Source organism: Arvicanthis niloticus, chromosome 25 (genome assembly GCF_011762505.2).
Source record: "Arvicanthis niloticus isolate mArvNil1 chromosome 25, mArvNil1.pat.X, whole genome shotgun sequence".
Classification (NCBI taxonomy): Eukaryota; Metazoa; Chordata; class Mammalia; order Rodentia; family Muridae; genus Arvicanthis; species Arvicanthis niloticus.
The window spans coordinates 28,723,505-28,795,593 of NC_133433.1; the positions used below are offsets into that span (position 1 = coordinate 28,723,505).

General features: G+C 37.7%; 1 pseudogene; it reads left to right on the plus strand.

Annotated features, from left to right (window-relative positions):
* The first annotated feature begins 31,905 nt into the window (after nucleotides 1–31,905).
* On the plus strand, nucleotides 31,906–33,044 carry LOC143438351 (uncharacterized; annotated as a pseudogene).
* The last annotated feature ends 39,045 nt before the right edge of the window (nucleotides 33,045–72,089 follow it).

The window sequence follows — 72,089 nt, forward strand, 5'->3', positions numbered from 1 at the left end:
CTGCTCTAAAAGATAGGTGTATAGGCAAGGGTGTGCTCTTTGAGGGATGGAACATTTCTCAAAGAGAGCTTGCTGACACAACAAAGCAGTCTTAGCCACCAAGATGTCTAGCAGCCTGAAAAATGAGTGGTCGAGTTCTTAGATAAACTTGGTGGGTTTGGCCAGTTCATTGTGGCATCTATCTCAGGATAAATCTTGTATTTGAGAACCACTTGTTAGCTGTGGTAATTTGAGTCTATCAAGAACCATTACTGCCCCTTATTATTTGTGGGAATTCAAATCTGTCATTGAACAGTATTTTATTTTTTATCTCTATATATAACAGTAGCATTTCTTATCATAGATAACAATATATTGCACACATGGCAAAAGATTTGCTGTCACATATGGCAAACAATATTAGAATTTGAAAAACTTTAATGAGGTTCCATTTATCAATTCTTGTTAGAACCTGAGCCATTGGAGTTCTGTTTAGGAAATTTCACCCTGGGCTAATGAGTTTGAGGCTCTTTCCTACTTCTTCTATTAGAATCAGTGTATCTGATTTTACGTTGATGTCCTTGATCCACATGATAAATGGGACCTCATGAAACTGGAAAGCTTCTGTAAGGCAAAGTACATAACCAGTAGGTCAAATCAGTAACCTACAGATTGAAAAATGTCTTCACTAACTCCATATCCTATCTGAGGTCTAGTATTAAAAATATATAAAGAACTCAAGAAGCTAACCACCAAGCAATGAAATAACCCGATCCAAAATAGAGTACAGAACTAAACAGAGAATTCACAACAGAGAAATCTCAAATGGCTGAGAAGCATTTAAAGCAATGTCATCAGAGAAATACAAATTAAAAAGTCCCTGAGATTCCAACTTACACAAATCAGAATGGCTAGGATCAAAACCTCAGGTGACAGCACATGTTGGCAAAAATATAGAGAAAGAGGAACACTCCTACATTGCTGATTGGATTGCTAACTGGTAAAACCACTCTGGAAATCAATCTTGCAGTTTCTCAGTAAATTGGAAATAGATTTAGCTGAAGACTCAACTATACCACTCTTGGACTTATACCCAAATGATGCCTCACCATGCCACAGGGGCACATGTTCCACTATGTTTATAGCAGCCTTATTTGTGATAGCCAGAAGCTAGAAACAACCCAGATGTCCCACAACAGAAGAATGGATACACAAAATGTGTTATATTTACACAATGGATTACTATTCAGATATTATGAGCTTTTCAGGCAAACGGATGGAACTAGAAAATATCATCCTGAGTGATGTAACTCAGACCAAAAAGGATATTCATGATATGTACTAAATAATAAGTAGATATTAGCCAAAAAGGTACACAATTTCTGGAATGCAATCCACAGAACTCAAGAAGGTTAACAAACCAAAGGGCCCAAGTAAGGATGCCTCAATCCCACTTTTGAGGGAAAAGAAAACAATCACAGGGAGAGGAGTGGGAGGGACCTGGGTAGAAAAGGCGATAGAGGGAAAGAGGAGAAAATGATCAGGTATTGAGGAAAAACTGAAACCCTGAGGGCCAGCAGGAAAAAAAATGAAACAGGCAACCTCAGAAGGTAGGAAGTAGAGTAACCCTCTAGACAGTACCAGGAGACCTGGGAGGTGAGAGACTCTCAAGACTCAAAGGGAGGGACCTTAGATGAAATGCTTTACAGTGGGGAGAGGGAAGAGTGTAGTAAGGTGTAGAGTCCACCCCCAGTAGAAAGACAGGGCATCAACTAGAGGGATGGGGTTGACATCCCACAGTAAAAAACTCTGACCTAGAATTTTTCCTGTCCGAAAGAACTACAGGGACAAAAATGGAGAAGAACTTGAGGAAAAAGAGGTCCAGTGACAGTCCCAAATTGGAATCTAACTCAGGGGAAGGTCCCAAGGCCTGACACTAATGCTGATGCTATGGTGTGCTTACAAATAGGAGCCTATCATGACTACACAACAAGCAGCTGAAAGAGTCAGATGCAGATATATACACCCAACCAATGAATAGAAGTTGTTGACCCCTGTGAACATAGTGGAGCATGTGTCCTTAACATGTTGGAGCTTCTTCTGAGTATATGCCCAGGAGTGGTACAGCTAGATCTTCAGGTAGTAGTATGTCTAATTTTCTGAGGAACTGCCAGACTGATTTCACAGTTGTACCAGCTTGCAATCCCACCAGCAATGGAGGAGTGTTCCTCTTTCTTCACATCCTTGCCAGCATCTGTTATTACGTGAGCTTTTGATCTAAGCCATTCTGACTAGTGTGTGGTAGAATTTTGGGGTTGTTTTGATTTGTATTACCTTGATGATTAAGGATGTTAACATTTCTTTAGGTGCTTCTCAGCCATTTGAGATTTTTCAGTTGAGAATTCTATGTTTAGCTCTGTACCCCATTTTTAAATAGGGTTATTTGTTTCTCTGGAGTCGGACTTCTTGAGTTGTATATATTGGGTATTAGCCCTCTATCAGATGGAGGATTGGTAAAGATCTTTTCCCAATCTGTTGGTTGCCATTTTATTCTATTGAAAATGTTCTTTGCTTTACAGAAGCTTTGTAATTTTATGAGATCCCATTTGTCAATTCTTGATCTTAGACCATAAGTCATTGGTGTTCTGTTCAGAAATGTTTCCCCTGTGCCTAGGTATTCAAGGGTCTTCCCCACCTTCTTTTCTATTAGATTCAGTGTATCTGGTTTTATGTGGAGGTCCTTTATTCACTTGCACTTGAGCTTTGTACAAGGAGATAAGAATGGATCAATTTGCATTCTTCTACATATTGACTGCCTGTTAAACCAGCACCATTTGTTGAAAATGCTGTCTTTTTATCCACTGGAAGGTTTTAGCTCCTTTGTCAAAGATCTAGTAACCATACAGGTGTGGGTTCATTTCTGTATTTTCAATTCTATTCCATTTATCTACCTGCCTATCTCTGTAATAATACCAGGCAGTTTTTTTTTAAACCACTATTGCTCTATAGTACAGCTTGTGGTCAGGGATAGTGATTCCCCCAGAAGTTCTTTTATTGTTGAGAATAGTTTTCTCTATCCTGGGTTTTTGTTAATCCAAATGAATTCAAGATTGCTCTTTCAAACTCTATTAAGAATTGAGTTGGAAGATAGACAAACCCTTAGCCAGACTAACCAAAGGGCACAGAGACAGTACTGAAAATAATAAAACCAGAACTGAAAACAGAGACATAACAACAGAAACTGAGGAAATTAAAAAAATCATCAGATCCTACTATAAAGGCCTATACTCAACAAAATTGGAAAATCTGGATGAAATAGACAATTTTCTAGACAGATACCAAGTATCAAAATGAAAACAGGAGCAGATAAACAATCTAAATAGTCCTACAACTTCTAAAGAAATAGAAGCAGTCATTAAAAGTCTCCCCACCAAAAAAAGTCCGGGACTAGATGGTTTTAGTGCAGAATTCTATCAGACCTTCCAGGAAGACCTAATACCAATTCTCTTCAAACTATTCCACAGAATAGAAACAGAAGGAACAATACTTAATTTTTTCTATGAAGCTATGATTACGCTCATACCTAAACCTCACAGAGACCCAACAAAGAAAGAGAACTACAGGCCAATCTCTCTTATAAATATTGATGCAAAAATACTCAATAAAATTCTTGCAAACTGAATCCAAGAACACATCAAAGCAATCATCCATTATGATCAAGTAGGCTTTATCCCAGGAATGCAGGGATGATTCAATATTCGGAAATCCATCAATGTAATCCACTACATAAATAAACTCAAAAAAAAAAAAAACCACATGGTCATCTCACTAGATGCTGAGAAAGCATTTGACAAAATTCAACATCCCTTCAGGTTAAAAGTCTTGGAAAGATCAGGAATTCAAGGTCCATACCTAAACATAGTAAAAGCAATATACAGCAAGCCAGTAGCCAACATCAAACTAAATGGAGAGAAACTTGAAGCAATCCCACTAAGATCAGAGACTAGACAAGGCTGCCCACTCTCACCCTACCTATTCAATATAGTACTGGAAGTCCTAGCCAGAGCAATTAGACAACAAAAGGAAGTCAAAGGGCTACATATAGAAAAGGAAGAAGTCAAAATTTCACTATTTGCAGATGATATGATAGTATACTTAAGTGACCATAAAATTTCCACCAGAGAATTCCTAAACATAATAAACAACTTCAGCAAAGTGGCTGGATATAAAATCAACTCAAATAAATCAGTACCCTTCCTCTATTCAAAAGATAAACAAGCTGAGAAAGAAATTAGGTAAGTGACACCCTTCACAATAGTTATAAACAATATAAAATACCTTGGAGTGAATCTAACCAAGCAAGTAAAAGATCTGTATGACAAGAACTTCAAGTCTCTGAAGAAAGAAATAGAAGAAGATCTCAGAAGATGGAAAGATCTCCCATGCTCCTGGATTGGCAGGATAAATTTAGTAAAAATGGCCATCTTGCCAAAAGCAATCTATAGATTCAATGCAATCCCCATCAAAATTCCAGATCAATTCTTCATAGAGATAGAAAGAGCAATTTGCAAATTCATTTGGAATAACAAAAAACCTAGGATAGCTAGAACTATTCTCAACAATAAAAGCACTTCTAGGGGAATCACCGTCCCTGACCTCAAACTGTACTACAGGGCAATAGTACTAAAACTGCATGGTATTGGTACAGAGACAGGTAGGAAGATTAATGGAATAGAATTGAAGATCCAGAAATGAACCCACACACCTATAATCACTTGATCTTTGACAAAGGAGCTAAAACCATCCGCTGGAAAAAGGACAGCATTTTCAGCAAATGGTGCGGGTTCAACTGGAGGTCAACATGTAGAAGGATGCAAATCAATCCATTCTTATCTCCTTGTACAAAGCTCAAGTCCAAGTGGATAAAGGACCTTCAAATAAAACCAGATATACTGCAACTAATAGAAGAGAAGGTGGGGAAGACCCTTGGATACCTAGGCACAGGGGAAAAGTTCCTGAACAGAACACCAATGGCTTATGCTCTAAGATCAAGAATTGACAAATGGGACCTCATAAAATTGCAAAGGCAAAGGACATTGTCAATAAGACAAAACGGCAACCAACAGATTGGGAAAAGATCTTAACCAATCCTACATCTGATAAAGGGCTAATATCCAAGATATACAAAGAACTCAAGAAATTATACACCAGACAACCAAATAACCCTATTAAAAATGGTGTACAGAGCTAAACACATAATTCTCAAGTGAGGAAACTCGAATGGCTGAGAAGCACCTTAAGAAATGCTCAACATCCTTAGTCATCAGGGAAATGCAAATCAAAACAACACTGAGATACCACCTCACACCAGTCGAAATGGCTAAGATCAAAAACTCAGATGATAGTAGATGCTGGCAAGGATGTGGAAAAAGAGGAACACTCCTCCATTGTTGGTGGAGTTGCCAGCTGGTACATCCACTCTGGAAATCAGTCTGGTGGTTCCTCAGAAAACTGGACATAGCACTACCTGAGGATCCAGCTATACCACTCCTGGGCATATACCCAGAATATGCTCCAACATATAACAAGGACATATGCTCCACTATGTTCATAGCAGCCTTATTTATAATAGCCAGAAGCTGGAAAGAACCCATTTGTCCCTCAACAGAGGAATGAATAAAAAAAAATGTGGTACATTTACACAATGGAGTATTACTCAGCTATTAAAAATAATGAATTCGAGAAATTCTTAGGTAAATGGGTGGATCTAGAAATTATAATCCTGAATGAGTTAACCCAATCACAGAAGAACACACATGGTATTTACTCACTAATAAGTGCATGTTAGCTTAAAAACTTGAAATAGTGAAGACTCAACTCACAGACCACCTGAAGCTCACGAAGAAGAAAGACCAAGTGGGGATGCCTCAGTCCTACTTAGAAGGAGTAACAAAAATACTCAAGGAAGCAAATATGGAGACAAAACGTGGGACAGAAACTGAAGGAGGGGCCATCTGGAGACCATTCCACCTGGGTATCCATCCCATGTATAGTCACCTAAGCTAGACACTGATATGGATGGCTGGAAGTGCATTCTGACAAGAACCTAATATAGCTGTCTCCTTAGAGGTCTGTCAGAGACTGACACATTCAGAGGACAATGGTCACAGCTAACCACTGATCTGATCAAGGGTTTCCCAATGGAGAAGTCAGAGAATGACTGAAGGAGCAGAAAGGGTTTGTGACCCCATGAGGAGAGCAACAATACCAACCAACCAGACTTCACCAGGGTCTAAATTACCAGCCTGGGAGCACATAGGGAGGGACCCATGACTCAAGCTGTATATGTAGGGGAGGATGGCCTTGTTGGGCACAGGTGGGAGAGGAGATTCTTGGTCCTATGAAGGACAAACACCGTGGGGGGGGGAATGTGAGGGTGGGGAGGTGGAAGTGGGGGGGTAGGTGGGGGCATAGCCTCATAGAAGCATGAGGAGGGAGGATGGGATAGGAGGTTTCTGGGTGGTGGGGGGAAGTGGGGTAAGGGGATAAAATCTGAAATGTAAATATAATACCCAATTTAAATATTGAGTTAGAATTTTGTTTAGGATTGCATTGAATCTGTAGATTGCTTTTGGCCTGATGGCCATTTTTACTATATTAGTCCTGCCAATTCACAAGCATTGGAGATCTTTCAGTCTTCTGAAAACTTCTTCAATTTCTTTCTTCAGAGACTTGAAGTTCTTGTTCTATAGATGCATCTCAGCCATTCAAGATTCCTCAGTTGAGAATTCTTTGTTTAGCTCTTTACCCTATTTTTAAAAGGGTTATTTGTTTATCTGGAGTCTAAGTTCTTGTGTTCTTTGAATATATTGGATATTAGCCCTCTATCAGATGTAGGGTAGGTAAAAAAAATTTCCAACTTGTGGGTTGCCAGTTTGCCTTATTGACAGTGTCCTTTGTCTTAAAGAAGCTTTTGAATTTTATGAGGTCTCATTTGTCAATAGTATCTTCTACACTTGAGATTCTCTCTTCTATCTCTTGTATTTTGTTTGTGATGCTTGCACTCCTGATCTTTCTTTTTGTTTTGTTTTGTTTTGTTTTTTGTTTTTTTATTTTGGTGTTCTATCTCCTGGGTTGTCTCCTTTTGTGATTTTTTTTGTTCCTACTTCCATTTTTATTTCCTAGATGGTTTTGTTCAATCCCTTTGCCTGTTTGTTTGTGTTTTCCTGTATTTCTTAAAGGGATTTATGTGTTTCCTCTTTAAGGGCTTCTACCTATTTACCTGTGTTCTCCTGGATTTTTTAAGGGAGTTATTTATATCCTTTTAAAAGTGCTCTATCATCATCATGAGAGGTGATTTTAAATCAGAATCTTGCTTTTCCTGTGCATTGGGTTATCCAGGGCTTGCTGTGGTAGGAGAACTGGGTTCTGATGATGCCAAGTGGCATTGGTTTCTATTGCTTATGTACTTGTGCTTGCTTCTGACCATTTAATTATCTCTGTTGTTAGCTGATCTGGCTGTTTATGACTGTAGATTTTCCCTCCTATGACCCTGTGAGCCTATTATTTTAGGTGTGTTAGCACTCCTAGGAGACCAGCACTCTCTGTGATTTGGTATGGAGAGCTCTGGCTCAGGGTCAGCTGTGGGGAGCAGATGGAAACAGGAAGGGTCCAGTCCCAGGCTGCTCTGTGGTTCCTGTGTCCTTTGGGCTCTGGGAATATCCCACTTGGGCCAGGTATTAGAACAGTAGTGGTTGTCCACCTGTGATCTTAGGTGTGTCAGCATTCCTGTGAGACCAGCTCTCTCCAGGCCGATAAGTGAGAATTCTAACATCCAACCTTTTCAGAACTCATGTGATATGCATGGTAATACCTTACTAAATATCATTTTTCTCATACTGTTTTGAGCTTATAATCATAAAGTTACCCCATTTATTTTTTTATCTTTTATGGGCTTTTTTTAAGATTAAAAAATCTTTTGAGTTTTCAACCATCTCACAAATATCTATTTCATCATTTTGACTTTTTATCATAGACATAAGTTACTACTCTGTCCAATGGATGGTCTGTCTTGAGTGGAAGTGGTTCCCGCATTTTATTTACGTAGCTCACTCATGTTTAGAACTTCTTTTCTCAGGCTCCAGATTACTAGGTAATAAATTGTCTTTATGTTCTTTGAGGACCAATTTGAACTACTTGTTTACTCTCTAATGTGATTGCTCAAGATCTTATGGCTTTAAATTCTGTAGTCTCTGTACTTTTGCCTTTCAAAAACAGATGTCTACATTAATTCTCAAATGTTATAAACATAGGTTTGAAAGAAACAGTGTAGTATATCAATTTGCTTTACCTTTTTTCTGCAGGTAGTTGATTGTTTAGATTCTGGATGGATTTTTTTTTTTTTTCGTAGAGAGATACCCTTTCATTGCATGATACTTCTCCATCCAATGTATCCTTATATATCTCTTCTGAGTCTACCCAACCCTACCTCTTACTTCTCCCAACCACTTCACCGTCTCTGCATCTTATTCATCTTAGTTCTGCTAATGGAACAAAACACACAACCACATCTTCTGTTTCCATATGTCTATGTCTTGCCTTAATCACTTAGTCAACAAGAACATGCTGTCAGATATAATAATTTCTGATGCAAAATTGAACTCTTGTGCCATTTTTATATTCTGAGTACCTATGTACTATTTGTGAGAAACAAATCAGTTATTTGAAAATCACTGAGCAGTAATAATTCTCCAATTTATAGTATTCTTTAATTTTCCTCTTTAGAGAGGGTCTCATGTAGTTTATTCTGGACTGGAACCAGCAGTAACCCGTGTTGCCTATACATGTCTCCTCAATGCTGCTCTATAGGTGTGCACCACTATACCTGTTTTATATGGTGCTGATCCTGTCAAATTTAGGGCATGATGTAGCTACGTAAACATTCTATCAACTATCCTACATCTCGACCCCTAAATATTCTTAAATGACTGTGTGTTTATGACATAATGGTAGTTCAACAGAATAAATTTTCATGTGAAGCCCCCAGATCAGCAGTGTCAGCAACATTCTGGAAAGTTTTCAATGAGCAGATTTCATTGACTTGTACTCATACCCAGGTTTAAGAAATGAGAGCCTTGAAGAGTTCTGGCTTAGTCTTCACTGCATTATGATTTTGTGTGCCATAATGGAGGATCACAGCTCTGCACAAAAGGCACAATCCGTGTCTACTACTTGCTTTGGTGTAGATACCTAAAAATTTTGCATACCGATTAGCGGCACTCTTAAGTATTAAGTGAAAAAAAGCAATTATTTAGGAAAATAAGCCATAGCCACTCTTTCTGAAAATATGTATAAACTTATGCTTTCTTGCCTCACAGGTAATGTGATAATCAACATAGTCTTACAATTAATGAATAGTAAAAAGACATCTAAGATATCTGATGACAACTTCCTTGCTGTAATTATTCTGTAAATATAATAGCTGTAATGAGTAGGCACCAAAAAAAAAGGAAAGCTAAAAAGAGCACTGTGTTTTCTTAATCTTTCTTCCTGGCTTCCATTTACTTGGCTTGATTTTCTAGTTGGAAATGGTGAAATACTAAGAATATTCTGAAAGCCATGAACAATGTTTATTTGACCTCTATAAGTCACAGATAAATTCCACTGCTTGCGTGACTGTCTCGACTTCAGGCACAGGATTATCTTCCTCAGTTTTTAAACAAGCAAATCTCTGTGACCAGAGTCAAGAAATCAGCAACATTTCACTTAACTATGAAAGTTTTAACAAATTTGTAAAGTTTAATTGTTCATTTTATATACTAATATAATGCTGTAATTAAAATTTCAATAGACCTGCTACATCCTAGTAGCTGAAATCTGAATGTGTTCTTCTCATCCTGTATGGTATATAGATCTATCTTTTCTAAAGTACTAAATACCATCCTTAATAATTTTCTGTATGTAAAATTTCATCATAACTATACATCAATGGATAATACAGACTGTTACAACTCATGAGACAAGAATTTGAACCTAAAAGAAAACTCATAGACAAATATGAATTCATCTGAAAAATAATTGTTTGTATCAATGCTGCATTTCTGATAATTTTATTTTTAAATAATTGCTAGGTAAGTGTGACCATGGCTACACATTATACAGACAAGAAAGTCTAAAACCATGGCTTCAAATGAGCATAGTGGTAAGTGTAAAAGAAACCATGTGGTCACTATAAAAACCAAAGGGGAGGTAAGTCGAATGGACTTATTCCTAGTCCTGCATTTACTCCAGTCTGCGTTGATCCACAGTCAACGCTAAGGTACCAGCTTCAGAGTGTTTACTTAACCTAGTGGGATATAATTCAAAAGGCAGTTTCTAGTTGTTCTATCTGTGACAAATTAATTTTCTCTTAGAACAAAGTCCTCATTTAAAAAAAAAAGTTATTAAAATGCAGTTCCTTAACAGAAGGTTAGTCAACAGTAAGTATAGTGGTTATAACAGGATGACTTCTGGGTTCCTTTTGCTCCCATTTTAAGTTGAGCAACATACCCATGAATAGTGATCAATGTTCAAGAGGCATATGATTTGGAACATTCTTATTTTGTTTTTTATTTTCAAGCCTTGAAGCCTCCCTTGAAACTGGATCCCAATTTGGGCCTGTCACTGGACCTCCTTTTCCTCAGTCTTTTCTCCATTTTTGTTGCTGCAGTTCTTTCAGACAGAAACAATTATGGGTCAGAGATTTTGACTGAAGAATGGCAATTCTATCCCATAATTGATGTCTTGTCTTTCTGCTGAAGTTGACCTCTACAAGTTCCCTCTCTCCACTGAAGGGCATCTATGGTCTCTCCCTCTGAGTTTTGAGAGTCTCTCACCTCCCAGGTCTCTGGTACATTCTGGAGGGTCCCCCAACCTCTTAGCTCTTGAGGTTTCCTGTTTCCATTATATCTTCTGACCTTCAGGGTCCTTTTCCTCCACTCAATACCAGACAATGTTCCCCGTTTTCCCTCCCTGTCCACTTTCCCATCCAGGACCCTCCCTCCTGCCTTGTAGTTGCTTTCTTCTCCCTCCCAAGTGAGATTGGTTTCCTCACTTGGACATTTAAGCTTGTTGAACTTTTTGAGTTCTGTGGACTTAGGTATCTTGGGTCCACAGATATCTTGTATTCTGTACATTTTAGTATTCACTTATTAGTGAGAACATACCATGTGCAACCTTTTGGATCCTAGTAACCACCATCAGGATGATATTTTCTAGTTCCATCCATTTGCCTGCAAAGGTCAGGATATCCTCATTCTTAATAGCTGAGTAGTATTCCATTGTGTAAACGAACCACATTCTCTGTATTAACTCTTCTGTTGTGGGACATCTGGGTTGTTTCCAGCTTCTGGCTATCAGAAACAAAGCCTCTATAAACATCATAAAGCACATGCCCCTGTGGCATGGTGAGGCATCTTTTGGGCGTATGCCCAAGAGTAGTATAACTGGGTCTTCAGATAAATCTATTTTAAACTTTCTGAGAAATCTCCACATTGATTTCCAGAGTGGTTGTACCAGCTTACAATCCCACCAGAAATGGAAGAGTGTTCCTTTTTCTCCACATTCTTGCCAACATGTGCTGTCACCTGAGGTTTTGACCTTAGCCATTCTGATTGGTATAAGTTGGAATCTCAGGGTTGATTTGATTTGCATTTCTTTGATCACTAAGGACTTTGAACATTTCTTTTTTTATATATTTTTTATTAGATCTTTCATTTAAACTTCAGATGCCATCCCCTTTCCCCATCCCCCCCCCCTTAGGAAACCCCTATCCCATGCCCCCTTTTCCTTTTTGCATTTATACATTTTTTAAAAAAATGTTAATCATAGGCTTTATAAGTTTGGTATTGTTCAATCAGAGGTGTAACCCACTACCCAACCTAGATATATCAACTATCTTTGACTGGTGGAGATACATGAACATCTGCTTCCCTGTCTCCCCCCTCTATCTCTCTTTCATCACCTAGCTTCTCCTCTCCTTCTTCTCCTCTTCTTATTCCTTTTCTTCCTCTCAGTATTCCTCCCACCTTAGCTCCTCCTACACATCACCCTTCCTGTTAAAAGGAAACTTTTCTCTCAAAATACAATTAGAGCATAATTATGCCAATTTGTACCAGTGAGGTACAAGATAGTCCTAATACCCAGTCCATCCTTTTGTTGACTAACCAGCACCTCTGTCATCTATCCTAACTAAAACACTTAGTTCTGAACCTGGCTTTTTCCTTGGCTTTAGGATGAATGTCAGCTGACGACCATACACTCAGATCTTTTCTCTCAAGGTAAATAGCTATAAGTTTTCAACCCCGTCAGAAATCCAGAATGACTGAGTTGACTATAATTGTGGGAAGCACAAAGCATAGCTTCTAAAACTTAGCCAATTTATAGAGACCTCTGAACACCTGGACACTCGCTCTACTTCAAAACGTTGGAGCATCTGTTCTTCTGCCTTCTGGCCCAGGATCATCTGACAGACCTTAGTGCTGCAGAATTATTAAGGGCTGATTACTCTGTCTAGGCAGATATAATCAGTCGACTATTCTGCAAGTGTGTCCTTTTCTGGACAGTAATTTGTCTGTAGAAGGAAACTGGCAATTCTTGCCTAGTGGCTGTCTCACCACAACTGGAGTAACTCCAAGGATGCTCAATTTCTTCTTAGAATTTAACATAGGAAGCTGTCCGGAGCAGACAGGTCTCTAATGAAAATGAACATTAATACTGAAATGTTTGTCATGTCAATTCTAAGGATTTCTGATGTTTTGAAAACCAACTATCCATGTAAGGTAATCTGGACTGTTGCCTGTTAACTCCACTCAGCTATTTCTAAATAAAACATAGAGAACACCCTTATAATAAACTCCAAGTCATGAATTTGCTATAGTCCCTTAACTCACAGGCTGACCATCTCAAATCAGTTAAAAAAGTTAAAGAAGGACTGGGTCTAAGCTTTGTATTCCTAAGTGTGTTATACTGGTACAATGCCTATGAGAGTAACAATATTCATCTCACTCTTATATCACTAAGAAGCTCATGCCAATGAAAACCTTAAAATTTGTAAACAAAGTAAATTGGCGCTATTTAAGAATTTATATCTTCATCTTGATATTAATTATACAGATTTCTACTAATAGGTTATGGCTATGCAATAAACCCTAGCTAATCCTCTCTATTCTGACAAAACCACTACTTTTCCCTAGAGAGACAGCCCAACATTTACCACCTTAGTCCCCATGCCCAGGGAATAGGGGCGCTGACTCATCATTAGCTTCTTCAAGCTGATTATGGGCATTGAGATATTAGAAGAGGAGTGGGGGGAGAGCAAATTGACAATCCTCTGATGTTGTGTCTTTGCTGCCTCCAGATGGAATTCACGGACCTCAGAGGTTTGAGCAGGTCTGCCCAGCTTGCTTGTTGAGTAGATACACCAAGGCTGATCATTCTGCAATATACAATTCTCAAAACAAATTTTAGTATCAAGATAGTTTTTTTTTTAAAAGAGGGCTGACATTTTATTAAGAATATTGGTTCTAACCGCTTTTCTATTTTTCCCCTCTTTTATTGGATATAATATTTACATTTCAAATTTTATCCCCTTACCATATTTCCCCCACCACCCAGGAACCCCTTATCCCATCCCCCCTCCTCCTGCCTCTATGAAGGTGTTTATCCACCTACCCCCAGCCTCCCTCCCCACCCTCAGATCCCCCCCCTCAGTGCTCAGCCTACAGGGTACCAATGATCTTGTCTCCCACCTATGCCCAACAGGGCCATCCTCCCCTACATATACAGCTGGAGTCATGTGTCTCTCCCTATGTGCTCCTAGGCTGGTGGTTTAGACCCTGGGGAGCTCTGGCTGGTTGGTATGGTTGCTTTCCTCACGGGGCCACCAGCCCTTATGGTTCACGGTTCCTTCAATTTACTCTCTAACTCCTCCATTGAGAACTTGGATCAGATTAATGGATAGCTGTGGGTATCTGTCTCTGGGTATGTCCGACTCTGAGAGACCTCTAAGGAGACAGCCTTATCAGGCTGCTGTCAGCTTTCCCATCCTGACATCCCTATCAGCGTCTATTTTTGGTGACTGCCTATGGAATGAATACCCAGACGCAATGGTCTCCCTACAACCCCCCCCTTCAGATTCTGACCCACACTTTGTCTCCATATTTGCTCCCTTGGTTATTTAGTTACTCCTTCTAAGAAAGACCTAGGCATCCTCACTTGTTCTTTCTTCTTCATGAGCTTCATGTCGTCTGGTAGTTGAATCTTTGTTGTTTCAAATTTTTTTGGCTAATCTCCGCTTATCAGTGAGTAAATACCATGTGTGTTCTTTTGTGATTGGGTTACCTCACTCAGGATGATATTTTCTAGTTCCATCCATTTACCTAAGAATTTCTCGAATTCATTATTTTTAATAGCTGAGTAATATTCCATTGTGTAAATGTACCACATTTTTTGTATCCATTCCTCTGTTGAAGGGCATCTGGGTTCTTTCCAGCTTCTGGCTATTATAAATAGGGCTGCTATGAACATAGTGGAGCATATGTCTTTGTTATTTGTTGGGGCATTTTCTGGGTATATACCCAGAAGTGGTATAGCTGGGTCCTCAGGTAGTGCTATGTCCATTTTTCTGAGGAACCGCCAGACTGACTTCCAAAGTGGTTGTACCAGCTTGCAACCCCACCAACAATGCAGGAGTGTTCCTCTTTCTTCACATCCTCGCCAGCATCTACTATCACCTGAGTTTTTGATCTTAGCCATTCTGACTGGTGTGAGGTGGTATCTCAGTGTTGTTTTGATTTGCATTTCCCTGATGACTAAGGATGTTGAGCATTTCTTAAGGTGCTTCTCGGCCATTCCAGTTTCCTCAGTTGAGAATTCTTTGTTTAGCTCTGTACCCCATTTTTTAATGGGGTTATTTTGTTGTTTGGCGTCTAATTTCTTGAGTTCTTTGTAAATATTCGATATTAGCCCCCTATCAGATGTAGGATTGGTAATGATCTTTTCCCAATCTGTTGGTTGCCGTTTTGTCTTGTTGACAGTGTCCATTGCCTTACAGAAGCTTTGCAATTTGATGAGGTCCCATTTGTCGATTCTTGATCTTAGAGCATAAGCCATTGGTGTTCTGTTCAGGAACTTTTCCCCTGTGCCTAGGTATTCGAGGGTCTTCCCCAACTTCTCTTCTAATATTTTCAGTGTACCTGGCTTTATGTGAAGGTCCTTTATCCACTTGGAGTTGAGCTTTGTGCAAGGGGATAGGAATGGATTAATTTGCATTCTTCTACATGTTGACCTCCAGTTGAGCCAGCACCACTTGTTGAAAATGCTGTCCTTTTTCCACTGGATGAATTTAGCTCCCTTGTCAAATATCAAGTGACCATAGGTATGCGGGTTCATTTCTGGGTCTTCAATTCTGTTCCATTGATCGTCCTTTCTGTCTCTGTACCAATACCAAGCAGTTTTTATCACTACTGCTCTGTAGTACAGTTTGAGGTCCGGAATGATGATTCCCCCAGAGGTTCTTTTATTGTTGAGAATAGTTCTCGCTATCCTAGGTTTTTTGTTATTCCAAATGAATTTGTTAATTGCTCTTTCTATCTCTATGAAGAATTGATTTGGAATTTTGATGGGTATTGCATTGAATCTGTAGATTGCTTTTGGCAGGATAGCCATTTTTACTAAATTAATCCTGCCAATCCAGGAGCATGGGAGATCTTTCCATCTTCTGAGATCTTCTTCAATTTCTTTCTTCAGAGACTTGAAGTTCTTGTCATACAGATCTTTCACTTGCTTTGTTAGATTCACTCCAAGATAATTTATTTTATTCGTGGCTATTGTGAAGGGTGTCATTTCCCTGATTTCTTTCTCTGCCTGTTTATCCTTTGAGTAGAGGAAGGCTACTGATTTGTTTGAGTTGATTTTATATCCAGCCACATTGCTAAAGTTGTTTATCAGGTTTAGGAGTTCTCTGGTGGAAGTTTTAGGTTCACTTAAGTATACTATCATATCATCTGCAAATAGTGAAATTTTGACTTCTTCCTTTCCTATCTGTATCCCTTTGGCTTCCTTTTGTTGTCTAATTGCTCTAGCTAAGACTTCCAGTACTATATTGAATAGGTAAGGTGAGAGTGGGCAGCCTTGCCTAGTCCCTGATCTTAGTGGGATTGCTTCAAGTTTCTCTCCATTTAGTTTGATGTTGGCTACTGGCTTGCTGTATATTGCTTTTACTATGTTTAGATATAGGCCTTGTATTCCTGATCTTTCCAAGACTTTTAACCTGAAGGGATGTTGAATTTTGTCAAATGCTTTCTCAGCATCTAGTGATATGACCATGTGGTTTTTCTCTTTGAGTTTATTTATGTAGTGGATTACATTGATGGATTTCTGAATATTGAACCATCCCTGCATTCCTGGGATAAAGCCTACTTGATCTTGATGGATAATTGTTTTGATGTGTTGTTGGATTCGGTTTGCGAGAATTTTATTGAGTATTTTTGCATCAATATTCATAAGAGAGATTGGTCTGTAGTTCTCTTTCTTTGTTGGGTCTTTCTGTGGTTTAGGTATGAGTGTAATGGTAGCTTCATAGAATGAATTGGGTAGTGTTCCTTCTGTTTCTATTCGATGGAATAACTTGAAGAGGATTGGTATTAGATCTTCCTTGAAGGTCTGAAAGAGTTCTTCACTGAAACCATCTGGCCCCGGACATTTTTTGGTGGGAAGATTTTTAATGACTGTGTCTATTTCTTTAGGTGTTATGGGACTGTTTAGGTGGTTTATCTGCTCCTCGTTTAACTTTGGTACCTGTTATCTATCTAGAAAATTGTCCATTTCCTCCAGATTTTCCAATTTTGTTGAGTATAGGCCTTTGTAGTAGGAACTGATAATTTTTTTAATTTCCTCTGTTTCTGTTGTTATGTCTCCCTTTTCAGTTCTGATTTTATTAATTTGAATGCTGTCTCTGCGCCCTTTGGTTAGTCTGGCTAAGGGTTTGTCTATCTTGTTGATTTTCTCAAAGAACCAGCTCCTGGTTTTGTTGATATTTTGTATAGTTCTTTTTGTTTCGACTTGGTTGATTTCAGCCCTGAGTTTGATTATTTCCTGCCGTTTACTCCTCTTGGGTATACTAGCTTCTTTTTGTTCTAATGCTTTCAGGTTTGCTGTCAAGTTGTTGATGTATGCTCTTTCCACTTTCTTTTTGTGAGCACTTAGAGCTATGATTTTTCCTCTTAGTACTGCTTTCAATGAGTCCCACATGTTTTGATATGATGTGTCCTCATTTTCATTTAAATCTAAAAGTCTTTAATTTCTTCCTTGACCAAGTTATCATTGAGTAGAGCATTGTTCAGTTGCCAAGTGTATGTGGGCTTTCCATTGTTTTTGTCCATGTCAAAGACAAGTCTTAATCCATGGTGGTCTGATAAGGTACTGGGGATTATTTCAATCTTTTTGTATCTGTTGAGGCCTGTTTTGTGACCAATTATATGGTCTATTTTTGAGAAGGTACCATGAGGTGCTGAGAAGAAGGTGTATTCTTTTGTTTTAGGATGAAATGTTCTATAGATGTCAGTTAAGTCCAATTGGTTCATAACTTCTGTTAGTTTCATTGTGTCTCGATTTAGTTTCTGTTTCCATGATCTGTCCATAGCTGAGAGTGGGGTGTTGAAATCTCCCACTATTATTGTGTAGGGTGCAATGTATGCTTTAAGTTTTAGTAAAGTGTCTTTTATGTATGTGGATGCCCTTACATTTGGGGCATAGATGTTGAGAATTGCAAGTTCCTCTTGGTACATTTTCCCTTTCATGAATATGAAGTGTCCTTCTTTATCTTTTTTGATTACTTCTGGTTGAAAACTGATTTTATTTGATATTAGAATCACTACTCCAGCTTGTTTCTTGGGACCATTTGCTTGGCAGATTGTTTTCCAACCTTTTACTCTGAGGTAGTGTCTGTCCTTTCCACAGAGGTGCATTTCCTGAATGCAGCAAAATGTTGGGTCCTGTTTACGTATCCAGTGTGATAGTCTATGTCTTTTTACTGGAGAATTGAGTCCATTGATATTAGGAGATATTAAGGAAAAATGAGTGTTGTTTCCTGTTATTTTTGTTATTGGCAGTGGAGATATGTTTGTGTAGCTACCTTCTTTTATGGTTTTTGGAAGATTACTTTCCTGCTTTTTCTAGGTTGTAGTTTCCCTCCTTGTGATGGAGTTTTCCACCAATTATCCTTTGAAGTGCTGGGTTTGTGTTGAGATACTGTGTAAATTTGGATTTGTCATGGAATATTTTGGTTTCTCCATCAATAATGATTGACAGTTTTGCTGGGTATAGTAGTCTGGGCTGACATTTATGTTCTTTTAGGGTCTGTATGATATCGGTCCAGGATCTTCTGGCTTTTATGGTCTCTGGTGAGAAGTCTGGTGTAATTCTTATAGGTCTGCCTTTATATGTTACTTTGCCTTTTTCCCTTACTGCTTTTAGTATTTTTTCTTTGTTTTGTACATTTGATGTTTTGACTATTATGTGGCAGGAAGTATTTCTTTTCTGGTCTAAACTATTTGGAGTTCTGTAGGCTTCTTGTATATTTATGGACATCTCTTTCTTTAGGTTAGGGAAGTTTTCCTCTATAATTTTGTTGAGGATATTTACTGGTCCTTTAAGTTGGGAGTCTTCCCCCTCATCTATTCCTATTATCCTTAGGTTTGGCCTTCTCATTGTGTCTTGGATTTCTTGTATATTTTGGGTTAGTAGCTTTTTGTATTTTGCATTTTCTTTGACCGTTGTGTCCATGTTTTCCATGGTATCTTTTGCACAAGAGATTCTCTCTTCCATCTCTTGTATTCTGTTGGTAATACTTGTGTCTATGACTCCTGATCGTTTTTTTAAGTTTTCTATCTCCAGGGTGTTCTCCCTTTGTGATTTCTTTATTGTTTCTACTTCCATTTTTAGATCTTGCATGGTTTTGTTTAATTCCTTCTCCCATTTGGTTGCATTTTCTTGCAATTCCTTAAGGGATTTTTGTGTTTCCTCTCTAAGGGTTTCTATCTGTTCTTTGAGAGTGTTATTTATGTCTTTCTTAAAGTCCTCTATCATCATCATGAGAAGTGATTTTAATTCTGAATCCTGTTTTTCTGGTGTGATGGGGTGTTCAGGGCTTGCTATGATGGGGGAACTGGGTTCTGATGATGCCATGTAACTTTGATTTCTGTTGCTTACGTTCTTGCGCCTGCCTTTTGCCATCTGGTTAATTCTAGTGCTACCTGTACTTCTGTCTCTGATTGAAGCCTGTCTTTCCAGTTGTCTCGCTTGTGTTTGGTCTTCTAGGAGTCCAGATGTCTCTGTGATCTTTTCCAGCTGCACTGATTATAGTGGTATCTCTAGGATGTCTCAGGATATGGTGCCTCCAATGTAGCAGTCCAGCTAGATGTCTGCTGTTCTGGGTGCAGTGTCTCCTCTTGGATATCTCAGGGTATGTTGACTGACACTCTGAGTTCAGTTGTTCCTCTGTGGCTCTGGGTTGAGCGGACCTTCCAGTATGTCTCAGGCGGTGTCTGGGGTCCACACAACTGCAGACCTGGTAGAGGTCTGGTCCGGGACTCAGACCCGGGAGATGGGCTGAAGGGGGGTGCTAGCTGGCAGGGGCGCAGGGGAGGGGGGGGCGGGGAGGGGTATCTGCTGGGTTCTGACCACTCAGGGCGCCCAGCTATGAGCTCAGGGTAGTATGTGGGTTTTCCTACCTAAAGCTGGTTGTGGGATCTGTGGATCCCCCCGAATATGTCTGGCAGAATCCGGGGTGCACTCACTCACAGGCCTCAGACCAGAGGAGGGGTGAGCAGCAGAAGGAGCGTGCTAGCCCTGGCTATGGGTTCTATGGATCCCCCAGAATGTGTCTGGCAGAATCCAGGGTGCACTCAGCTGCAGGCCTCAGACCAGAGGAGGGGCGAGCGGCGGAAGGGGTGTGCTAGCACTGGCTATGGGTTCTATGGATCCCCCAGAATGTGTCTGGGGGACTCCTGGGTGCACTCACCCGCAGGCCTCAGACTGGAGGAGGGGCGAGCAGCGGAAGGGGCGTGCTAGCGCTGGCTATGGGTTCTATGGATCCCCCCAGAATGTGTCTGGGGGACTCCTGGGTGCACTCACCCGCAGGCCTCAGACTGGAGGAGGGGCGAGCGGTGCTGAACATTTCTTTAAGTGCTTTTCATCCATTTGAAATTCATCTTGTGAATTCTCTGCTTAGTTCTATACCCCATTTTTTTTGGTTGGGTTGTTTGGTTTCTTGCTGGTTAGCTTCTTGAGTTCTTTATATATTTTGGATATTGGTCCTCTATTGGATGTGGGGTTAGTGAAGACTTTTTATCAATCTGGAGGATAATGGTTTGTCCTATTGACTATATCCATTGCCTTACAGAAGCTTTCTAGTTTCATGAGATCCCAATTACCAATTCTTGATTTTAGAGCCTAAGCCATTGGGGTTCTGTTTAGGAAATTTGCCCTTATGCCAATGAGTTTAAGGCTTTTTCCCACTTTCTCTTCTATTAGAATCAGTGTATCTGGTTTTATGTTGAGGTCCTTGGTCCCCTTGGACTTGAGCTTTGGGCAAGGTGACAAATATGGATCTATTTTGATTTTACTACATATAGTTAGTTTATTTATACAGACCAGCACTATTTATTGAACATGCTTTCTTTTTTTTTTTTCACTGTATATTTTTGGATTCTTTTTCAAAGACCAAGTGTCCATAAGTGTGTGGTTTTATTTCTAGGTCTTCAATTCTATTCCACTGATCAATGTGTCTGTCTCTGTACCAATACCATGCAGTTTTTAATCACTATTGCTCTGTAGCCTTGGGTTACGGATGGTGATTCCTTGAGCAGTCCTTTTATTGTTAAGAATTGTTTTCACTGTTCTGGGTTTTGTTATTTTCCAGATGAATTTGAGAATTGCTCTTTTCATGTCTTTGAAGAATTGTTTTGGGATTTTGATGTGGATTGCATTGAATCTGTAGATTGCCTTTGGTAGGCTAGCCATTTTACTATGTTAATTCTGCCAATTCATGAGCATGGGAGATCTCTCCATTTTCTGAGATGTTTTTTGATTTCTTTATTGGGAGACTTGAAGTTCTTGTCATACAGAGCTTTCACTTGTTTGGTTAGAGGTACCCCAAGATATTTTATATTGTTTGTGGCTATTGTGAAGGGAGTTGTTTCACTAATTTGTTTCTGAGTCTGTTTATGATTTGCATAAAAGAAGGCTACTGATTTATTTGAGTTAATTTTATATTTAGCTACTTTGCAGAAGTTGTTTTTCAGAGGTAGAAGTTCTCTGGTAGAATTTTTGGGGATTGCTTATGTATACTATTACATCATCAGCAAATAGTGACACCTTTCCCTCTTCTTTACTAATGTGTATACCCTAGATTTTTGTTGTTGTTGTTGTTGTTGTTATATTGTTGTAGCTAGCACTTCAAATACTATGTTGATATGGAGAGAGTGAGCATCTTTTTCTTTTCCCTGATTTTAGTGAGGGTGCTTCAAATATTCTTCCATTAAATTTGATATTGGCTGTTAGTTTGCAGTAAATTAATTTTATCATGTTTAGGTATGGGCCTTGATTTCCTGATCTCTCCAATACTTTCAGCATGAAGGGATGTTATATATGGTCAAATGCTTTTTCTGCATCTAAGGAGATTATTATATGATTTTCTTCTTTGACTTTGTTTATAATGTGGATTATGTTAATGGATTTTCATATACTGAACCAAACTTGCATCCCTGGGATGAATCTTACTTGATCTTGGTGAATGATGGTTTTGATGTGTTCTTGGATTAGGTTTGCAAGAATTTTATTGAGTACTTTTGCAACAATATTCATAAGTGAGATTGGTCTGAAGTTCTCTTTTTTGGTTCGGTCCTTGTGTGGTTTAGGTATCAGAAAAATTGTGACTTAATAGAATGAATTTGATAGTGTTCCTTCTGTTTCTATTTTATGGAATAGTTTGAGGAATATTGGTATTAGGTCTTCTTTGAAGGTCTGGTAGAATTCTGGACTAAAGCTATCTGGTCCTAGACTTTTTCTGATTGGGAGGTTTTTAAAGACTTCTATTTCTTTAGGGGATATGGACCTGTTTAGATAGTTTACCTGCTTAAGATTTAACTTTAGTATATGGAATCTATCTTGAATGCCATCCATTTCATCTAGATTTTCCAGTTTAGTTGAGTATGGACTTTTGTAGTAGGATCTGATGGTTTTTTGAATTTTCTCCATTTCTATTGTTATGTCTTCCTTTTCACTTCTGATTTTGTTAGTTTGGATACTGCCTCTGGGCTCTTTATTTAGTTTGGCTTGGGTCTTATCTATACTTTTGATTCTCTCAAAGAACCAGCTTTTGGTTTTGTTAATTCTTTGTATTGTTCTCTTTGTTACTATTTAATTGATTTAGGCTATGAGTTTGACTGTTTTCTGCCTTGTATTCCTTTTGTGTGTGTGTGTGTGTGTGTGTGTGTGTGTGTGTTTCTGTTCTAGAGCTCTCAGGTATGCTCTTAAGCTGTTAGTGGAAGATTTCTCCAATTTCTTTACCAGGCACTTAGTGCTATAAATTTTTCTCTAAAGACTTGTTTTTATTGTATCCTATAAGTTTGGGTATGTTGTGTCAACATTTTTATTGTATTCCTGGAAGTCTTTAATTTTTTTTTTCTTATTTCTTAACTGACCAAGTCTTCACTGAGTAGATAATTGTTCAGTTTCCACTTGTATGTGGGATTTCTGTTGTTTTTGTTGTTATTGGAGAACAGCTTTAGGGCATGGTGATCTGATAGGATGTATGGGATTATTTTAATTTGCTTGTCTCTGTCGAGGCTTGTTTTGTTAGCAATTACATGGTCAATTCCAGAAAAGGTACCATGAGGTGCTGAGAAGGTGAATTCTTTTGTTTTAGGGTGAAACGTTTTGTAGATATCTGTTAAATCTATTTTGTTCATACCTTCTATTAGTTTCACTGTGTCTCTGTTTAGTTTCTGTTTCAATGACCTGTCCGTTAGTAAGGATGGGATTTTGCAGTCTCCCACTGTATTGTGTGGGGATCAATGAGAGCTTAGAACTTTGGTAAAGTTTGTTTTATGAATGTAGGTGCCCTTGCATTTGGGGCATAAATGTTAAGAATTGAATCTTCTCTTGGTGTATTTTTCCTTTGATGAATATGAAGTGTCCTTCCTCTTCAGAGGAGCATTTAAGCTGTTGTCCTGTGTAATGCTGTTCTCTGGGGATGGGGTGCTGTACTGTGGGATTGTAGTGTGCACGTGTATCATGTTGGGCTGATGTGTGGGTACCGGTGTTTGCCCCTTGCAGGGGCTAGGGCTATGCCTCAGAGAGGCAGAGGCACAGGAAGTTGACTGTGTTTAGTCCATGCTGTTGCCATGCAGATGTTGGGCTGTGAGAAGCCCGGGACTCCATTGGGGTGGGCGAACACAGTCTGAGGTCTCATGGGGGCCAGAGCTCTTGAGTTGGGGGTGGGCGAACACAGTCTGAGGTCTCATGGGGGCCAGAGCTCTTGAGTTGGGGTTTCTGGGCCAAAAGGCGGCAGAGGACCATTTGGTTCTCAGGCCCTTGGGCTCTTAGGTGCTGCTGAGTAGCTGCAGAAGGATATAGACTGGGTGTGTGTGTGTGTGGCATACAGGCTGGATTGGCCCAGAGCTGATGAGGACATGGGAAGGATTAGCTCTGGCTGTGTCCTTTGGGGATGAGACTTTTGGTCACAGAGATTTGCTTGGCTGGGTCTTTGTGGCTGGAATGTAGAGAGGTTGGCAGGAAATTAGATGGTGGCTCAGTAGTTGAAAACCTTCTCCATGGTTCCTCATGGTATGTCCCAAAGAAGAGAGATAGTCCTAAATTGTCTTAAAATGTCTGTTGGCATGGCAAGAAGATGATGAAAATGATATTCCAGCATTCTCAAGGTGGGCCTGAGGTTAAATACTTTTTGCAAGGAGGAGGGAAAGAAATGCTTAATTGGCTACACCCTCTGGCCTTTAGGTATCTCATTAATATGGGAATCTGTCTTGAGCCTCTGTGGCCTGTAGTCACACCATGTAAGGTAGACGTGTGGAGAAGCTAGGAGGGATGTTGTTCTATGTGCCTGAATAGCAAGGATCGATGGAGGTCTTTGGCCTCATGTCAGGACCCTGGAGTCTGGAAGCATGGCAAAATGCATGCTGTCCCTTGTAGGGAAACCTGTGGGGTCTTTAACTTTTGGGGTCTCTGGCTATTTCTAGCAGGTGCTTGACCAGAAACCATGCTGTCCTTTCATGGTCCTATACTGTATTGTGGTTTCTGTTTTCCTGTGTATAGCAGAACTTCAGGGAGGCATTCAGTCTGTTGGGTCTGTTGCTCTGCAAGCTGTAGAACCCCGGGGAGGTCTCCAGACTGTGGTGTCTGTTGACCTGTTGCTTTGTATGTAGAGGAACTCCTGGGATGCCTTGAAGCTGTGGTATCTTCAGGGTAATAGACAAGCTAGAGATCAATTGCCTCAGGCTGTGATGTCAGTTACTCTGTGCACAGTGGATCTCCTGCAATACCTCAGTCTGTGGTGTCTTTTGTGGAGCAGACTAGCTGGCCTCCTGGAAGTGGAGTGGAATTTGAGGGGTGGGGGTTTTGAGGGGTGATGGATCCTGAGTCTACTTGGTTCCCAGCATCAACTGTGAGACTTAGGAAGGGTTCTTACTAGTTACACTGAGTGCAGCAGATCTACTGGGAGACCTCAGGATGTGGTGTCTTCAGGGGAGCAAAATTATTATAAACTGTGTGGTTTTCCATAATAAGGACATAAACACAAATCTATAATATGGTTTATCTTTAAAATGTTTCAAAACCTAGGCAAACAAAGAAACAGCTAACAGGAGTCATATAAATATGTGCTTTTTTTGTGGGAGATTCTCCATACAACTTGATCTACCATAGCAAGGAGATGCTGCACACCATGTTACTGCAGGAACATGTCATCTTAACATCTGTTAGCCAAGATTTTCTCTTCAGAAAACAGAGCATAGCAGGGGCCATAGTGGTTCTCTTTGAAACATGATAGACTATTTCTTCATTTTCGGCATTGTACTTTTGTAAAATTGCCTTCCACAAGAAAGGTATAATTTATCTAAATGCATAGAGCTAGAAGAGTACGTTGACATTATTCCTTAGACTTGAACTATTTTGGGGGGAGGGGGGACTATAATTTTTACTCTTCTGCAAATGCTTTTTGTTGAGTTAATGTGATAGGGAAGTTTGCTTCAGTTTGAAAAGTCCTCAAAGAGTTTCTGAATTTACAAAATAATACTTTAAATAGTTTGGAGAAGAGCTGACAACTTTAAATGTCCCATTCCTGTTTGCTACTAGTTAGTTCAGATTCTGATGACCTGACATGGGATTGAAGATAAACTTCCTTAAGCATAATTCTATTTGAGAATGCCTATGCTTCAAAATGAAGACCACCAGAGTTCTGTACAAATCTTATGGTTTGTGTGGTCTCCCTTTCATTTTCCTAATGTATGCCTTAATACCACCTGATAATCAAGTTCCTATACATCTCCCTTAACTACTCATTCTGAGTTTTATTTCCAAATTGATACTTTCTTCTCCTAATCTCTTTAGTACTGGACCTTTTCTTCTGAAGGCTGTCATAGGAAAGAATTTTTTTTTTTTTTACAGTTCTAGATAAGAAAATACTGGATGACTTTTCCTGAGGAGATGTGAACAAAACCTATTCACCCAAACACTGGAAAAAGCATTTGCATCTATCTTAGTTAACTAATGAATTTAGAGGAGTTATTTATCCCAGTGTGAACAAGGGGTTACTCTCTGGAGCATAGCAGATACACAGGCAGCAGCATCAGTGAAAAGTCTACTCCAATATGGCTGACAGTTATGAAAACTGTATCTTTATGAGAACAAAAACAGCTGAGAAAGTCTCCTCTCTACCAGGACTTAATCTTATCCATAACTTTAGGAGAAGCTTTGTGAATCTCTTGAGATTTGGATGCTTCTTAAGACTTGTAACTTTTGTTTGTTTCTGAAGACTTCTAAGTTTTATTTATTTACTTTCTGAGTCTTAAGTAGCCTCCCTCCGTTAGAAAGATTCATTCATTTGAACTGTTTCAAAGGGAACAATTATACTTAGAAAGGGAATTGAATGTTTTCTAACTTTTGGTGGTTAATCTGGGCTGATTTTCTATCTTCATTGGATTCAAGGATACCTGGGAGATTGGGAAAGCTTATTTCAGTTTGGTTAACTAGGAGGGAAAAGACCTATGCTAACTGTTTGCTAGCCAAAAGGTAGGGGTGAGGGTAGGTTATAAGAAATAAAGGAAAAGAAAGAATTTTCTTATTGCCAGGATTATCTGGCCACTATGATATGAGATACTTTTATTCCTCACACTTTCCCATATGGATGCGACAGTTAGAAAGCAGTAGGCAAAAATCCAACCTTCCTTCCTGTACAAGACAGGGATATGTGATATCTGTCACAGGGATGGCAAACAGACCAGAAAAGAAATCTGTACCAAAGAAGTAGGTGGTTCCTCTCTGCTTGGTCTAGGGGCGGAAGTCCCCTCTTTTAGGTTGGGTGGAGATGGGATTTGTGAACACCCTGGATAGAGTAACAACCTCATCTTGAGTCTCATATGATAATGTATCTGAATAACTATATAACTTATGATAATGCATCTGAATAGATAACTTATGATAATGTATCTGAATAGATTTTGCTATCAGTTAATCTATCTGTTGTATCACAAAGTTAGTCAGCCTATTTAAGGCCAAGGGACCAAAAGAAATAAGCAAAAATAACCCAATAAATGGTCCCAAGATGGAAGGAAGTAGGATTGACAATCACGGAGAGGTTGAAAACCAATTCTTGTACCAGCTCTCATCTTTCTCTTTCTCTCTCTGTCTTTTCTCAAGACCTTCTCTGGCCTTTTTCATGCTCTCTTTAATCATCCCTGTTTTGTCTATGTAAAAGCAACATTCTTCTTTAAGGGCTGTACACAGTCTAGAGCTATAGTCTTTTCTATTGTAAAAGAGAAAATCAAGTCCAATAAAGTCCTTTGCAATTTTTGGAGATCGATTCAGACAGGGATTTTATCAGATTAATGATATCAATCTCTAGCTGTTTGATGTCCTTGTCAAAGGCCCATCGAAGGTCTGAGTTGTATAAGTCCGGAGGCCAGCATCAGGATTAGAACTCCTAACAGCAGACATTATGGGTCATTCATTTTTACCTGGAAAGGAAAAAGAAGGGAATTCTCAGGGAGATTTCTCTTCCCTGGATGTCAATTTTTATTCATCTTATTTATAATTGGGCCTGGTTTTGTGGGGGTATCTATTTATTTCATTAATCTTTTTGGCGGCCATTTAGTTGTGCCTTCTGTGGTATCAAACAGGCATATCCATCCTTGGCCCCAAATGAGAACTGGGTCCTGGACATTCCATTTAAGGGTCCTTCCACATAGCTATAGCATAGGTTTTATTGGTCTCAGCAATGCCAGAGGCAGTCAGTGGCAGATTTGCTATGTGCTATCAGTTTTAGAAAGTTAAAAGTGAACAAGGAGTGATGGAGAGTATTTTTGGGAGACTCATTCTGGGGTCATGAAGACACTATTTAAGAAATATAAATCTTTATTAATAATCTCTTTTATCAAAGACTATTATAAAACAGCCAACAATTAATCGATCTATATAATATATCAATTAATGATAACTTTTTCTACTTTTTATAAAAATTACTCCTCTTTTGTCAATTAATTGTTGAGAAAAATTAGAATTTGCATCTCTCTTGAGAATATTAAACAGAGACTTAAATTCTTTTGTGAAGTGTTTAAAATAAGATCTTTGCCAATAAGCATCTCCTGGAAACTTTTGAAAATCATTTGAAATAAGTAAACTAACTAACTCTCTCTCTCTCTCTCTCTCTCTCTCTCTCTCTCTCTCTCTCTCTCTCTATCTCTCTCTCTTTGCCAGACCCATTATCTGTTTTGTTTTTTATTGAATATTTTATGTATTTACCTTTCGCTGTTATCTCCTCTTCCATTTCCCCCCAAAACCCGTTATCACATACCCCTTCTTTCAATTTTTATGAGGGTGTGCTCCCGCCATCCTCCCAATCCCACCTTTCTTCTCTCACATTACCCAACACTAGGGATCCAAACTTTCGGGGACCATGGCCTTCCACTTCCACTGATGCCTAACAAGGCCACCCTCAATTATCTATACAGGTGGAGCCATGAGTCCCTCCCTTTGTGTTTTCAGGCTGGAGGTTTAGACCCTGAAAGCTCTGGTTGAGTATTTTGACACTCCTTCTAAAAAGGACCAAAGCACCCACACTTTCATCTTTCTTCCTCCTCTTGAGTTTCATGTGGTCTATGCATTGTGTCTTAGGTATTGTGAGCTTTTGGGCTCATATCCACTTATCAGTGAGTGCATACCATTTATGTTCTTTTGTGATTGGGTTGCCTCACTCAGGATGATATTATCAAACTTCATCCATTTGCCTAAGAATTTCATGAACTCATCGTTTTTAATAGCTGAGTAGTACTCCATTGTGTAAATGTACCAAATTTTCTGTATCCATTCCTCTGTTGAAGGACATCTGGGTTCTTTCCAATTTCTGTCTATTATAAATAAGGCTGCTATGAACATACATGTGTCCCTGTTGTATGTTGAAACATCTTTTGGGTATATGCCCAGGAGTGGTACAGCTGGGTCCTTAGGTAACACTATTTTCAATTTTCTGAGGTACCGCCAGACTGCTTTCCATAGTGGTTGTACCAGCTTACAATCCCACCAACAATGGAGGAGTGGTCCTCTTTGATGTCATCATTCTTAATAGTTGAATAGTACTCCACTGTGTAAATGAACCATAATTTCTGTATCCTTTCTTTTGCTGTGGGACATCTGGGTTGTTTCCAACTTCTGGCTATCACAACTAAGGGCACTATAAACATAGTAGAGAACATGCCCCCTGAAAAGAGTCTCTTAGGAAATGGTATGTGACCAAGCTTGGCGAAAAATGTTTCTACATTTCTCTATGGAAAGTGGAGAATAAGTGTGACAATGATCTTCTTGCTCTCTAAATGAAGTAATGCCCTTTCTGACCTTAGGAGCAGGTAAGCCTAGCCCTCCAACCTCTGAATTCTGTGTCTCAGAGCTCTTACTGTACCTGGGCTTCATGTCACACATCACCTTCCTTTTCTCAGAGCTAAGCACAACTTATTTTCTGTACATTTTATTTCTTGTTGTCTACATATTTCTTCCACTCAGTATTTAAATTCTTCTACCAACTCTTTAAAAGTATACATGCATAACAAAAAATCAACATAACATAAAACAAAATATTATAAATAACAAAATATGAATAACAAAATAACATGAATAACAAAATAACATAAAACAACAGAGTACTAAAATTCTCTACAGTCAATCATCAACACCTATATATTTTTTAACTTTAAAAGACATTGTGTTCTGAACTCCTCTAATCTTGCCTAGTTTTTTTTTCTCAAAAAGTTACTCATTTCTGACTATATTGCTTACATGGCATATAGTCTAATACTATTTCTTAGAAGATAGCATTTTTTGCTGTGTGGTGATACTCTTTTATTTATTCACAATGAACAAGAATATAAATATAAGTTCACACTTTGAAAATTAGGATCTTTTCATTTTTGAAATATATAAGTAAAAAGACAACACATTGTTTAGAATAAATTCCTGTGGAATTCATGTTGATTCATGCATTCTACTCAGGAAATATAAATAAATAAATAGATAAATAAATATATATATGTATATAATATATATGTAAATATATATAAATAATGTAATATATGTATAAATAATGTAAATGCATATAAATATATATGTTAGTAAATATATATTTGTATAATATAAATAAATCTATATGTATATATGTATATAAATATATATGTAAATAAAGGCCTTCTCTATGGTTTCTCCCGGCATGGCCCCAATGACACTAGAAAGTCTGTGGGTTTCCAAAATGGCTTTATTGGCATGACAGATGATGGTTGAATCTGGATGTGCACCCCCATGAAACTCAGGGCAGACCAGAGTTAAATAGGGAGAAAGAAAGGGTGAAGGGTCTGGGGAAGAATGCTTAATTGGCTCCACCCTCTGGCTTTCAGGCATTTCATTAGTATGTAAATTTCTCTAGTGCCTGAGGCCTGGAGTCACGCCCTCTACCTGTGCTCTTTGGGTGGGGCTGCATTGTCCTGAATGTGACTGAACAGTGCAGGTCAATGGAGTTCCATGCCACTTGTTAGGTGCCTGGATTCTGGGAGCGCAGAAGAATAGATGCCCGTTCCTTACAGGCAAAGGACACCTGTTGGGTCTCCGGGCTTTCGAGCCAGCACTTCTACCAAAATTAGCCATTCTATCATGGTCCTACACTCATTCTTAATAGCTGAGTAGTTTTTCATTGTGTAAATGAATCAGATTTTCTGTCTCCATTCTTCCATTGTGGGACATTTGGGTGGTTTTCAGCTTCTGTCTATCACAAACAAGAACACTATGAACACAGTGTCCCTGTGGAATAATAGGGTATCTTTTGGGTATATTCTTAAGAGTCATATTGCTGAGTTTTCAGGTAGATCTATTTCCAATTTTCTGAGGAACCTCCAGATTGATTTCCACAGTGGTTGTACCAGCTTGAAACCCACCAGCAATGGAGGAGTGTTTCTATTTCTCCACATGCTCACCAACACATGCTGTCACCTGAGGTTTTGATCTTAGCTATTGTGATAGATGTAAGGTGCTCATTTTGATTTGCATTTCTCTGATCACTAAGGACTTTGAACATTTCTTTAGGTGCTTCTCAGCCATTCAAGATTCCTGTGTTGTGAATTCTCAGTTTAGTTCTATACTTCATTTTTGGATTGGGTTGTTTGGGGTTTTTTTGGTAGTTAGCTTCTTAAGTTCTATTAACCCTGGTGTTATTAGCCCTGGATATTAGCCCTGGATGTCCAGGGACTGGTTAAGAACATAGATAATCCTTTGTCTTCCAGCAGCCTACGTAGCACCTTCTGTCACTTTATAAGCTAGTCAGCACGAAGAGAATTTTCCAATTTGTTTGACACTGACTTTTCTATGTCCTGCATTTAATAACCAAGAGTGGTGCACAGGCACAGGCTTTGTGGCTTGGCATCATCGCCTTTGTATGGACCAGCTTCCTGTATACCTCCGGGACCGGAAGTTTCTCTACCCTCCAAACTTTTCTGAGTGCTGAGCCTTTAGTATGAATTGCAGCCTCTGCTTTGATTTGCAGAGATAACATCTGACTCCTGATTCACGTTACTCATTTCAAGTTAAAAGTCTGCAGTTCAAACAAAACCCTAGGTGTCTGAGAAGAAACATCAATTTACAGAAGGAAACTCTGGAGTTTATACACAGATCCTTCCAGACACAGAATGAAAGACATGTGAGTTAAGTCTCATCTTTCTGTGTAGAAATAGACTAACACCGAATTCAGAAAACCTAGAAAACAAAGTATTTCCCCTGGGCACAGACATTGTTTCTGCAAAAGTTCCTCGTATATATGGGATTTAGTTGATGAGAATTTGAACTGTGGTTTACCCACATTCATTATTTATGACCATGAGAGAAACTGTAAGAAAAAAGACATTAATACAAAGACTGTTCTGTATTTCAATCCCTCATAACCACATCTCTGGTTACTCATGTAAAAAGTCTTTCATATACCTGGTTTCCCTAACTTTAAAAAGAAATTGTATTTAGTGAATGTGGCAAAGCTTTCATCCAATCTCAGTAGATGATAGGAGAGAATCCTTGTGTGAAACCGAATGTTGGGAAGCTTTCAGTCTGAGTCAGATCTTCTGCATGATGAAATTCTTTAACCTGGAACAAAACTTTGTGGAACATAAGAAAATGCATAGGGGAGAGAAGTCACATGAGTGCACCAGATGTGTTGAAGAGTTCTCTCAAGCCTTGTCACTAACTCCACATCTGAGAAGTTGTGCATGGAAGGAATCATACAAGTGTGGTGAACATGATAGAGCCTTCAGCCAGAAAGGAAACTTCCATTCTCATTAGAAACAACATACTGAAGAGAGACCCAGTGTATCTAAGAAAACTCCAATTCCCATGACAACCATCATTAGAAATCAGAGAAACACAGGGAATAAATCATATGCATATAAAGAGTGTGGGAAAGCCTTTAATGGCAAATCATATCTCAAAGAACATGAGGAAATTCATACCAGAGAGAAACCATTCGAATGTAATCAGTGTGGAAGTGCCTTCAGCCAGAAGCAGTACCTCATTAAACACCAGAATATCCATAGTGGGAAGAAACCTTTTAAATGTAATGAGTGTGGTAAGGTTTTTAGCCAGAAAGAACACCTCAGTATACACCAGAGAATCCGTACTGGAGAGAAGCCTTATGAATGTAAAGGGTGTGGGAAAACCTTCATTCAGAAATCAAGCCTCATCAGACACCAGAGAAGTCATACTGGAGAGAAACCATATACATGTAAGGATTGTGGAAAAGCCTTCAGTGGCAAATCAAATCTGACTGAGCATGAAAAAATTCATATCAGAGAGAAGCCCTATAAGTGTAATGAATGTGGAATGATTTTCAGGCAAAAAAAAAAGTACCTCATCAAACATCACAATACCAACACGGGTGAAAAATCCTGAGTATATTAAGTGCAGGAAAGCCTTTTCTTGAATTATATTACTCATTGTACATGTGAGAATTTACACAGTTGATAAACCCTATAAATGTAAAATCTGTGGGAAAGTCTTCTGTCAGAGTTCATCTCTTATGATGCACACGAGGAGCCATATGGATGAGAAACCCTGTAGTTGCAATGAATGTGGGAAGGCCTTTTCTCAGTTTTTAACTCTTGCTTTACACATGAGAATCCACATTGGTGAAAAACCTTATCAGTGTACTGTGCAGGAAGGCTTTCAGCCAGAAATCCCATCAAATTAGACACCAGAGAATCTATATTCATTAAAACCATTTGAATGCCTTATGTGTACAAACACTTGAGCAGAGTGTATGGTTAGTAATGTATCAAAGGATTCATCTTACACTAATGTTACACAAATGTAGGAAATACTTTTGTAGTGACTCAAACCTTATAATACAAAGGTATTTAATAGGATAGATCATAGTATTATATACTTCCTAGACTCTTAAAAAAACATTACTAGCATTCTAATTTTAGGAGTCCAGTGATTCCATTAGGATGGTCTTCTAAAGCCTATCAACTCTATTAAGATAATATGAGCAATGTAAAGGTTTGAAACTAAAAGGCCAAAATATTTTTGATAAATAGATATATCAAATATTTTTGGTATATAGATAATTTGTACAAATTGTTTTCAGAGAAGGCATTTTGGGACAGATCTCCCTATATACATAGCCCAGAATGACCTTAAACTACCTATGTAGCCCAAGTTGGCCTCAAATTTCTTTTGATCCACGTACTCAGCCTCCCAGTGCTGCAGTTCCAGACATCACCATGCCAACTCAAAGTCTTTGTTGATAAAATTGTCTAAACTTGATGTCAGAACAGAATATTGTATCTAGAAACATGAATGAATTCATAGAAAACTGATAATTGATTGTGGTAGTATCCCAGGTCAATGGGAAAGTCATGGATGACTGAAAAAATTAATCTCAGGATAATAGTGTAAGAATATAATAGGTGGCTGATGTCATCATTGAATTAAAAAGTGCAGTGTCTCTGCAGAAAGCAAAGCTTTGTATAAGAATTTTCTAGGGTAGTTTCTGAGACCTTGAAGTAGGAAACAAATTATAGATTCTGGATTCCTCAGTTATTATTCTCAAGCATTTATACTTATTCTCAAGGAGCCGATATTCTTATGTAGGAAATCATGTACCAGTTAATCTGTTCATCACGGCATAAGTTACAGTAGCAAAAAATGGGTGCAGATATTTGTTGCTTACAAAGTAGATGAATAAAATGCAATGGTCTTATGGTAGAATACACTAGCAGCTAAGCACAACAGAAGAATCTATGTGTTAACAGCAAAAGAAAAAAATTTATCAGTGTGAAAAAAATTGAAGTGGTAGATATGTTGTGATTCCTGCATTAAATTTGAATAAAACCAACTTACCAACTCTGGTAATGAACATTGGCTATGGGAATTGTAGTCTTCTCTAAGACTAAAATTGGGATATGTGTTCAGTTCCCAAAACATGGTTATTGCTGTTAGAGTAACAGTGGAGTTCTGTGGAACAGAAGTTCACAAAACAGGGTAATTCAATGTTACTTCAGCTTTATAGTCTATAGTTAAATGTCTACTTTCCAAATAGAGTGGTTTCAAATAAATGTAACAGATTGATAATTGGTTCTACATTGTAGCAACATGAATTCTTTGTTATCTTGCTTATCTTGCTTAGATAGATATGGATGAGATGGACATGAGATTCATATTATCACAACTGCATGTGTCCATCCCAAGGCCCCTCATGGATATCTGAAGCCTTATATAGTATTAACTCTCTATATCAGGTTTTCCTATGTACAAACATACCTAGGATGATATTTATAATCACCACAAGAATCTTCAAGTAAAAGAATTACAGCTTCACTTTCACATCAATATTCTTGGGCTTTAGAATTGTTTTAAGTAAAGTAAATGATGCTGGGTAGTTTCTGGCATTGATTGGATTCAAGACTAATACAATTTGGAAAAGTAAACAAAACAAAACAAAACAAAACAAAAACAAAACAAACACAAAACAAGCAAAAGCAATGGTAGCAGAATTTGGTGTTAAGCATGCTTCTTGGACCTTCCTGACCAAAACCTTGTAGATTGGTATAGTGGTTTGAATCAGAATGACACGCCCCTGAAGAACGTGTTTGAATGCTTGGTTCTCAGTCAGTGGAACTTTTCAGGAAAACTTACAAGATGTTACCTTATTGGAGAAGATGTGTCACTGGGGGCAGGCTATGAGATTCCAAAAGCCCATGTTTTTTCTAGTTATCTTATTCTGCTTCATGCTTATAGATCATGATGTAAACTTTCAGCTACTGCTTTGGAGCCATACTTGGCTACCAGCTGCTTTGCTTCCCATCCTGATGGCCATGTACTCTAACCCTCTGGGACTGTAAGCCCCCAACAAACTCTTTCTTCTATAAGTGCTCTCATCAAGGCATTTTGTCACAGCAATAGAAAAATAATTAAAGAGTGTAGAAAAACTTTAATCCAGAAACTTGACTGTTCTGGCAAAGGATCGTATACAAAGACCTTCTAGGTATATGTGATCTGTATGAAATGATGTACCTTTATTCCTTCTGGCTGGAATACAAACATGTCCTTAGTATATACCTTTAATCCCAAACAATGAAGGTGAAGTTAGTTTGTAGAAGGAAGCAACCATGTTGGAAAGTGATGCCTAATTAAGGGGCAGACAAAGTGAGGAATCAGAAAAGATTTGACTGAATGTCAGAGATAAGATATGCCCAACATTCACAAGAACATACAGGACAGAGCTACTTATGAACAGTGAAAAGTGAGTCAGAAGTGGAAGACAGCTCAATGAGATATGTTCACCAATCCTGGATCTGACTCCAGCATGCTAAACTTCCTTTAATAATTTCTTTAACCTCTTCTCTTGCTTGCCTCTTTGGTGCTGTGAAAGGGTCTGGGAAAACTCAGCATGAGACTCCAGGGAGTCCTTACCTAAAAGGCAGTCAGAAAGATTCTTATCTACTTACCTTTGAAAGAAATAATATCTGCCTGAAAAAAGGCATCCTACCAGAAGTAAACCTAAAAGCAATTGAAACTACATCAGGCTAGGTAATAAATTGTAATGTTTATTCAGTTTTCAGCATTACTTATAAGTTGTTTTTTTTTTTTTTTATCTAAACCCAGTAAGATCAGCTCAAAACAAGAGGGATTTCTTTCAAAGTCATGTAAGGCCAACTTGTGTGGCCATTCTACAAGTTAACAAAATGTGGTTTTGTACAAAAGCACATATTCTGCTCTTAAGCTTATATAGCCATACACAGTAAACCTGCTTAAAATAATTTTTCTTAAATTGATACGTTGTTGAAATTTTTCTACTATATTTTTGATCTTTCAGCTACATACACAATTGATTATATAAAATCTTCATTGACAAGATACAGGGAATAAACAGCGCAAAATGATATTGGTTTCATACGGCAGGATAGGAATTTGTTACATAAGTTTTATGCACTACATACCTACAAGGATTTCCAGAACTTCTTATTGTATCAAAGTTTGAAGGGACAAATAATAGATAATTTTGAGTCAGTGCTAGGCTACAATGGAAAGATCAAGTATGGAGTGAGATGGGAGATAAGATTGTGGGAGGCATATGAAAAGAGATGATAAAATAAATAAACCTTAGAGGGGTAGTTTGGAAACATAATATACTAGAAACTTCATAAATATAGATATATATGAAGATGATCTAAATGATATTACTAAATAATAGAGGAGACCGAGTCCCAACTGGCCATCTCTTATTATCAAACAAAGTGTGTAGTAATAGGATTGGGTAGCATTAGATTGAGTTGTTGACCAAAGGAATCCACAAAGAATCTACCCCTGACTGACGGCAAGGTCCCATTGCTGAAGACAATAGCAAAAAACTCATTGTAGATGAAGATGTCTAGCTTGTGCTTACACAGAACTTGTGTTCTAGCATGTTTGGTACAAGATGGTACACTGCAAGCTACTGAAAGGAAACATATAGCCCAAACCACAAATGGTCTTTGATCTACAATTGTGCCCTGCCTACAATATATGCTATGGTAATGGTAGCACAAAGCTTGCAGTAGCACCCAAGTAATAACTGATTTGACCTAAGGCCTACTCCTTGAGTTGGAAGCCCTACTAGATACTTCTTGGGTTACAAAGAATCAAAGACTAGCTACTCAGAGACCTGAAGTAAAACCAAATACTCTTGGTCTAAAACAACAACTACAATGTTGCAATAAAATTATTCCTAGTGATATTTTGTTTTACTCAAAGATTAGTATCTTGCTCACCCATGATCAGAGAAGCTTCATCCTACAGCAGACAGAAACAAATACAGAGACCCACACCAGACAGTTCCCAGAGAATGAAGTGGTATGTCTCTATCAAATATTTCCCCTCAGAGCTTAAGGAAACCCTTGGAAGGGAGAAAGAAAAATTGTACAAGCCAGAAGGACACCAAAAACCCAAAGACCTCTAAATAGACAAGAGCAAACCTCATATAAGCTCACAGAGACTGAAGCAGTTTGCAGAGGGGACTCTACTGATCTGCACCAAGTCCTCTGTGTATAAATCATGCCTTCCAGTTTAGTATTAGAATCCTAAGTGTTTGAACAAGTGAATCTTTGAGTTTTGTGCTTTCTCTTGGACTCTTTTCCTTCTGTTAATTTGTCCTGCCCAACATCGATATGATAGCTGTTGTTCTATCTTATTAAATTTTACTTTGATATATATATATATATATATATATATATATATATATATATATTATGCTATATAATATATGATATATCATATATTATAATGTGGCACAATGTATTGCATATATCATATACTATATAATATGTAATACATAATATGTAATACATGATATAATAATATATAGTATATGATATATGGTATATAATATATAGGATATAGGACATACAACATATGACATGATATACAATATATGATGTTTGCAGTATGAAGTATAATATAGAATTTATAATATGTTCTATATCATACATAAATGAATTAACCCACTGGGAGAGGAAAAATAGTTTTATATTGTCAAAATAGAGTAACCTTGGCTGTATCAATCACTCCAGGGCAAGCCTGTTCAGGAGATGTTAATTAACATACTAACACATATAGGACTCCAAACATTTGTTATTGTTGGTGGTAATGGTGGTGGTTATGGTGGTGGTGGTAGTGGTAGTGTGTGTGTGTGTGTGTGTGTGTGTGTACGCACGCGCGTGCTTTGGTCATAATTTGGTGTTTTGTTTTCATTTTGCAGTTTAATTTTACTTTATTTTTCTTGATTTGGGAGGCTATTCTTATATTGTAATTTTGTTTCTTTGAAAAGGTACTTTAACAGGATCATAGGTGAGGAGGCCACAACACCTGCCCCAAACAGGAGTAATTGGGACCCCCAGGGATTGAGAGACACAGGAATCCCTGCCCAGTCAGTGGCACAGATTTATTCCAGTCTGAGCCAGTGCCCTGAGCAGGCTTTGAGTGTTAGCTCTACACCCAATCCCATAATACCCAGATGAATCTGGACTCCCAGGAGCTCTAACACACCCAGGATCATAGGTGAAGAGGACAAAACATCTGCCCCAAACCAGGAGTAACTGGGGCCCCTGGGGATCCAGGGACTCAGAAACTCTGCCTGGCCAGTGGCATGGGTTTCTTCAGGTCTGAGACAGTGCTCTGAGCAGACCTTGGGCCCTAGCTCTGCACCAAGTCTCACAACACCCAGAGGAAGCTTGAATCCCAATTGTTCTAACACACCCAGGATCATAGGATCACAGATTCTCAGGAGCTTGGTAACAACAGGATTTCAGGAATCTAGAGGCAGCTTGACTCCCAGAAGCTCTTTCATCCAGGATCTCAGGATCACAGTATCACAGAGACAGCTGGACTCTGAGGAGTTCTGACACAGCCAAGATAACAAGAGGGACAGGCTACAGGCAGAGACAGTGAGTGCAGGTAGCAATAGGGATAGCCAGATGGAGAAAAGCAAGCACAAGATCATAAGCAACAGAAACTAAGGTTACTTGGCATCATCAGAACCATAGCAAGTGCTGGATACCCCATCACTCCAGAAATGCAAGATTCAGATTTAAAATCACTCCTCATAATGATGATAGAGGACTTTAAGAAGGACATAAATAAATCTTTTAAAGAAATACAGGAGAACACAGGTAATCAGGTAGAAAACCTTAAACAGTAAACATAAAAAATCCTTAAAGATTTTTTGGTCCTTAGAAGGAGTAACAAAATACTCAAGGGAGCAAATATGGAGACAAAGTATGGAACAGAAACTGGAGGAGGGGCTGTCTGGAGACCATTCCACCTGTCACCATGTGCAGTCACCAATGGTAGACACTGATGTGGATGTCAGGAAGTGCATGCTCACAGGAGCCTGATATAGCTGTCTCCTTAGAGGTCTGCCAGAGCTTGACATATTCAGAGGCAGATGCTCACAGATACCCATTGAACTGATCAAGAGGTTCCCAATGGAGGAGTTACAGTGAAGACTGAAGGAGCTGAAAGGGTTTGCAGTCCCAAGAAGAGAGCAACAAAACCAACCAACCAGAGATCCCAGGGTCTAAACCACAAGCCTGGGAGCACTTAGGGAGAGACCCATGGATTCAGCTGTATATGTAAGGGAGGATGGTCCTATCAGGCATAGGTGGGAGAGGAGATCTTTGGTTCCAGGAAGGCTGGACCCTGTGTGTAGGGGAATTTGAGGATGGGGAGGTGAGAGAGTGGGGGTAGGTGGGGGCACATCCTCATTGAAGCAGAAGGAGGGGGGATGGGAGAGAGGGTTTCTGGGTGGGGGGGGATGGGGAAAGGGGATAACATCTGAATTGTAAATAAAATACCCAATCAAAATGGAAAAAAAAAGAATTACACGGAAAAAAAAAACGAGGTGAAAGAATTGAACAAAACCATCGAGGATCTAAAAGTAGAAGTAGAAACAATGAAGAAATCCCAAAGGGAGACTATTCAGGAGATAGAAAACTTAGGAAACAGATCAGGAGTCATTGATGCAAGCATCATAAACAAAATACAAGAGATAGAAGAGAGAATATCATGTACAGAAGATACCATAGAAAACATTAACAAAACAGTCAAAGAAAATGCAAAATGCAAAAACCTCCTAACCCAAAACATGCAGGAAATCCAGGACAAAATGAAAAGACCCAACCTGAGGATAATAGACATAGAAAAGCGTGAAGATTCTCAACTTAAAGGGCCAGTAAATATCTTCAACCAAATTAATTAAGAAAACTTCCGTAACCTAAGGAGAGAGATGCCCATGGAATATAAGAAGCCTAAAAAAGTCCAAAGAGACTAGACCAGAAGAGAAATTCCTCCCATCAAATAATAATCAAAACATCAAATCCACAAAACAAAGAAAGAATATCAAGAGCAGCAAGGGAAAGAGGTCAAGTAACATATAAAGGCAGACCTATAAGAATTGCACCAGACTTCTCATTAGAGACTATAAAAGCCAGAAGATCCTGGACTGATATCATATAGACCCTAAGAGAAGACAAATGCCAGCACAGATTAATACACCCAGAAAAACTCTCAATCAATATAGATGGAGAAACCATTATATTCCATGACAAAACCAAATTTATACAATATCTTTCCACAAATCCAGTTTTACACAGAATAAGAGATGGAAAACTTGAACACAATGAGAGAAACTACAACCTAGAAAAAGCAAAAAAGTAATCTTACAATAAACCCAAAAAGAAGATAGCTACACAAACATAATTCCACTTTTAATAAAAAAAATAACAGGAAGAAACAATCTTTTTTTTTTTCATTATCTCTTAACATCAATGAACTCATTTTCCCAATACAAAGACATAGACTAACAAGACTGGATACATAAATAGGACCCAGCATTTTGCTGCATACAGGAAACAAACCTCAGTGATAAAGACAGACACTACCTCAGAGTAAAAGGATGGAAAACAATTTTATGAGCAAATGGTCTCAAGAAACAAGCTGGAGTAGCCATTCTACTATTGAATAAAATCAACTTTCAATTAAAAGTTATCGAAAAAGATAAGGAAGAACACTTGACACTCATCAAAAAAATTAACAATATGAACTCTCAATTCTGAACATCTATGTTCCAAATGCATGGGCACTCACATTCATTAAAGAAACTTTACTAAAGCTCAAAGCACACATTGAACCCCACAAAATAATAATGAGGGACTTCAACACCCAGCTCTCAGCAATAGACAGATTATAGAAACAAAAATTAAATAGAGACACAGTGAAACTAATAGAAGTTATGAACCAAATGGGTTTAACAGATATCTATAGAACATTTCATCCTAAAGTAAAAAAAAAAATATACCTTTTTCTCAGCAGCTCTTGATACCGTCTCCAAAATACACCATATAATTGGGCACAAAACAGGCCTCAACAGATACAAAAAGATTGAAATAATCCCTTGTATTCTATCAGATCACCACAGACTAAGGCTGGTCTTCAATAATAACAAAAACAATAGATATGCCCAAAACACATGGAAACTGAGCAACACTGTACTTATTGATAACTTGGTCAAGGAAGAAATGAAGAACGAAATTAAAGACTTTTTAGAAATTAATAAAAATGAAGGCTCTTTATACCAAATCTTATGGGACACGATGAAAGCAGTGCTAAGAGGAAAACTCATAGCTCTAAGTGCTTACAAAAAGAAACTGGAGAGAGCATACACTAGCAACTTGACAGCACACCTGAAATCTCTAGAACAAAATGAAGCAAATACACTCATGAGGAGTAGATTTCAGGAACTAATCAAACTCGGGGCTGAAATCAACCAAGTAGAAACAAAAAGAACTATATAAAGAATCAACAAAATTAGGAGCTGGTTCTTTGAGAAAATCAACAAGATAGATAAACCCTTAGCCAGACTAACCAGAGGGCACAGAGACAGTATTCAAATAAAATAAGAACTGAAAAGTAAGACATAACAGTAGAAACTGAGGAAACTCAAAGACTCATCAGATCCTACTACAAAGGCCTATACTCAACAACACTGGAAATTCTGAATGCAATGGACAGTTTTCTAGACAGATACCAGGTACTAAAGTTAAATCAGGAGCAAATAAACCATCTAAACAGTCCCATAATTCCTAAAAAAAATAGCAGCAGTCATTAAAAATCTCCCCACCAAAAAAAAGCCCAGGAACAGATGGTTTTAGGGCAGAATTCTATCAGACCTTCAAGGAAGACCTAATACCAACTCTATTCAAACAATTCCACAAAATAGGAACAGAAGGAACACTGCACAATTCGCTCCATGAAGCAACAATTATGCTCATACCTAAACTACACAAAGACCCAACAAAGAAAGTGAACTTTAAACCAATCCCACGAAAATCAGGGATTAGACAAGGCTGCTCACTCTCTCCCTACCCATTCAATATAGTACTGGAAGTCTTAGCAAGAGCAACTAGACAACAAAGGAGTGTCATAGGTATACAAATAGGAAAGGAAGAAGTCAAAATATCACTATTTGCAGATGATATGATAGTATACATAAGGGACTCCAAAGTGTCCTGCAGAGAATGCCTAAACCTGATAAACAACTTCAGTGAAGTAGCTGGATATAAAATTAATTCAAACAAATCAGTAGCCACCCTCTACTCGTAGGATAAATTGGCTGAGAAAGAAATTAGGGAAATGACACCCTTCACAATAGTCACTAATAATATAAAATACCTTGCTGTGAATCTAACCAAGCATGTGAAAGATCTGTATGACAGGAACTTCAAATCTCTGAAGAAAGAAATTGAAGATCTCAGAAGATAGAAAAAATCTCCCATGCTCATGGATTGGCAGGATTAATATAGTAAAAATGCCATCTTGCTGAAAACAATCTACAGATTCAATGCAATCCCCATCAAAATTCCAAATCAATTCTTCATAGAAATAGAAAGAGCAATTTGCAAATACTTTTGGAATAACAAAAAACCCAGCATAGTGAAAACTATTCTCAAGAACAAAAGAACTTCTGGGTGAATCATCATTCCTGACTCCAAGCTGTATTAGAAAGCAATAATGATAAAAACTGCATGGTATTGGTACATAGACAGGCAGTTGGATAAATGGAATAGAATTGAAGACCCAGAATGAACCTACACACCTATGGTCACTTGATCTTAGACAAAGAAACTAAATGTGTCCAGTTGAAATGGAACAGCATTTTCAACAACTGGTGCTGGTTCAATTGGAGTTCAGCATATAGAAGAATGAAAATTGATACATTCTTATCTCCTTGTAGAAAGCTCAAGTCCAAGTGGATAAAGGACCTTCACATAAAGCCAGACACACTGAAACCAATACAAGAGAAATTGGTGAAGAGCCTTGAATACGTGAGTACAAGGAATAAGGTCCTGAACAGAACACCAATGGCTTATTCTTTAAGAGCAAGAATTGTCAAATGGGGCCTCATAAAATTGCAAAGCTTCTGTAAAGCGAAGGACACTGTCAATAGGACAAAACAGCAACCAACAGATTGGAAAAAGATCTTTACCAATCCTCCATCTGATAGAGGGCTAATATCCAATATATACAAAGAACTCAAGAAATTAGACTCTAGACAACAAAATAACTCTATTAATAAATGGGGTACAGAGCTAAACAAAGGATTTTCAACTGAGGAAAGTCGAATGGCCAAGAAGCATCTAAACAAATGTTCAACATCTTTAGTCATCAGAGAAATGCAAATCAAAACAACGCTGAGATTCCACCTCACACCAGTCAGAATGGCTAAGATCAAAAAACTTAGGTGATAGCAGATGCTGTTGAGGATATGGAGAAAGAGGAACACTCCTTTATTGTTGGTTAGATTGGAAGCTGATACAACCACTCTGGAAATCAGTCTGGTCTTTCCTCAGAAAAATGGACATAGCATTACCTGAGGACCCAGCTATACCACTTCTGGGCGTACACCGAAATGATGCTCCAACATATAACAAGGACACATGCTCCACTATGTTCATAGCAGTTTCATTTATTACAGTCAGAAGCTGGAAAGAACCCAGATATCCTTCAACAGAGGAATGGATATAGAAAATGTGTTACATTTACACAATGGAGTATTACTCAGCTATTAAAAACAATGAATTTGAGAAATTCTTAGGCAAATGTATGAAACTAGAAAATATTCTGAGTGTGGTAACCCAATCACAAAGGAATACACATGATATGCACTCACTAATAAGTGGATATTAGCCAAAAAGCTAATAATATCCAAGATACAACTCATAGACTACATGAAGCTCATGAAGAAGGAAGACCAAAGTGTGGGCCCTTTGGTCCTTCTTAGAAAAAGTAACAAAATACTCATGGAAGCAAATATGGGAACAAAGTGTGAGACAGAAACTGATTGAGGGGCCATACAGAGACTGCTCCACCTGGGTATCAATCCCATGTGCAGTCACCAAAGGCAGACACTTATGTGGATGCCAGAAAGTGCACACTGACAGGAACCTGATACAGCTGTCTCCTTAGAGGTCTGCCAGAGCCTGACATATACAGAGGAAGATGCTCACAGCTAACCATAGAACTGATCATGTGGTTCCCAATGTAGAAGTTAGAGAGAAGGCTGAAGGAACTGAAGGAACTGAAGAGGATTGCGGCCCCATGGGAAGAGCAAGGATACCAACCAACCAGAGATTCCAGGGCCTAAACCACCAGCCTGGGGTACTTAGAGAGGGACCCATGTCTCCAGCTGTATATGTAGGGGAGGATGGCCTTCTGGAGCATAGGTGGGTGAAGAAATCCTTTGTCCCGTGAAGGCTGGATACCAAGTGTAGGGGAATTTGAAGGTGGGGAGGAGGGAGTTTGTGGGTGGTTGTGAGCACACCCTTTTAGAAGCAGGAGGAGGGTTTTTGGGATGGGAGTTGGTGGTGGTGGGGGAAATGGAGAAAGAAAATAACATTTGAAATGTAAATAAAATATCCAATAAAGAAATTAAAAAGAAAACAGAAGTTCCAGAAGAGTAGGAACAATGCAGGGTTGCACTGAAAAAAGTCTATTAAAGTCACCTCAGTGCATCTTCGGTACAGCATTGCCCCATAGCAACCATGTGCTCATTCTGTACAACTGTGTCATTATGTACAGTGTTGCCTGGGATAGCTTTTGAAAACCCTAAATGTTAAAGCCTTCATAATAATGAAGTATTCTTGCTGGTCCTTCATTGTTTATGCAGTAATAATATCATATGCAATCTATAACTTAAGTCTTTCATGAATTTCATCCTTGCTGTAGTCTTTAAAGAAGCCTCTTCAATAGTGAATATTTTTGTCAGCCTGATCTTATTTTAAGATTCAGTTACTCATATAGTTTTAAATTAGAATACATATAAATGTCCCTTCCTGATTTATAAATGAAGAAACAAAGATTATCTTTTTCAATATTTATTAATAAGCTCTATATGGGCAGCTATTCACAGTATTTTGTCACATTTAACACAAAATGCAAAATTCAATTTCTTCAGATCTTCTTATGAACAACAAATAGTATAAAAAAGTAAAATAAAATACTTACAATTGCCATGTTCTTTAGTAAGAAAATTCACTTTTATTTTATTTATATTCACAGCAACACTGAGGATTGGAAATTATGGCACACAGCAGAAAATAATTTCTCTAAAATAACAGATACAAGATGTATCAGGTCTATGATTCAATCCTCTATCTGACGTTGCAACCACGTTTTTTCGAGTGTAATTGTTGAGTCTTTATTATGTTTTGTTTTGTTTTATTTTTGTAAAATTGACTTTCAGATATTAGGTGAATCCACAATTACTAAAGAACTGATTGTTTTATGGAGAGACTTTTGAAGTATGAGAAGCTATTTATATTTTAATTGTCTTTTGAATAATATATATTTTTAATTATTATTTAAATTAACTTTACCTTAGCTCAAGATGACTTTGGAATCAAAATCATCTTTTGAAGAGAAAACCTATGTATTAGAGTAATAGAGTTGCAACCAATGGAATCCTTTATTGTGGCTTTTGGCATGAGTTCAGCACTCAATGGAAAGCTACAACACTTGGTTTCTACTTTTAAGACACACACACAACTCAGCCCCCCACTGAGAGCCTGAACCTATGATACAAAATAAGTAATACAAAATTAATTTCATTGGATTCATTCCTGATTGTCACGGCTAACAAATAAACTATCCTGAGATTTCATAAGGGTACAGTTAACAGAATAGAAGTCATCATTCAAAGTCAGTGATGTAAACAGCAAGATTTACTCTAGTCTCAGGAGGCTGCCTTTCCAGCCTAAAATCTGAGCCAATGTTAATAAGCAAAAGTGACTCATGCCAAGGTGCCGAAGTACTAAACTGAGGCTCTTACAAGGTTTCCATTCTATAATGTAATATTAAGCTGCTTTGCTTGTTTTCCTCATATGAACAAATGATTTATTTTCACATATGAGGCATATTAAGTTCAGTGGCTGGACTGAATAAGCGTGTGGCTTGTTGGATTGTATGACATTTATGTTCTGAATATAGGTGAGTTAAAGACCTGAGTGCTGTTGTGAAATGTTCTGATTCAGTTTCTGACCTAAAATCATGTTTCCTTGGCAACAACTTAGCCTAAAATTTGATGCAAGATTTCCCATACTTCGTAAGAGAATACCTCATTCTAAATCTACCAACTCAGTACAAACACATAGATAAAACTCACAAATAATGATTCTTTATGAAGCTTCAAATTTTGTTAGAAATCATTTGTAAGAAATGCTTTGTAACTAGGGAATAAAGAAAGAAACATAAGCTATTTAAAATCCTATTTCTACTAGTCATTTTGCCTTATGAGGTCAATTATTGGACTAAGAACTGATCCTCACCTCTAACGATTTCATATTACCATTTAGGTGATCTATCACACACACACACACACACACACACACGCACACAGACACACACGCACATTTAAACAGTTTCTCTGTCTTCTTGTATGTATGGTATGTTCATGTACGTGTATATGTATGCATGTATTTGCCTGCATACCTACCTATATATCTATGTAAACACACACACATACACATATACATACATATATATACATATATATGTGTATATATATGTGTACATATACATATATATGTATATACATATATGTATATATATAGTCTCTGTGTCTTTAGGTATGTATGTATGTTCATATACATGTATCTCTTCATCTATCTATCTCCCTCCCTCCCTATCTATTTATATGTCTGTTTGTCTATAAACCTGCCTGTCTACGTACTTACAAATCTATGGAAACATACACAATTTTAACAGTAAACCAATTAGGTGATAGAAATTTTATCATTTATAATGTAATGGCATTAATCAGTACACATTTCTATAGTGGAAAATATCCCATTCAGAATCAATTAACAAATAAATAAACTTAAGGTTTCTCATTGAATATAAAGTTTAAATAAAGAAGGTTGCAAACTCCTGCTAGACATGCACAAAGGACTCTATACTCCACCACAGAGACACTTGTACATCCATATTAATTACTGTTTCTTCACAAGAACATAGGAAGCAAATCAAATCAACCTAGATGTCTATCAACAGATGAATGAACAATGAAATTGTGAAATTTACCCTTCTGGTCTGGGCCAAGGGCACAAAGCAGATCCCAGGAAGCAGCTCTGCAACCAATCTCACAAAACCTAAAGAAAGTAGGGCCCCCAGGAGCTCTAACCTGGGCAGTGTCTTAGGTAAGGAGACAACAATATCTGCCCCAAACTGGGAGTAATTGGGACCCACTAGGACCCAGGAAGTCACTCTTAGCCTGGTACACTGGTTCATTCCTGTGTATTCCTGAGTACTGAGCAGATCTTGGGCCCCAGCTGTAACCCCAGTAGTAACACCCACCACACACAGTTCTGAAACAACTGAGATAATAGGAAAGACAGGCTCCAGTCAGAGACAGTGAGTGCAGGTAGCACTAAGGAGATCCAGATGGCAAAAGGCAAGTGCAAGAACATAAGCATCAGCAACCCAGGGTACTTGCCATCATTAGAACCTAGTTCTCCCACACTAGAAAGTCCTGAATTCCCCATATCACCAGGAAAGCAAAATTCAGATTTAAATCACTTCTAATGATGATGATAGAGGACTTTAAGAAGGACATAAATAACACTCTAAAAGAAGTTGAGGAAAACACAGGTAAACAGGTAGAAGCCCTTAAATAGGAAACACAAAAATCCCTTAAAGAATTACAAAAGAACACAACGAGTTGAAGGAATTGAATAAATCCATCCAGGACATAAAAATAAAAGTAAAAACAATAAAGAAATCTCAGAGTGAAACTACCCTGGAGATAGAAAACTTAGGAAAGAAATCAGGAGTCATAGACACAAGCATCACCAACAGAATACAAGAGATAGAAGAGAGAATCTCAGGTGCAGAAGATACCATAGAAAATATTGACACAACTGTCAAAGAAAGCACAAAATGCAAAGAGTTATTAACACAAAACATCCAGGAAATCTAGGACACAATGAAAAGACCAAACCTAGGGATAATAGGTATAAATGAGAGTAAGAATCCCAAATTAAAGGGCCAATAAATATCTTTAACAAAATAATAGAAGAAAATTTTCTTAACCTAAAGAACAAGATGCCCATAAACATAAAAGAAACCTATAGAACACCAAACAAACTAGACCAGAAAAGAAATACCTCCTGTCACATAATAATCAAAACATCAAATGCACAAAACAAAGAAAGAATATTAAATGCAGTAAGAAAAAAAAGGTAAAGTAACATATAAAGGCAGACCTATGAGAATTACACCAGACTTCTCACTAGATACTATAAAAGCTAGAAGATGCTGGACAGATGTCATACAGACACTAAGAGATCACAAATGCCAGCCCAGGCTACTATAACCAGAAAAATTCTCAATTACCATAGATGGAGAAACCAAGATAGTGAGCTGTTAAGACTTTTTGTCAGCAGTTTATTTCGTATAATCCTCAAGGACAAGGTATTCTGGAAGAGGCCCATGGAACTTTAAAAAGATTGGTGAGACATACTGTTGCTGAGACAAAGAATGATGTCAACCTGTGAGCTTGCTGAGTGCCCTGACAAGGGTGACTGGGGAGCTATATTGGACATATGTTCCTGACCCACCTTTGCTTGACTATATCCCACATAGGACAAGCTGCCTTGCCTCAAGGTTTTAGACCTTGTGGGATACAGAATTGAAAAGAAAAACTAAATCTCTTGTATTTTTCTTAAAGGTACCTAGCTATTAGGACTCAGTCATGTACTTACTGGTCTAGAAATCAATCCAATATGGGAAATAGTCTACTTTTGGCAGACTGGACCTGCACTTTTTTCAGAGACATATTTGGAAGTTAGCTGTAGCTCGCTATGATGTTAGGATAGCAAGAGATAATGTTGGGACAGAATCTGGATTTCAAACAAGGGTTAGTACATGTTTTAAGGCTCTTTTAATTGTCAAGCTAAAATTGGCTTTGTCTCTTCTACAGCATTTACTGTAACTTGCATTGACTGTATAATTTCCAATTGTGTTACTGTGCTGAAACCTGGCATGTCTGTTATGAGGGTCTATCAACCAGCTTTTGTCTCACTGCCCTGAGTATTAGAAAACCTTGATTCTCTGAAAAAAGCTTAAAAGTGCTGGAAGAAGTGAGTTAAGCTTTAAGCAGAAGCAAGAGGGTAGCAGGCTTGATTATTGCTGGTATAACAGCTTTAATTCCATTAATTGCTAGCACCACTGCTTCTGCAGTAGCATTGACACAAAAAGTTAAGACAACTCTTTTCGTTAACCATCTAGCAAAAAATGTTACTAATGTATTCAGCATACAAAAAGGATTTATATAGGTATCTGGAACAATGAAGGATGCTCTATAACCCATTCCAATTATCATAAAGAGGCTCAGAGTTCAAGAGTTAGGAGCCATCCCAAGTGTCATGACAAATATTATTGGAGTACAGTTACTTTTGAAATTCACAATGATTGTCATTATAACTAGAAAAAATGTTTAAAGACACCTGTAGGATGTTTGGCATAATCCTAACACCTCTCTGGGTGTGTTAACTTTGCATAATGAGATTATGAATTTAAAGAATGCTGCTCTGTTGACCTTTGATGCAGCAGATTATCCCAATAAAATTATCCATGCTTTGAGGTCAGTATTTCCATTTTGGACAAACCTCAACAATGGCATATATAGCTTGATCAGACTAGCCCTTCTTGTCCTGGGAATACTTTTATTCCTGCCCATCGTGTTAAAGCTTAGCTTTAACAAAATCAACATGTTGGCAGCCAAAGTACATGACTTAAACCTGAAAATGAACCCCCAGCCAAAGTTATTAAATTAACAGGCTGTCAAGCCAAGGATGGGTAAGATTCTGCACAGAGCCTTACCAACCTAAGCAGAAGTGCATTGCTTATTATAATGCATATTCCACAATGGGAAAGGAAGGCATTCTTGTCAGAACAACCTAAGACAGGCTCAGTCTTGTTAACAAAATAAAAAAGGGGGAGAGGTGGAGAGCCTTTGGGGCTGCTTAGCAAGAAGCTGACATGGGCCAAGGATAAGGAAAGGAGCTGCTTGGCAGGAATATGACAATGGCCAAGGACACGGAAGTAGGCTTCAAGCAGGAGTCTGATATTAGACTAGAACAAAGAAGTAATTTCAGGTAGGAGTCTAAATTGTAGGCTACAACAAAGAAGTAATCTCAGGCAGGAATCTAAATATTAGGCCAGAACAAAGAAGTAATTTCAGACAGGATTCAAATTTTAGACTAGAACAAGGAAGTAGGCTTCAGACATGAAAATGACCTTGGCCTAGGATAAGGAAGTAGGCTCAGATAATTTGGTCATCCTGATAAGCCTTTAGAAACAGTGATCACAGAAGTGTTCCTATAACTGGGTTTAATGTCTTGCTTTTTCTTTGACTATTTGTGTCTATTGTATTGCTTGTTCCTCGACTATTTGCATCTATTGTATTGCTAGTTCCTCAACCTAGAACTGACCTTATTACATGCATGTAATCAAAATTGTATAAAAGCATAAAGGAACTGGGGGTATAGGATAGGGTGTTCCAGGGAGGGAAATTGGGGAAAGGGGATCATATCTGTACTGTAAATAAATTAAATATCCAATAAAAAATGAAATTGTGAAATGTATATGTATGAATAAATTTTATTAAACCATAAAAATATAAAATAGTGCAACATCCATAAACTGGGGTGAAAAATTCAAATTACAGTGATTACACTATAATTTAAAAAATATAAATAAGTAAAAAAATAAAAATGGGTGATTCTGTGGAATGTTTTAAGGTAAAATTAACTTTGATCCTGTGGTATATATTATCTTAATTTCAAAAATTCTTGCTTTCTAACTACAGTGAATAAATGCTAAAATTTGAAAAATTCTAATATTTCAGTCATTTAAAGTTTCAAAATGAAACATTGTTTTCTTTGTACTTGTTTTATGTGTATATTTTCTTTCAAAATAAAAAATTGACAATGAGTTGAAATTTTTATATCATCTATTCCAGAAAGGAAGAATTTTATGTGGTTAGTAATCTAAACATGAACTTTGAATTCTGGTTCCAAATAAAATATTTAAGGATTAGTGTTAGTTTAGTGCCTAAACAGGGCCCCACTCCCCAAATTGTATATTTCTTAGTTGCACTCATGTTACTAGAAAAATATTTACAATGGGATTCATTTCAATTCAGTTCAACAAATATTTATTGAACATACACTACATGCCAACCATGATTCTAGTCATCATTAAAAACAGAATGTGGCCATTGATATGAACTCTGATTTCATTATATTATTTTTATATATTTAAAAGCCTACATGTTTCAGAATGCTCCCAGCTTAAGCTGTATGGATGAAAAGAATATTAAAGCAGAATCTTTCAAATGATATGATAGGTAATATGTTTTGCTAAAATGTTTATTTTTCCAAACAGCTCAAATTAGAGAATAAACAGAAAATGTAAGATAAAAATAATATTCTATTATTGCCACTCAAGCAGATATAAAACTTCAAGTTTTTATTTTAACATAATAGAAGATGAAAATGTTATATCTGTATTAATTTTTTAACTATTCTGTGAACAAAACAAACAAGTCCTATGCATTACAAGTAAGCTGTAAAAAAATTAATTTCAGTCTGAGAATCTGAAGGCAACAGCATTATATGGAACACTGAAAACTCCTACAAGAATCTGGTGAAAATTATGGGTTATAGATGCAGTCAATTATGTATATTTTGGCTGGTGCTCATTGTCTCCAGCAGTTATGTCTACCAACCTCTGCGGATTAGGTATCTTACTTCAGACATATACAACTTAGTACTTGAGCTGTATTGTGTCTCACCCTAGTGAGAATGGCTATTATAATAATAATAAAGTTGTGAAGAATACTGAAGTGAAACTAACTGACAATGTGTACTCAGCAGGCTGGGTATCAGCACAGGGCAAGTTACTTGACAGAAGCAGGTTTAATGGAAGAAAGATTTATACTGCCTTCTGGTTCAGTGAATAGAGCTGGCTATGCCAGAAGAAGCATGGCAGGATAGCAGTTTGAAGCTTTGTTAATAAGTGCTTGAGGCAGCTGATTGTGTCTTAGCAACAAGCAGAGAGTTTGGTTTATTAGTAGGATTGAACTGCAAGCCTTAATGTCTTCTCTTCTCTCTACAGCAATCTATTTCTTTCAGCTGAATTCCCCACCCCAGAAACCAATTCCAGTTTTCCAAACAGTACCACGGGGTAGTGGTAAAGTGTTCAAATACATGTATCTTTGAGAAATAATTTCCTACAAACCTCTTTATTTACCTTTGACCATATAGGTCCATAGCCATATCCTAAACACCAAATGTATCCAGTTCAACTTCAACAAGACCTTAACATAGTCTTCAAAACTCTAAAGTCTTTTCTCAGACTCAAAGGAATCTCTGTGAGCACCTTTAAAATAAACAAAATGTTACAAATTTTTGATATATAATGACATCCATAAAACAGTCCCATTCTAATTTTGAAAAAGAACAAAGAAGGACATGTCAGGGTTTGTAGGGAGAAGGGGGAAGAGGAAAATGATGTAATTATATTAATATTAAAAAAATAAAAATATTTTCTATGTGGGACACAGCTAGAAAAACATGAAACCCTGAACCACATGAGCATCTGGGGCTAACTGTTATATCACATGAGTTCCTTTTGGGTAACTCCGCCCCTCCAGCTATGTTGCTTGAAACTTTCGCTTGAGCTGCCTGTTATACTGTATTCCAACAAATTCTGTGGAAACCATGTGTTCTTCTTCTCATTTACAGTATTCTTTGATCTTCAATGCAACTTAGGTTTTATCTTTACAACTTAAAATACAACCAATTAAGGATCTCCAACCAGCAGGTCTGGTTCTATATCACATTGCTCAATACCAACAGCCCATTGGATCTTTGGTGCAAGCCTCCATGACCTCATCTATTTTGTGTTTTATATTTCTGAAAAATGACTGTAAGTTCTACCACTGGATAAATATGTAGCCTGGCTTTCTTGAAACACAGGTATAAGTGTCTCTAATTTTTTTTTTAATGGATAAACATGAAGTCAGATGTCCTAGGCAGCCCTGCCTAAGAAGAGGGGCCTGGAAATTTATGTTCATTCAAGCTCTCTTTCTGGCATTCTATTTGCAAATTAATTTGCTTTTTAAGATATCAGGGCCTTTAATGGATGGGGTCTTGCCTGCTTGGCCTCATCTCTTAGGAATTATGAGTGTTGTGATCAGAGCTGTCTTGTTTGCAACTTCAACATTGCTCATACTCCTTCCCCTGACAAAGTGTACATCTTTCATAATTATGCTTTACTTTCTTTTTTAATGTTGTAAACTTAGCTAAGAGCTGCACAACAACAATGACAAACCCTAAGCTTTCTTGGAAGCATCTTTAAAATTAATTTATTACTTTTGAACTCATTCTTATTTTAAAATTCTGGAAGGTTTATTTGGGCTATAATACACTCTAGATTGTCTGTAGTCACGTTTCTTTTTGCCTTATGAACTCTTATGTGCAGTCTTCCTTGTACACAACTCTATAGGCATTATGGAATTTTGTACTCACTCTTGAATGACCCATTAAACTCTGTTATAACATTATATGATTTCTTTAGCTTATAATTTGAAGTTCTTTCACATCTGCATCACAAATAAGTCATAAAGGCCCATAAAATGAACAAACAAATAAACAAACATCATTAGAGCACTACTTCTTGGTCCAGTTTTCTGTATTCGTTTGTTTACTAATAGTTATGATGAAACACCTGAAGCAATTTATGGGGGGAAGGAATTATGCTGGCTCATAGACCAGGGAATACTATATATCACATTGGCAAAGACACAGCAACAGAGGTGGCTTGAACCTGTCGTGTCAGGAGTACCAAGGGACTGATTACATCATGGGGACAGCAGATAACTCAGGTGAGAAAGTAGACATAGGCTAAATGTCTCTATGCCAATGCCTCAGTAAGCACTTCTATCAGCCAGGACCCATCTCTTAACATTTCAAAGCTTTCTAAATAGCATCATCAATTCAAAATCAAGTGTTCAAACACATGAGCCTGGGTGGGATATTTTACATTCAAGCCATAACTGGAAGATCCTTTAAAACCAAAAATACTATCATATGACCCAGCTGTACCATCTTTGTGTATATGCCCAAGAGAAACTAAGCAGCCTATGACCGAGATACGTGTGAATATATGTTTTAGCAAAACTATTCATCATACACAACCAGCTTCCATGTACATCAACAGATGAATGAATTTTTAAAATGTGGTATGCTTAATTATAAACAACAAAGTTTTATTTGTATACAAATAGAGTAAGTTATATCATTTTCAGAGAACTGGGTGGATTTAGAAATTATCTTTTTATATGAAATAAGGTATATGCACAAAGCTATATTTTCTCTTTTAAGATATAGAGGTGGGTTAAATGGGATGGAGTAGGAGTCAAAAGTGAGGAGAACAGTGGAAAAGGAAAGGGTAATGGGAAAAACAGTATGATCATATAAAATATTGCATTCTGTCTTTAATGTGCAATCAAGATCTAAATATATACATATACGTATGTACATCCATCTATACACACATTCAAACACTAAGGAGGACTATTATGAAAGGTAGTAGATCAGTGAAAGATATAAAGAATGTAATTAGGAAGTAAACATAAACAAAGTACAGTAATATACATGTATAAAAACAGCATAAGGAAACCCATTTTTTCCAAGCTAACTAGGGTCATTTTAAAAACATCAAGAATCATCCTTGACATGTCTATGAAATTTGACATGTTCTGATGCCTTTTTCAATGTTCTCATTTCACTGTTTTCTATAAATATCCTTATTTGCTTCATTATTGATCATGCTACTACCTTTGAGATCCTGAGTAATATTACCTGCCTACCATAAAAAGGCTTCAATGCCAAGTTCTATTGGTCTGGTGTCCTCTCATATTTATGTCATAGGGCCGGTTTCCAGTCCAAAACACTTTGATATTTCTTAACTGTAGGCAATATTTTCATCTTTTAAGCATTTTAGGAGATTGGAGTGGTTGGGATGACATGGTGATTAAACTGGGACAAAGTAGAAAACAGGAGACTAATCACAACTCTATATCCATTATTAAGTCCAAAGAAAAGGACAATTGAATGAGTTGTTGTTTTTTCCTGTCTTCAGAAAAATGTTTTGCTCCACTGCCCAGTGTTTTCTCCTGATTCCCATCTGTGTTTGTACCTTCTGTATACCAGGTTTTAGGTCTAAGTGTGATCAAACTATCAAAGTGAGTTTGACATCAAATTAGTTATCAAATTTTCTGACATTCTGTTGAAGTTCTCATAGTTTTCTGTTGACCTGAGTTTTATCTTTTCCCTTTCTAGTCCACTGTAAATCTCACAGAAACATTTTGATGGTCAATGCACACAATGACAGTGGTGAAATATGCAACATTATGTCTACTTATCCTTGAATTTTATGTAAAAAAGTTCAAAACTTTACATATACACATGCATGTTTATACATATGTACATTATTCTCTACTTATTTCTGTTTTAAAAGATAACACCTCTGTAGTAGATTATTATAATGGCATTTTTAAATCTATCTGTGATGTCCAGTTATTTTGCTTCACTGTCAATAATAACCTTTTCCTGAAAGATTCAGTCTAATAGTCTGAATGATTCTTAAGAACTTCAGAACCATTAAATAAGTAGAGAGAAGTACTCTATCTGAAATGTAAGTTGTTTTTTTATTAAAATTAAAACAAGTCCCTATGGTTTACATGGAGCTGTCAGCTACAACAATATGCCCTCCATATTTCAGAAGACATGGTAGTATCACACTAGCAAAGAAATAGACAATCTAGTTATTCTAGCTCAAAAATAGTCTTAGAGCCAAACTTTTCTATGTGGTGAACCCTGATAAAAATTTTTGTTATATATAGCAGATAAGACCTTGTGTTTTTTTTAATGAAAATACATAAGAGGGCATGAGGTTAGTATTGGTCATTAACATTCTACCATGCTATAAGAGGATTTGAAGCAATCTGAAATTTACAAGGGGTTTCTCAGAGAAGTAAATGTGAGACATGGATGGAAAGAAAAATTAAAGCATCATTTGACTTGCTAGATTCAGTACTGAAATAAGCATACAGTGTAGAGCAAAATGTCTTGGTTTCAACTTAACTTTAATAGCATCCAATAAATGTGTGTGCCAAGAGCTGTTATGTTTGTGTGAGAAAGACTGTAGTTAAATTGCCCCTAACCGCCTGGTGCCTGCATACTCCACAAACAGACACTTTTCCTTTCCAAGCTGGAAGCCAAGTCACAGAGTCAAGTGGAGGCTCGGGAGCCACCCCTTCTGAGAAGACTGAGCCCATAGTCTCAATCTGGGACACGAACCAGTCTGGAGTCAGTTTCTCCAACCACTCAGAAGGCTCCTGGATTTGGAAGAAGTTCATGTTTTCCCAGTCCTTGTGCACTTTCCACTGTTCATAATCCACAGAAACAGGTCTAAACATAGAACTCCATCCCTGCACTGAAAGCACATGCTATGAATGACACTAACCCCTCATCGTTTTACCCAAGACACACGTGTCTTCTCCACCCATAACATCCCCAATCTAGTAGTATTAGTGCTACTATCCCATAATACTAAACCACGAGCCCTACAACGACAGCAGCTAATCAAAACTCAAAAGATGTAAGGCACTCAAGATTACTTTTTAAAATTCATGGGATAGTGGCAAATGTCAGCAGACAAGCATATTATCATCACAAGTTTTGTAGGAAGATATCAAGACACAAGGTTCCACCCGACCCCCCTTCTAAGCCAGTATTATATGATGAGTGGAAAGCTAGGTGGTGGCTCACAAGGGTTTTGTTCACTGTGATGGTGTCCATTCTCCATGGTATGTTCCTGAAACCTCATCTGAAGGGTTTTTGGATATTTCATATCTTCCTTTTGCTAGTGGTCCCCAGAGATTCTCTTCTTCCCTCTGAATGACAGCAGTCTTTCCTAGAGGTTAAACTGAAGGAAGCACTGTGAAAATAAATTGTGATCCTAAGACTGCCTATCCCCAGAGCAGTCCCTGACATAGGCAAGTAGCTCCCACCACTGGCCTCATATTCTGAAAATTGTGTCATGTGTATTGGAAGCATTCATCAATCCAAGGAAACCTAACTCCACATAATTCGTGAAACAGTTTCTCCACTGCCGTGAAGTTCTTAGCAATTCTCTTCCAATTCAAATATGCCCTGCAGCAGTCTAGAACTAGAATCCTGTCCTTGTATTAGAGTCCCAGAACCTCAGCACTGTCTGCCTTAATCTTGTGTTGCTCATGACCTTGATGCTTGCCTTCTGATTGAGCTGTCTGTGGCTCCAGAGTCAGGAAGTGTTGTGGATTTGCTCTAATGCTAATTATGTTAATTGGGTCCTCAAAATTGCTTGAGAATCTGCAAGTCCCAGTGGCTGGGCAGGGAGACAGAGGGGAGACTTTTAGGATTCCTAGGCAAGGGATGGAGAAAGGGAAAAAAGAAGACAGCTGTCATGCTAGGAGAGGAGTAGCTGCCATGCCTGAGAAATGCACGGCAGAGAGACAGCTAACATGTAAAAGCCAAGGAAGACTGGGCCCCAGGGGGTCCCTGACTGGGTCTAGGGTAACAAAGATAGAATATAGATTTTAGTAAGTAATAACTCAAGAGTATTGGAGAGGAGTGTTTTAGCCATGAGGAACTTGAAAGTGGCCCAGCCATTAAGCTGTTTAAGGTATATTAAAATATAGTGTGTGTGTGAGAGAGAGAGAGAGAGAGTGTGTGTGTGTGTGTGTGTGTGTGTGTGTGTGTGTGTGTGTGTGTCTTTCATTCAGGAACTTAGAACACTGGGATGGAGAGGAATGCAGCCGGGTCAATTTGAGTATCAATAATTGGTTACTTGCAATAAGCAACACAGGCCTTTTGTTTATATTGTTTTGTTTTGTATTCCTTTGTCCTTTCAGCTTCCCTTTGCTCATATCAAGCAGGAGAATATATCTAGTTAAATACAAACTCCTATGCTGGTTGTCCCTAAGAATGGAAACATCGAAATTTAAAAGAAAAACCTCAATTAACATTTCCTTAAGTAACTTCAAAGAAACAAACTAAATGGGATCTTAAAGATGTGTCTACTCTGCTTTCTGAGAGCCAATGGTTATACTGGTTTTTATATTTCAGTATACAAAAAAATAAACACCTAAAACAAAATTCACAGGACTAGAAGTGAAGAAAATAGCAGGCCTGAAAAATGCTGGTACTGCCAGACAGTCTCCAGAAGGCGTCTATCACTGAGCCTCACTCCTTCTGTCAAAAAACGCCACAACTGAGAATTACTTCATACTCAAAGAAAAAAAAATTCTATTCCCCAACCACTTACAAAATTCAGCCAACTGATAAATTTAAATTTTAAAATATTCTTTACATATAAATAAGAATAAATGTTCTGGGCAGTGTGCATATATTTCAAGAAATTATTAGTATATAAGGTTAATAAAGACAGAGCTAAATAATGACTCTTCATACACTCAAAAACAGTATCACACATAAATCAGAGCAGAGATCAGTCATTTTGGAGGAGTATGAAAAATGAGCAACCAATCAATTGTTATGAATATGTCATTGTGGAAGGGAGGTGAAATTTAAATTAGGTGTTGTAGGCAAATCAAGCCACTCACCAGTGTTTTTTGGACAAGGTGGTATTTTTACTGGCATGGAATAGTTACATAATGTTATTTTCCTACATAAATATACTTTTTTTTTGAACAAAAGTTTGACAAAAGCACTTGGCAAACTTTATACTGTACTTTTCAATGAAAAGGTATAAAGGAGACATAGGTCTGGGGTGTCATGCATGAATGGTTGTATGTCATTAGTGTACTAAAACAGTGCTGTTAGAATAGCATTTAAAATTTATGGGTGGATTAATAAGCACTTGCAAATGAAAATTTAGTTTTCTTCAATGATGTCTCACTGGGGAAACAAACTGCCTTTTAGGGCAGAGTGCATAACCAATAGTAGGTGGCCAACAGAGAATGAACTCAATAGCATCATTGGAAGTTTCTTGCTTTATAAGAGCATGACAGGAATGATTTATTGTTTGTTTTTCTTATTATGTTGTTACTTTTATTTTTATTTCATTTATACTCTTTTCTTTTTTTACCCTAAAGATCCTATGTGTATATATTATAGCTTCCAGTTTAGTGTTTTTATGAGTGTAGGAATAAGTAGGTCTTCTCTTCTCTGTTTCTTGTGCCGTTTTGTGGTTTCGTGTGTTCTTTTCCTTGTTTATCTGTTTTAGCCTATTCTGATGTATTTGTATTACTTCTATTATACTGCATTATTATATTGTGTTATATTATATCAGTCTTAGAATCCTCTTTATTTTTTTCTTCTTTTTTAAAACTTTATTTAATCATTTTTTACAATCTAAATTTTATTTCCCTCCCAGTCCACCCTTCAACTGTTCCACATTCCATACCTCCTTGCCGCCCTCATCTCCACGAGACTGTCCCCATCCCCCATCCCCCACCCCCACCCCACTGGACCTCTAAACTCCCTGGGACCTCCAGTCTCTTGAGGTTTATTTGCATCATCTCTGACTGAGTCCAGATCTGGAAGTCCTCTGCTTTATATGTGTTGGGAGCCTCATATCAGCTGGTGTATGTTGCCTGCTTGGTGGTCTAGTGTTTGAGAGATCTCTGGGGTCCAGGTTAATTGAGACTGCTGGTCCTCCTACAGGGTTACCCTCCTCCTCAGCTTCTTCCAGCTTTTCCATAATTTAACTACAAGGGTCAGCAGCTTCAGTTCATTAGTTGAGTGCAAATATCTGCATCTGACTCTTTCAGCAGCTTGTTGGGTCTTTTGGAGGGCAGTCATGATAGGTCCCTTTCTGCAAACGTGCCACAACCTCAGCAACAGTGTCGAGACTTGGGACCTCACCCCCCCCCCCCCAGCTGGATTCCACTTTGGGCCTGTCACTGAACCTTACCTTCCTCAGGCTCCCATCCATTTCCATCCCAGCAGTTCCCTCAGACAGAAACAACTATGGGTCAGAATTTTGACTGTGAGATGGCAACCCCTTCCCTCACTGGAAGCCCTGGCTTCCTGCTGGAGGTGGGTTCTATAAGTTCCCTCTTCCTACTGTCAGGCATTTCATCTAAGGTTCCTTTGAGTCTTGAGAGTCTCTCACCTCCCAGGTCTCTGATACATTCTGGAGGGTCCCCCCAACCTCCTACATCCTGAGGTTGCCTGTTTCCATTCTTTCTGCTGGCCCTCAAGGCTTTAGTCCTTTTCCTTCACCCAGTACCAGATCAGGTTCCCCTCTCCCTCTACCCCTGTTCACTTTCCCTCCCAGGTCCCTCCCTTCCTCCCCACTTGTGATTTCTTTCTTTTCCCTCCCAAGTGGGACTGAGGCATCCTCACTTTTGCCCTTCAGCTTGTTGACCTTTTTGAGTTCTGTGGACTGTATCTTGGGTATTCTGTACTTTTTTTTCCCTCTTGGCTAAAACCCACTTATTAGTGAGTACATACCATGCATGTCCTTTTGGGTCTGAGTTACCTCATTCAGGATATTTTCTAGTCCCATCCATTTGCCTGCAAAACTCAGGATGTCCTCATTCTTAATAGCTGAGTAGTATTCTATTGTGTACATGAACTACATTTTCTTTATCCATTCTTCTGTGGTTGGACATCTGGGCTGTTTCCAGTTTCTGGCTATCACAAACAAGGCTGTTATGAACATAGTAGAACATATGCCTCTCTGACATGGTCGGACATCTTTTGGTTATATTCCTAAGAGTGGTATTGCTGGGTCTGAATGTAGATCTATTTCCAGTTTTCTGAGGAACCTCCAGATTGATTTCCAGAGTGGTTGTATCAGTTTGCAACTTACCAGCAATAGAGGAGTATTCCTCTTTCTCCACATCCTCACCAACATGTGCTGTTGCCCGAGGTTTTGATCTTAGTCATTCTGATTGATATAAAATGGAATCTCATGGTTATTTTGATTTGCATTTCTCTGATCACTAAGGACTTTGAACATTTCCTTAGGTGTTTCTCAGTCATTTGAGATTCCTCTATTGTGAATTCTCTGTTTAGTTCTATACCCCATTTTTTTTATTGGATTGAGGGTGGATCTGGATGTGAGGGGAAATAAGGAAGAGCTGTGAGAAGAAAAGAGAAGGAAAACCAAAATCAGGTTATATGAGAAAAAATTATTTTCAATAAAGTATAAAGATTGTGGGTGGTGAAAAAAGAAATCTGTAAATATTTCCTGGAAAACAGATATTCAGTTTCATAAGTGATTCCATCACTATGGGTGGTTAGGACATTTTACTGAGGGAAAAAAGCATATCAAATGTCCAATAATAAAAAATAGATACTTTAGAAACAAATTTAGTGTCACCTAATTGGACAGACAATAAGTGACCATCAACAAGAAACTTATATTCAAATTGAAGATGGAAAATGTAACATAGTTTGTTATATAAAACTATCTAGGAACATCCTTCCTTAAGATCTTTGTGTGGCTACCTTATATTTATCTTTCAACAGTTATCACACTGGCTTTATTGAGAGGCATGCTTAGTAGATCATATTTGCCCAGATCGCACTGCATGGCTGGTATGCCTCAGTAACCTATGCTCATCTCTAGTATGGAAAGCTCATATTGTTTCACTGCTTCTGCAGCTCACAATGAGCTTTGGAGAGTCATATAATTTCATCTTTGTTTCCTTCATGTTTGGTATTGCTAGTCAATGAGTAGGAACTCAACGAAAGACAGGCACTGAGTAGCATTAGTCAGGAAGGACAGTAAGGATTACAAGGAAATAGCAAATCCATCAGAATGTTGCCCCTGAATAGGCTGATAAGAGTGGGCTACTAGCCCCTTTCTGCTCAACACTACTCTTTGTAGACCCGAATTTTCTCTCATACAAACTGACCTTCTTATGGTTATCCTAAACTTTACCAACATGTGTTCAGCAGTATTTAAAAGTCAGTGAAAGAACTAGACACATAAACACTGCCAACCAGAGCCATTTTGAAATGTATAACACAGAGATAAATTGAGAAGGACTTGATATTTCATTGAAATGATGAAATACCCAAGGCTAGGTTACAAAGAAAAAAGGTTGATTTAGATCACTGTTTTGGAGGTTGAATATCATGGTGCTCCTCATTTTCTCAGTTCTAGTGATAGTTTTTGGGATATTCTAGATGACACCACAATGACTGGAATGAATGTGACATCAGTCTCATGTCTATACATGGAGCCAGAGAGGCTTGCTCCTTCATAACAAATCACTTGTGTGAGAATGAAAAGGGAATTCTCTAAAAACTCCTTTAATCTCATTCATAAACAGGATTACAAGTGATTTATCCACCTCTCAGGAGACCAACTTCTTAAAATGTCTTTGCTGTCCTCACATCATCATGCTAGGACAAGTTTCCAACACTTGAAACTTTAGTGGACACCCAGAAATCAAAACTAAATTACAACATGTTCTTTTATCATCAATACTTATTCTTTTAACATCACAAGACTATGGACCTGTCGGTTCTAGCTAAATCCTTTGTGTGCAGAGAGGTTTTATGAATCAGATGAAAAACATGAATTTGAATTAGAAGAATAAGAGTAAAATAATGAAGTTATATACACTCAGAAATAAAGAGACATCCAGTGTCAGATTCCGACATACTAGATTTGGATTGCCACACACATTTTGCTTTCTTTAAGATAGATGAAAATACATTCCATCATAAAAAATAAAACAAAACAAACAAAAACATGTTCTGTATGAAATGTACAATTAAATAGTCTCTGTTTTGAGTTCTCAAATTAGTTCCTGCTATTGTTAATATTAGAATTCAGAATTTAAAGAGGAAAACATAGAAGTCAAGATAAAAATATTTTGCTTAAACTGAAATTAAGGCAACATTGTTTTTTATATTCAGTTTTTTTGTTTTTTAAATTTTTTATTGGATATTTTATTTATTTACAATAGAGGTGTCATTCACTTTCCCCATTTCCCCTCCCTAGAACCTCATAGTCTATACCCCCTCTTCCTTTATGCTTTTATACCATTTTGATTACATGCATGTATTAAGGTCAGTTCTAGGTTGAGGAACTAGCAATACAATAAACACAAATAATCAAAAAAAAAAAAAGGCATTAAACACAATTACGTGAACATTCTTATGATCACTGTTTCTAAAGGCTTATCAGGATGACCAAAGTATCTGAGCCTACCTCCCTGTCCTAGCCCAAGGTCATTTTCATGTCTGAGGCCTACTTCCTTATTCTAGCCTAAAATTTAGAATCCTGTCTGAAATTACTTCTTTGTTCTGGCCTAATATTTAGATTTCTACCTGAGATTACTTGTTTGTTGTAGCCTACGATTTAGACTCCTACCTGAAATTACTTCTTTGTTCTAGCCTAATGTCAGATTCCTGCTTGAAGCTTACTTCCTTGTCCTTGGCCAATGTCATATTCCTGGCAAGCAGCCCCTTTTCTTGTCCTTGGCCCATATCAAATTCTTGCCAAGCAGCCTCAAAGGCTCTTCACCTCTCCCCCTTTTTATTTTGTTAACAAGACTGAGCCTATCTTAGGTCGTTCTGACAAGAATGCCTTCCTTTCCCATCATGGAATATGTGTTATAATAAGCAATGCACTTTTGCTTAGGTTGGTAAGGCTCTGTGCAGAATCTTACCCATCCTTGCCTTGCCAGCCTGTTAAATTAATAACTCTGTCTGGGGGTCCATTATCAGTCTCAAGTCATATACTTTGGCTGCCAGCCTGTTGATGTAGTTAGACACAAGCTTTAACATGATGGGCAGAAATAAACATATTCCCAGGACAAGAAGGGCTAGCACGATCAAGCTATATATGCCATTCCTAAGGTTTGTTTGTTCAAAATTGAAATACTGATTTCAGGCCATGGACAATTTCATCAGGATTATCTGCAGGATCAAAACTCAACAGAGCAGCATTCTTTAAATTCATAATCTCACTATGCCATGTTAACACACCCAGAAAGGTGTTAGGATTATGACAAACATCCAACAGGTGTCTTTAAACGTTTTTCTAATTATAATGACAATCATTGTAAATTTTAGAAGTAACACTACTCCAATGATATTTGTCATGACACTTGGGATGGCCCCTAAATCTTGAACCCTGAACCTCCTTCAGATAATTTGAATGGGTTATAGAGAATCATTCATTGTTCCAGATACCCACATAAATCCTTTTGTATGCTGAATACATTAGTAACATTTTTTGCTAGATGACTAACAAAAAGAGTTGTCTTAACTCCTTGTGCCAGTGCTATTGTAGAAGCTGTGATGCTAGCAATTAATAAAATTAAAGGTGTTATACCAGCAATAATCAAGCCTGCTACCCTCTTGCTTCTGCTTAAAGCCTAACTCACTTCTTCCAGCACTTTCAAGCTTTTTCAGAGAATCACAATTCAATATGTTTTTTCCTAAAACTCCTCAAACGAACTTTTTTTTCTAGTTGAAAATACAGCTTCTTTTTAAAAAATTAGTTATTTTATTTTTATTTATGTGTATGTGTATTTGCTTTCATTTCTGTTTGTGCATTATTTGTGTGAGGTGCTGCAGAGTGGCAGATTCCCTGGAACTGGAGTAGCAGGCAGTTATAAGCTATCAAACCCAGGCCCTTTAGAGCAATAGGTGCTCTTAATCGCTGTACCATCTCCAGCCCCTAAACAGTCTTGTAACTGTTCAATTGATTCAATAGAAGCAATTTTTCATTGTGATAACTTTTAGTGTTTACTGCATCTAACATATGGAAATCATATTTTAAAAGATTCCACGCAACATGTAGTGAATAAAAATCTATTAAAAGAATTTTCTTTAATCATAGATATCCCTACCCCATTCCTATTTTTCTTGAGATAGTTACTCATTATGTAACTCTGACAAGTCTGGAACTCACTATGTAATCTAGCTTGGCCTCAAAATTATGATTTACCTGCCTTACCATATCAAATGCAAAAGTTACAGGCATATACTACCATTCCTAGTTCTATTTCTGTATACAATGAAAAATGTCTATTTAGCAATTGGCTAATTTATGTTTGTTTCATAAAGCAAACCCATTGCATCTGTAAATATGCCTTCTTGTCTTGGTCAGATTTCTAGAAATAAATATTTTCATATCAAGAAAAACATTGTTAGGGTAATGAATCAAAATATCCTATCCTAAAAAACAAAACAAAACAAAACAAAACAAAACTGGATGTTCTTGGATGGGTGTGGTCTGGCACTGCATTCAACCACATGTGAGGAGGTGGAGCTCCCTGATTTAAGTTATTTTCAATTTACCCGTCTCCAAACATGATCCACTCATTCTTCTCCAAGCCTTCATGGTGTACTTTACTCATTAAATTGCTCTGCTTTTTGAGTACATCATTAATTCAGGATTTGATAGTAGAAGAGTTGGGTAGAGTCAGAGCTTTGACAATCAAGCCCACATCTATGATGTCATTCTTCCCCTCTTCTTCCCTCTCTAAGATTTATTTAATATTCCTCACATCCCTAACTTTTTTTTTTTTTTTTTTTGCTCTCATGCTCCTGATTTAGCCCAGAGGGACAGTCAGGATTCTGTTAACTATAGATTCACCAACATCTCCATAGCTCAGAATTCTCCCCATCTTAAACAAAACAAGAGCCAGTGATACCCCACATCAGCACTGTTCAGTGGGAAATGAGCAATATCCTTGTCCATGTCCGAATTTTAACATTTTGCCACTTTGACCAGAGTTAATTCCATATCACATGAGAATTTTTTCTTTATGTACTATGGTAAAAAGACTAATTCTCTCAATGTTGTTGACTTACCATGAAAGATTCTGCAAACCCTAAAGAAAAGAACACAAGGATTCTGGAAATACACAGATCAAATACCATTTTAAAAATAAATTGCTTTAATCTTCAAGTTATATTTGATGTTTCTATTAACTACTTATTGCATACTATGGAAAAAGGCAAAAATAATTTTAAATGTTTCATTTTATTCAAATGAAGAGATAGTGATGGGCTATGGTATAAAAATCAAAATTACAGAAGAATCTAAAAACAAGGTAAGTCTCCCTTGTATTCATCAAATATAAAAATTATTCATGATATCACATTCAGAGAATAGAAAATGTGACATAAGCACACATTTACATGCACTAATACATTGAACTGAATGATCCATAAGGAATCTACTTATAGAATTATTAGAGTCTTATACTTTATTTTTTACCAAATATCCAATAAGAGATAAAATGATCAGGTGTATAAAACAATCTTGGTGAAACACTTAGAATAGTAAGATAGACAATTCAGGGCTACTCTGCCTTCATGATCTGTGTTGTGAGCTTGGTAATGTTCTTTGCCATCTTAGTATCTTTGTGTTTTGTTATGCATAAAAACTAGATTGGGTGCCCCCTCTAAGTATACAAAAAATAAAAGCACAAGAGGTCCATGACTTCAGGTCATATGCTAACGTGCTCATACAAAACTATTACCTGAGGCCAAAAAGGAACAGATATTAAACACAAATGAGAAAAATGAAACAGCCAAAAAGAAAAATAAATTTTCTAACATGAAAGAATAAAGAAGATTTTGCTTTGTTTTTTTTCTTTTTTTCTTTCTTTTTTTTTTTTTTTTGATGTCATGAAAGCCATCAAGAAGAGTAGGAAATAGTAATAGAAAGTGAATTATGTTATACAATGAAAGACATTGAATGCTACATTGAATGTATTTCTTCAGCTTATTACCCTGAAGCAGTCAGTGACCTTTTCTTGCAGAGAACACAGATGTAACTGGCACTACATTTAAGAAAGATAAATGGACATTCCCTTGGGTCTTTGTCCTTTTTAAAAGCATGATCTTTGTGTTTTTGTGCTGTCATTGAGCTCTATAGTCTTTCCTTATAGACAAATTTGTGTGTGTGCCTATCTTTTTGTTGGCCCTTGCAAAGAACTTCTATTTTTAATTTTGGAGGCTGGGCTGTACTTATTTTTCTTTCTTGTTAAAGAGAACCTGGGATCAGTGTTGTAATTCCGAGCCTGGTATGATGCTAAGTTATCGTTGAAATGTATTTGCCTGAATTTCCATGATCTGTATTCCTAACTGCTTACCTCATATTTTTAGAATTTTAATAATTAAAATAAAATTCTGAAAACTCCAATAGTCTAAAGTCTACTAGTCTCCTAGTCTAAAATGTCTACTTTAAGCTTCTAAGACATGGTTTGTGATAAAAAATGTGTTTTTCAAATTTTGTATTGTTAACCTTAATTATAAAAGTAATGTTTTAGGTAATTTATGCCAATTAATGAGGTGATTCCCCCTCTCTGTTTCTCTTCTGTCTTCTCTCTCTTTCTCTCTCTCTCTGTGTATGTGTGTGTGTGCCTGCCCTTACCCTCTCTCTGTCTCTTTATTTGTGTATCTGTATATATGCCCACCTTACCTTCTCTTTCTCTCTATGTGTGTATATGTGTGAGTATGCCCACCCTGACTCCCTTCTCTCCCTCTGTGTTTGTGTGTGGGTATGTGTGAGTGTGTGAGTGTGTGTGTGTGTGTATGTGTGTGAGTGTGTGTGTGTATGATTTTGTTGTTCATATTTGCCTCCTGGTATTCTATGTTCTTTGAACAACACCATATGAAGGCAGTCACATTACTCAACAATTTATGCTGTTTCATTCTCAAGCGTACCTCACTTGAGCAAGGTCTTATTTTAGAGATGACATAATGACATAATTGAGGTGTTCAGAGTTGGGGGATGGGAAGGTGAGAAGAGGGCAAGCTGCTCTGTACATGAACATGTAAGGGGCTGGGCTTTCTTTGGGCTGAAACTGTATATAGATACACAGTACTGACTGAACACCCAGTTCAGCAGAAAACCCAGAGGTAAGAGAGCCTTTTTGTGTTTAAATATGGAAATAGAAGAAGCCATAACTGAAAATAAAGTGGGGTTCCTGGATAGTCAGCCTACTGTGTTTTAAGTTGGTGAACATCAATAGCATCCTTTCATAGCAAATGAAAGTTGGCCACAGGAGCAGCTGACACTGGAAACATAGCACAGAGCTCGTGTTTTGTGAAGTTTATTGACTGGTTCCCAAACAGAGAACTGGGTTTTTAATTTTAGGATCTATTTGCACCCTATTAAATTAGAGAACCCAAATGATGTCGGCTCAAAAGAACTCCTGGCCAGCCCAGTGCTCTCCTCCCATCAATACAAGAAGACTCAGTTTTATGGTGGCCTGTCACTGCCTCCTCCAGGAGTGCCAGGGACCAGAAATAGTACACTGTGATGCTGTTCCCTTTGTGTTGAGAACAATGTCTACAACTCAGTTGGTTATTTTATGTAAATTTGGCACTAACACTTTGATTCCTCAAAAACAATGTATATGCCGAAATACTATTGATCATCAAGTTTTCAAAACTGTAGCCTAAATTGTAAAGAGGTTTTGTAGCTTCCTCTCAAAACACAGTTGGTCCAGTTGTCATTTCAGAAACTTGCCTTTTTAATACTTACAGAACTCGCCTCCTATTGTTGTCTTCTCTTTAACTTTTAACATTTTCTTGATTTATTTATTGTTTTTGTGCTGTATTTTAGACGAGAACACAGAGAATAGGAACCATCACCTATTTATAAGAACTGCCATAGTGGTGACAAAGGTCAGTTACATAGTAAATGTTTTTACACAATGAAAAACAGGCTTCAGACATCTATACAAGCCCAGTCTTAGCTTTTAGTGGCATCTTTGCTCTGCCTTTCCTTCTATCAAGTGCCAGCTTATGGCTGCACATGATTACTGCTGACTGTCAAACAGGAAGAAATCAATTATGGGTGTGAGTTTCTTCTCAAATGTAATAATTTATACAAGAGTTCATGTAATCTTCTAGATTTTAAAGCTTCTAGACCAAGTATTGAAGACAACACTAAACATCTTTATTCTAACAGAATACAAATATTAGAAACCAGCAAATAATTTGTTGTTATTTAAGCTCCATATTTTTATTTGTGTGATGTTTGGACAGAGTGAAATTTACATACCACTGTGATTTTCTTGTACCTAGATGATAAAGTAAAAGCATCAACTACAGATATCTGTAATTATATCATTTGAAAAAAGGAGGCAGCACCATGTGTTGAAAATGCTGTCTTGTTTCTACTGCATAGTTTTAGCTTTTCTGTCAAAGATCAAGTGACAATAATTGTGTGGATTCATTTCTGGGTCGTCAATTCTATTCCATTCATCTACCTGCCTGTCTCTGACCAATGCCATGCAGTTTTTATCACTATTGCTCTATATTACAGCTTGAAGTCAGGTATGGTGATTCCCCCAGAAATTCTTTTGTTGTTGAGAATAGTTTTCACTATCCTGGGTTTTTTGTTATTCCCTATTAAAAATGGGGAACAGAGCTAAACAGAGAATTATCAACTGAGAAAACTCAAATGTCTGAGAAGCACCTAAAGAAATGTTTAACATTCTTAGTCATCAGGGAAATACAAATCAAAACAACCCTGAGATTCCATCTCACACCAATCAGAATGGCTAAGATCAAAAACTCAGGTGACAGCAGATGCTGGCAAGGATGTAGAGAAAGAAGAACACCCCTCCATTGCTGGTATGATTGCAAGCTGGTACAACCACTGTAGAAGTCAGTTTAGCAGTTTCTCAGAAAACTGGACATAGTACTACCTGAGGACCCAGTTATACCCACTCCTGGGCACCTAGCTATACCCACTCGTGTGCATATACCCAGAACATGCTCCAGCATGTCATAAGGGCACATATTACTCTATGTTCATAGCAGTAATATTTATAATAGTCAGACACTGTTGGTTCCTCAGAAACTTGGACATAGTATTACCTGAGGACCCAGCTATACTACTCCTGGTCATACCCAGAAGATGCTCCAACATATAATATAGAAACATGTTCCACTATGTTCATAGCAGCCTTATTTATAATAGCCAGAAGCTGGAAAGAACCCAGATGTCCTTCAACAGAGGAATGGATACAGAAAATGTGGTACATTTACACAATGGAGTATTACTCAGTTATTAAAAACAATGAATTGGAGAAATTCTTAGGTGAATGGATGGAACTAGAAAATATCATCCTGAGTGAGATAACCCAATCACAAAAGAACATACATGGTATGCACTCACTGATAATTGGATATTAGCCCCAAAACTATTGTGAACACTGGGAAGTGCTTGCTGACAGGAGCCTGATATGGCAGCGTCCTGAGAGACTCTGCCAGAGCCTAACAAATACAGAGGCAGATGCTAGCAGCCAACCACTGTATTGAGCATGGAGTCCCCAATGGAGGAGTTGGAGAAGGGACTGAAGGAACCAAGGGGGTTTGTAGCCCCATGGGGGAAGCAACATTGTCAACAGGCCAGATCCCCAGAAGCTCCCTGGGCCTGGACCACTAACCAAAGAGTATACATGATGAGACCCATGACTCCAGCTGCATATAAGGCAGAGGATGGCCTTGTTGGAATTCAGCGGGAGGAGCAGCCCTTGTGCCCGAGGATGTTCGATGCCCCAGTGTAGGGGAATGCCAGGGAAGGAAGACAGGAGTGGGTGGGTGGTTGGTACCCTCATAGAGGTGGAGGGTGGAGTGGGGGGAGGGGAAAGATGGGATAGGGAATTTCTGAAACGGAGACATCGAAAGGGGGAAAACAATTGAAATGAAACAAAATAAAATATCTAATAAAACCAATACTTCCAAAAAAGAAAAAGAAAGGAAGAAAGAAAGAAAGAAAGAAAGAAAGAAAGAAAGAAGGAAAGAAAGAAAGAAAGAAAGAAAGAAAGAAAGAAAGAAAGAAAGAAAGAAAGAAAGAAAGAGCAAAGAAACAAAAGAAAAGATGAGGCAGGAGGATTGCAAGTGTGAAATCAATGTGAACTATATAGTGAGTTCCATTCTAGCCAGAGTTACATGGAAACACTCTTTGTCAGTTGATAAATAAATTAAATGAGTAAATAAAAATATTTTAAGAGACATTTAAGGAATATGTCCAATTCTTTTTGTATAATTCAGTGATTCAGTGTAATTGTCCTTCAATTATTCAAAAAATTATTCAAAATTATTCAAAAAAAAGATTATTCAAAAGTCATTTAAGAAAAATGTGGCTTTACTGCAGGTGTTGGCAGCAAATGTCTTAAATCTCAGCACGTGGGAGGAAGAAGCAGACAGATTTCTTGAGTTCAAGGCAGCATGGCATACAGAGCACATTCTCAGGACCTGGACAGCCAGGGCTACATCAAGAGAACCTGTCTCAAAAACAAAACAAACAACAAAAACCTTTAAAAAATACAAAATCAAACAAAAAGAAAAAGAAACAAAAAATGGGGTCTTGCAAAGAAGTCATTTATTGATGCTTTAACTTTTGCCATGTGTAGTCCACTGTTAATTTAAATACAGTGAGTTTTCCAGGACACAATTTTTTATATTCACAGTGTAAAATGTTTGATACAGATGATTTTTAAACACAAACCACATATTGTATTTCCTGTATTTTCTTGAGACAGGAATCATTCTGGGTTAAATTTTTTCTGATGGGTGAGTGGTTCTCAACCAGGGGCCATGCTATCCACTAAGTAGTGTCTCTACAGGTTCTCTCTTCAATTTGTTGGG